This window comes from Zea mays, chromosome 9 (genome assembly GCF_902167145.1).
Source record: "Zea mays cultivar B73 chromosome 9, Zm-B73-REFERENCE-NAM-5.0, whole genome shotgun sequence".
NCBI lineage: Eukaryota > Viridiplantae > Streptophyta > Magnoliopsida > Poales > Poaceae > Zea > Zea mays.
In genome coordinates, this window is record NC_050104.1 from 24,811,944 (window position 1) to 24,884,032 (window position 72,089).

The 72,089-nt window shown below is 44.9% G+C and overlaps 1 protein-coding gene, 1 long non-coding RNA gene and 3 other non-coding genes across 5 annotated transcripts; 3 read left to right on the forward strand and 2 right to left on the reverse strand.

Annotated features, from left to right (window-relative positions):
• The first annotated feature begins 1,862 nt into the window (after nucleotides 1-1,862).
• Nucleotides 1,863-2,151, forward strand: LOC103638124 (uncharacterized). Its single transcript, XR_558576.2, has 3 exons — nucleotides 1,863-1,882; nucleotides 1,969-2,034; nucleotides 2,126-2,151. It is a non-coding gene; the product is annotated as an uncharacterized lncRNA (long non-coding RNA).
• A 7,738-nt stretch (nucleotides 2,152-9,889) lies between these two features.
• Nucleotides 9,890-9,968, forward strand: LOC118473477 (small nucleolar RNA U54). Its single transcript, XR_004852894.1, has one exon. It is a non-coding gene; the product is annotated as a small nucleolar RNA U54 (small nucleolar RNA).
• Nucleotides 9,969-10,054: 86 nt separating this feature from the next.
• On the forward strand, nucleotides 10,055-10,134 carry LOC118473478 (small nucleolar RNA U54). Its single transcript, XR_004852895.1, has one exon. It is a non-coding gene; the product is annotated as a small nucleolar RNA U54 (small nucleolar RNA).
• Nucleotides 10,135-11,711: 1,577 nt separating this feature from the next.
• On the reverse strand, nucleotides 11,712-11,798 carry TRNAS-GGA (transfer RNA serine (anticodon GGA)). The gene has a single exon. It is a non-coding gene; the product is annotated as a tRNA-Ser (tRNA).
• A 53,383-nt stretch (nucleotides 11,799-65,181) lies between these two features.
• On the reverse strand, nucleotides 65,182-67,574 carry LOC100192500 (vWA superfamily protein). Its single transcript, NM_001137720.2, has 3 exons — nucleotides 67,447-67,574; nucleotides 65,540-67,342; nucleotides 65,182-65,435 (listed from the first exon to the last, which is right to left on the reverse strand). The coding sequence occupies exons 1-3, from the start codon at nucleotides 67,528-67,530 to the stop codon at nucleotides 65,370-65,372; spliced, it is 1,953 nt and encodes a 650-aa protein (NP_001131192.1). The 5' UTR covers nucleotides 67,531-67,574; the 3' UTR covers nucleotides 65,182-65,369.
• Nucleotides 67,575-72,089: the final 4,515 nt, after the last annotated feature.

Consider the following 72,089-nt stretch of genomic DNA (forward strand, 5'->3'; position numbering starts at 1 on the left):
AAAGAACAGTACACCATACAATAGAATGCAATAAGTAAACAGACGTTCCACGCAGGCTCGCGAGTGCGGTTAAGAGAGAAAGAGGAAAAGACAGTCGAGAAACGATCACGTTACATGATTATAAATTAACCACTTGCTTAATGGAAGGAAATTTAATGTAGACTCTATGTTTAGCGTAAAGTAAAGTCATGTTTCATGTCTAATCATTATAAGCAGGTGGAGATAAATAAAAAGGATGGTCGCGCGGCGAGACGCGCGACATAGCACTCTAAAACAAATTAAGAAGTTAACGACTCGTCGCGCGACCGAGCACGCAACGAGACACTTCGCCTTAGTTATGAGGAGACGTTAAGCGTCACGCGACGAAACACACGACGGCATACGTCGACTAAACTGAGTCCAAAGTGGAACGTCGCGTGAATACACACGCGACGTTACACCTTAAACAACCTGAAATTAAAAATGGATCGTCGTGCGACGAAGCGCATGACGCAACACACAGATAGAATCTGAAATTAGACAAATCCGTCGCGCGGCGAAGCGCGCAACGCAGCACGCTAATTAACAAACAATCACCGCGAGCGCGGGCGAGCGGGGACACGGTCGGGCGAGGCCGGGACGGGGGCGGGACGAACGGGCCGAGGCCGGGGCGGTTGAACCGGCCAGGGGGGCGGTTGAACCGGCCAGGGGCGGCTGGGTCGGCCGGGGCCGCGCCGGGGACGCGCCGAGGGCCGGAGGCCGCGCCGGAGGTCGCGCCGGGCGAGCAGGGAGCCACCGGGGCCGCGCCGGGGCCGCGCCGCCGCGCACGGGCCGGGCGGGGGAGCGCCGCCACGCGGGGAGGGGCAGGGGGCGGGGCCGCACGAGGGGGGGCCGGGGACGGGCGCCGCCGCGCCGGGGAGGCCGGGGACGGGCCGGGGGTCGCCGGGGAGGGAGGCCGGGCGCCGCCGGGGCCGCCGGGGAGGGAGGCCGGGCGGGGGGGGGGGGGGGAGGGGGCGAGCGCCGCCGGGGGGAGGGAGGCCGGGCACCGCCGGGGCCGCCGGGGAGGGAGGCCGGGCGGGGGGGGGGCCGAGCGCTGCCGGGGCCGGAGCGGGGGCGGGCAGGGGCGCCGCCGCGCCGAGGAGGCCGGGCGAGGGCGGGCAGGGGCGCGCGCGGGCAGGGGAAAAGGGAGGGCGCGCGCGGGGGGAAGAAGAGGAGGGAGAGGGAGAGAGAGGGGAGAAGGGGAGGGGAGGGGAGCTCACCTCGGGGTCCAAAATCCGGTGATCGCCGTCTCCAAATCCTAGGGCACCACGGGGAGAGAGAGGTGGAAGAGGGAGAGGAGAGGTTGTTGCGCGGGAGATCCAAATGAGAGAGGGAGGAGAGGAGGGGGCGCATGGGGGGGTTGGGCGCCAGGGGCGCGCAGGGCCGGGTCGGACCGGGCCGGCTGGGCTGGGCTGGGCTAGGCTGGGCCGAGCCACTTCGCGGATTGAAAACCCACGACGTGCGCGGACCACTAAACGGAATTAAATCGCAAATCAAAATCCGGAACGGAACGAGACGAACACTCAACATCAGACAAAGAAATGTGCTTCGCCATGATGCAACACCCATGACACTTAGGTTTATACATGACACGGACACCTGTCGCTATACTGGTTTGAAATTGGGAAGAAGGAGCAAAACGGGGAAAGAGAAAAGAGAGTAACACCCGAATTTGGTGAGAGAAAAGAAGAAAAAAATTCTACCCCCAAATTCAGGGTGTTACAGTTTCCCAGTCTTAGCATGCTTTTGTTGATGATTTCGTTTACTCAACAAAAATAGAAAAGCTTAACTGTAAAAGGCAGAGGATTTCTGGGGATAAAGATAGCAACAGAGCCAGTTCAAGTAGCCAGTTCAATTACCACTGGTATGCTTGTTTTTCTTCTAGCGAAGCTGATTCGTTTCCAAACATTGTATGACTGAAGTTTGTGATTATGCAATTCTTCTTTGCAGCCTACTACAGGGGAGCAATGGGCATCTTACTTGTGTATGATGTCACAGACGAGTCATCTTTCAATAGTACTGACCCTTGGGTTACTTAAATGCCTTTTCATAGTCACTTCAGATTTGATGTCTGAATTCTGATACTATCATTGGTGCTGACTTGCAGACATAAGAAATTGGATCAGAAACATTGAACAGCATGCTTCGGATAATGTGAACAAAATTCTGGTGGGGAATAAAGCTGATATGGATGAAAGCAAACGGGTACGGAAATATACGCTATTCTGATCCACACAAGGATGTCATCAACATTTCTGAGAGCAGGATTTTTCGTTGCTATGTGTAATTTTCATTAGATTTTGATTGGTTTATCTTTTGCAAATATACCTCCTCTGATTGTTTTTCTATCTCATTTGTGGAGCAACATAGCAACTGTTGGGGACTTGTTCTCAAATGCTTCAAGAACAAGACAACATAGAAAATGTTAATCGGTTAAGTCCTTCGTCCTACGAAGCATTATTTCCCTTGGGATATAATGATTTTCGGACGAAGGTCACAAAGGGCGAACCTTTATAAATGCATTACATATTGACGAAGAATGAATTACAAGAAACATAAAGAATTACGTAGATCATCATATATCATTATTATATATAAATAAAAATAACATTGAATTACAGATGTACCTCCAATTTGAAGGAAATGAAAGTACAAGCGTGACGCAAAAGTGAACACCAAATCCGCGTGAACAGTACGGGGGTACTGTTCACCTATTTATAGGCACGGGGTACAACCCATACAAAATTACATACATGCCCTTTACATTTGGTGGTAATTCCATAGTAATCTATCGAGGTCTAAATGACCTTTTCATCTTCAAGTCGGTTCCCCTTTCTGCGAACATGCCAAAGCTTTCCTGCTTCACAGCTTCGGCGCTGTGTCAACCTTCGTATCTTTTGAGCTTCTCCCTCTCTGGTACGAGTCCGAAGATACCTGTTCACACATTGTACTCTAGAAACACTTTTAAATCATGTTTTTGAGGACCTTCGGAAGCCGAAGGCCCCCAACAGTAGCCCCTCGCAATATTAATTTGTTAAAATAATAAATTTAGATTGCGACATGGACGAAGGCTTTAAGCCGAAGGTCCGAAAAAACACCTTCCCTTTGCTAGAATAGCAACATTCACTGACAGGCGGGGTCTTTCCATTTTTACCGCACCGAGCGTATAAATAAGAGCATACCGCGAGCTCATTTGGTACGCTCTCTTGTCACTTGCTCTCGCTCGCTCGATTTTTAGCTTTTGCGCGCTAAGATTCCCTGAGTCTTTAGTTTTAAAGCTTCGGCTTTGAAAACAGTTTTTTAGTTTTTCCGAAGATGTCTGGAGACAAGAAAGCTGTTGCTGAGACGAAGCTGTCTCTTGATGAAGAGAAAAAGAAAACTGCTGGTGAGACGAAGCTGACTCTTGATGAGGAGAAAAACTTGGGGTTTCTTATAGCGATGTCGAAGACAAACACGGAAAAAATTACCAAGGAAATTCTGGAAGGCTTGTCTGAGGATACTGGTGACAGTGACAGTTATGATGTGGACAGCGGTAGCGAAGACTCCGAAGATCGTCCCTGGCGACCAAGCCATTCAGTTTATGGTAAATCAACTATCAAAGAGAATCATCTTGTCAACATGAGAGGAAGGTATTTTCAGGATTTGTCCATTGTGAGGGCCGATGAAGGAGAGAAGACTTGTCCACACCCTGAAGAAAATGAAGTCGTAGTATACCGAAGCTTTCTGAAAGCTGGGCTACGATTTCCCTTGAGTAGCTTCGTCGTGGAGGTGTTGAAAATCTTCGAAGTCTATCTTCATCAACTTACTCCCGAGGCAATTATAAGGCTAAATATCTTCGTGTGGGCCGCGAGAAGCCAAGGTCTGAAGCCTGATGCAAGAAGCTTCTGTAATATACACGAATTATTATATGAAACAAAGCCTTGGGGCAAAGAACAGTACCATAATAACTTTAGCTGCTACAGTTTCGTCTCTCGGTCCGGGGCAAGCTGTCCCGTACCAACCTTTCGGAAGAGATGGCCCGGGGATTGGATGACAGAATGGTTTTATGTGAAGAATGACCTATCAGCACGAGAAGATATCAAAGGTATAATTATGCGTCCTATTTGGCAAAGCTTCGGCCTTCGGAGGCCGAAGGTGGAAATGAATGAAGCCGCCGAAGAATGCCAGAGGGCCTTCGGCGTCATCTGCTCTTTTATTGGAACAAGAGATTTAGTACAAGAGCATATTGCCTTCCGGGTTTGGCCTCTTGCGGAGAAATGGGAAATGCCTCAAGAAACCATAAAAGAGGCCGACGAAGGTGGGCTTGTGAGGCTGAAGTACACCTTCAAGTTTGGAGATAAATTTACTGAGCCAGATGATGACTGGCTAAAGAGTATTGAAAATTTAAGTGACGAATTGCTTGGTGCTTATTCAAAGGCCGAAGATACTGCGATGTCAGCAGCCTTCGGAGGCCGAAAAAAGAAAAGGCTGAACCGGGTATTTGATGCAATTGGGTTTGTTTACCCTGACTATTGCTACCCCGTCCGAAGGCAGAAAAGAAAGAACACAACCTCTGCAAAAGAAGAAGCTGCAACTGCTCCTAGCGAGCCAGAGCCTGAAAGAAAGAAAATAAAAGTCCTCACTCACCGGCCGTGCTATATCGAACCAGCTTCGGTGCCGGAGTTTACCGAAAAATCTTCTTCGGCTACCGAGGCTAAAAAGCCAACCAGACCAGTCACGCCACCTGCAGCTGCAGGGATGACCGAAACGGCGAAAAAGATAGAACTAGAAGAACCGAAGGTTTCGCTGCCAGAAACAAAAGAAATGGCCGAAGCGCCATCCACAGAAAAAATTGGAGAAATGAAAAAACCAACCGAAGAAAAAGTACCAGAAATTGTGAGTCTTGTGCCAGCAGTGACTCCAAAAAGAAGAAGAATGGCCAATGTGCTAGATGTACTAGAAACAATTAAAACTTCAAGCACACCTCCGAAGAAGGCTGCTGCCATTCCTGAAACGACAACTGAAATTTCTGATAACAAAACTCCAGTGCAAGGGACTGAAGCCGAAGCTGGGTCCTCAGAGCCCGCGAAGATAGAATCCTTGGAAATTGAGGAAAAAATAACAAAGCCAACTTTTGTTGAAGAGATCAGAGTCATTGCCCCCGAAGCATCCATCAGAGTTCGTGATTATATTGTTCGTCATGCTTCGGGGAAAAAACTTTCAGAAAAAGAGGAGCAAGAGGCCCAGCATTACGCCCAAAAGCTGAAGTATCCAAAGGGGGCGTTAATATTCAATGGTAGTGGAGAAGAAGACTTTTTGTATTGTCTCCCTGACAACAAGGAAATTTCTGTTTGCCGGGAGATGAGCAAGAGCTTCGGATTCCCAACCTTAGAAGACGGGCTCTCGGTGCTGTCGAAGAACGATTTGGCCGACAGCCTGGCCTACAATAGCTTAAAGGTGCGACAAATGGGATCCTTGTATTCTTTGTTGATACCAAAAAAAACCTTTTGCTTGTTTTATTGAAACACACACACTTTTCTTTGCAGGGCCTGATACTTAGTAATGCCCTCAGGGCACAAAAAGATGCTGAAGACGAAGGGTGTACTATAGCCCTGAGCAACCTTCGTTCCGAAGTAATTGAACTGAGGAACGAAGGCCTCGAAAAAGATAAAATATTACACTCATTGGTAAATAAAATAAAGGAAGACAAAGCTGCGTTCAAGAGTCAGGCTGAAGCTCAGAAACGCGAAATAGAAGATCTTCGGAAACAACTGGCCAGAGCCAGGGAAGAACGTATACTTGAAGAAACAAGGCGAGAGCTCAGCGACCAATGGGCGGATCACTTGGAAGCAACTGTTGAAGAGCTTCGTTCATCCAAGAAGAGGTGCTATAACAAATCTATAGAATGTGTTAAGAAGTTGAAGGCTAGCTTCGCCAAGGTCGGCGCCTTCTCTAGTGAAGAAAACTTTATAAGAGGCAATCCCGAAGGTCCTATTGAATGGATCGACCACGAAGCTGAAGCCTTCGAAGAAATTTTAAATAGCCGTGGGGATATATGTGCTTTCTCTGGGGCCAGAGGAATTGCCACCATTCTAGAGAAGAAGGGCTGTGAACACGTAAAAATCTTAGCACAATCCGAAACTGCTTTGTCCTTTGAAGACGCAAAAGACCCTTCGGCCGAAGCAAGCATAATTGGTGGAAAGTTTTTTACTGATATCTGGGATAATGGTGGCCGAGAAATGGCAGGAGAAATTATTCAAAGAAGTGAAAAGGGCATTCACGATGCTAGAGAAGTGGCTAAGGCTGCTGAAAAGAGCACAGAGCCCGAAGGTCAATTAGGTATTAACTAATAGTTTGTATTGTGTTGTAATTTTTGGTTTTAAGCTTCGTTTTCCGTTTGTAATAGCAGCATAGCCGTGTCCTGTCCTTCAGATCCTGCTGAAGCGTCTCCAGGCCCTCAGCCGAAAGGAGACGATGAAATTAAAAAGATGGCCGAAGCAATCATGGACGAAGTCGTCAATCGACTCCTGAATGAGGCTGCAGAAGTTGTTCTAAAAGAAAATTGAACACTATTGTAAAGTAAACTTCTGAATTGTAACATTTTGTAATCCTGAATGTAATATACCCTTTTTATTGCTTAATTCTTTACGATGCATGAAACTTTACACGTACCGCTTTTTGAGTCTTTGACGAAAAAACACCTTCCCTTCTTTTCATGATTCGTGAAGAAGGATTTTTGTTTGTCACAACAATATCCAGTGTTCTGATGAATAATATCCAGGCTTCTTGACAATGTGAAGCTACTTAGCATGGTTTGCCCCTTTCAAAACATTCTTCCGAAGATCGATGTCACATCCCCTTCTTGTGCTTTATGCAATATGATGTATGATGCTTATGTTATGCGAAATGATGCGATGATGTTATGCTGAGTAAAATGTTGTTTATTCCGAAGATACACGTGTTCCTGTGACAAAACATACAAAATTTTTCATTATAAGCCTCCCTTAGGAGCTTCTTCGCCTTTTACTTCAGCGGAATCAGCGTTGACTTTTCGCTGTAAGCTCTGCATTCCCTTAGGAACGTCTTTGGAGCTTCTTCGCCTTTACTTTTGGCGGAATCAGCGTTGACTTTTCGCTGTAAGCTCTGCATTCCCTTAGGAACGACTTTGGAGCAAAAAACTTACACTGCGTTCCCTTTGGAACGACTTTTTTGTGACTTCGGCAACTTACTCTGCGTTCCTTAGAACGACTTTTTGCTGTTTCGAATAATTTTCGGTAGTCCGAAGGTCCTCTTGATTATCACAAGTCTTTAAACTTTAACAATTTAAGCCTGAGAAAAATATATTTTCCTTGTGGGAATCAACGAAAGTATTTATATGAAACCTAAACAATATCCTTTATTACAGAAAACAAAACTGGATAGAAAAGATTGCTATTAGGGTAGGATATTTGTCAATAGATGTGCTTTGACTCTGGCACGGTGCTGTTGACTGTACGAGCTTCGGACTGCTCTCGGAAGTCCCTTTGGTGTGGAGCATACTGGCTCCCTTCTGGCTGCTGTCCTTGCTGTAACGGGGGTGGAGGCGGAGGTTGTTGCCAAGAAGCTTGAGATTGACTCGCCGAAGCAACAGAAACTGCAGGGTGGTTGCCTACATACTCTGGGATGTAGGGCAAGTGATACGAAGCTGTATGCATGACCTGCTTCGGCTGAGCTTGTTGTGCTGCGGCTTCGGCTATTTCCTTTTGCTTCTGGATGGTAACATGACACATCCTGGTAGTATGGCCCTTGTTCTCACCACAGAATAAGCAAAAGATTCTTCTCTGTTGATCGCCAAATCTTCCTCCGAAGCCCCTGGCACCTCTGCCTCTTGGAGCTGGTGGTCGGAAGGGAGCTTGCTGTTGCCCCGAAGCCTGTGAGGAATATTGTGGCCTTTGCTGTTGGCTCCCCTTATCATCACTTTGTGTAGAGTTATGAATTGATCTAACATGCCTCGGGTAAAACCTCCCACCGAAGCCCCTGGTCATTTCAGAAAACCTGAAGGCCTCCTCCCTTCTTTGGCGAAAATCGTTATCGGTCCGAATGTACTCATCCATCTTCTGGAGAAGCTTCTCCAAAGTTTGAGGGGGCTTCCTGGCGAAGTACTGAGCTGACGGTCCTGGCCGAAGCCCCTTGATCATGGCCTCAATGACAATTTCATTGGGCACCGTTGGTGCCTGTGCTCTCAAACGCAAGAACCTTCGGACATACGCCTGAAGGTATTCTTCGTGATCCTGGGTGCACTGGAACAGAGCCTGAGCAGTAACCGGCTTCGTCTGAAACCCTTGGAAGCTAGTTAACAAGAGGTCCTTCAGCTTCTGCCATGAAATGATCGTTCCTGGTCGAAGGGAGGAATACCAGGTTTGAGCAACACTTCTGACAGCCATAACAAAAGATTTGGCCATGACCGCAGCATTGCCACCATAGGAAGATACTGTTGCCTCGTAGCTCATCAAAAACTGCTTCGGGTCTGAGTGGCCATCGAATACGGGAAGCTGAGGAGGCTTGTAGGACGGAGGCCAAGGTGTAGCCTGCAGCTCAGCGGACAGAGGAGAAGCATCGTCAAAAACAAAATTCCCATGATGGAAATTGTCATACCAGTCATCTCCGTTGGGAAAACCCTCCTGATGAAGGTCTTGGTGCTGAGGCCTTCGGTGTTGCTCATCCTGAGCAAGGTGACGAACTTCTTCAGAGGCTTCGTCTATCTGCCTCTGTAGTTCAGCTAGCCTGGCCATCTTTTCTTTCTTCTTCTGCACTTGTTGATGAAGCATCTCCATATCTCTGATTTCTTGATCTAACTCGTCCTCTGGTGGTGACGGGCTAACAGCCTTCCTTTTCTGGCTTCGGGCCTCCCGAAGAGAGACTGTCTCCTGATTGTGGTCCAGCGGTTGTAGAGCTGCAGTCCCAGGTGCTGAAGCTTTCTTCGGCGCCATAACGAAGGTTTATGATCGCCGAAGATAAAAAACTTCAAAGAGTGGAAGTGAGTTCACCGGAGGTGGGCGCCAATGTTGGGAACTTGTTCTCAAATGCTTCAAGAACAAGACAACATAGAAAATGTTAATCGGTTAAGTCCTTCGTCCTACGAAGCATTATTTCCCTTGGGATATAATGATTTTCGGACGAAGGTCACAAAGGGCGAACCTTTATAAATGCATTACATATTGACGAAGAATGAATTACAAGAAACATAAAGAATTACGTAGATCATCATATATCATTATTATATATAAATAAAAATAACATTGAATTACAGATGTACCTCCAATTTGAAGGAAATGAAAGTACAAGCGTGACGCAAAAGTGAACACCAAATCCGCGTGAACAGTACGGGGGTACTGTTCACCTATTTATAGGCACGGGGTACAACCCATACAAAATTACATACATGCCCTTTACATTTGGTGGTAATTCCATAGTAATCTATCGAGGTCTAAATGACCTTTTCATCTTCAAGTCGGTTCCCCTTTCTGCGAACATGCCGAAGCTTTCCTGCTTCACAGCTTCGGCGCTGTGTCAACCTTCGTATCTTTTGAGCTTCTCCCTCTCTGGTACGAGTCCAAAGATACCTGTTCACACATTGTACTCTAGAAACACTGTTAAATCATGTTTTTGAGGACCTTCGGAAGCCGAAGGCCCCCAACAACAACCAATCTTGATTTGCTATTTTATCTCACTTTTCTTTGACTTAATCGGCTTAAGTGTTATAGATCTCTATATTGACAAGTTTTTTGTCTGTAAACATCATGTATCTTCTAAGTGTGTCCACGACATATCTGGTTTTTATTGATTTCCGAAGCTATTTATTTTTACCTTGTAAATGGCTGAATGTCTCATTTGGTATTCTACATTTATATGTAGCTCAGTGATTGTAGCCAATTACATTGGCAATATACGCTATGCTGACCTCAGTTCGATGAACATTTTTACTGAGAGCTGCATTCTGCCCACAATAGCTTTACCAGTAATCTGGCCTTTTAAAATTGTTTATTTTTTAGTATTCTATGCATCTTTGGGATCTGATGGCTCAATGATTTCAACCAGTCACTCTTGATATATACGCTATTCTGATTGCTGCTGTTGAAAAAAATATCCATGAGAGCACCATTGTACCCTATCAACATGCTTTGTAGATACCTTTTCTCTTGCGTTCTGGAGTTATTTTTAAATTTTAGAAATTTTTTTACTAACTCCATGTTCATTCTTTTATCTTATTATTAGCTTTTCAAGTGGTGGTGAAGATGGATATGTAAGGCTGCATCATTTTGAATCTGACTACTTTAGCATCAAAATGTAGATAAAGAACAGACGAATCAGAGGTACCACTTTAGCTCTCAGCTATTTTATTAAGATTGGTTTGTTAATTTTGTTATCGCTTGCTACCTGTGTACTGTTGACATGGCATATTGTTTTTCTTGCAACCCGACCTTTTGGTTTGACTTTTTAGGTGGGTTTTCTGGTTATTATACACGTCAGATGTATCTATGGCATGTTCTAACAGATTGACAACGCTGAAACATCAATGATGTCTATCCTAAGAATTCCATTTCTTGCATCCAGACCGAAAGCCCTGTTGCTTATATTTTTAGGTCGTGTTTGTTTTAACCTTCATCCTTCAATTCCTTTTCAGGCTGTTTGATTACCAACCGGTTCAGTTTCTTGGTTCAGACTTCAGATGTTAGATGTTGCTGGTTGGCCATGGCGCATGTAGAGCAGGCTCAGATCCTAGGTTTTTGGTCTGCTTGTTTGATGATGTTGCTCTGGATAAGCAGCTTTTTGGTCTGCTTGAGGAATTTGTACACACTTGGCAATGAAAAGATCCTTGGACTGAGTTGTCATTCTCGCTCATGTTTCCAGTTTTGTTTCGATTTGTAGTGCTCACATTTCAAAACCTGTGTTTTAACTCTACATATGAGGCTGCTGTATTACTGAATTGGCTAAACGGCTAAATCTACTACGTTCCCCACTTAAACTTAGGGCTTGTTCGGTTAGCTCTCAATCCATGTGGATTGAGTGGGATTGGGTGGGTTTAAATGCCTTAATTTTTTTCAGTCCCATCTAATCTATGGGTAACGGGATTAACCGAACAAGCTCTTAAATCACTGAACGATCAAGGTCGAGAGGTTCGACCGCCCCTCATGTGGGCTTCAGCCTACACTAGGTCAGTGTCCGTGCGTTGCAACAGAATCATATAATACCATGATAACTTATGAATAAATGTGTATTATACTGTGATGAGATGGAGGATGGCGTTCTCAAGCTGTTCGGGATGATGTCGAAGCGAAACTCGGGCCACGGTCGAGCACCGAGCTCACGATGCACGCGAGGTGGAGGGGGCAGTCTCGGGGAGGGGGCAATCTCCGGGATATGGTAGTGGAGTGGTGGCGCGCGGTCGAGAAGGTGTACGTGGGAGCCAGTGGAGGGATGACGCAACGGGCGGTACAGAAACGTCAGGGTACAAATCGACCTAAGGCTCTTAATTCGTATTTTCCCGTTCACCTAGCAGAAATAGATTAACCCTAGGATACTTTTTTCTTTTTTTGTTATTTCCTCGATGTGTATTTTACATACCACAGTAATTTGCTATAGAGATTTTCTATTAATTAAAGGTATTATTGTTGGAATAAATTGTTATTTAATTTGATACACTGTGATCGCTAACATTGATGAATTAAGAGAAACGGAAAGAGAGGGATTCAAACCCTCGGTAAACAAAAGTCTACATAGCAGTTCCAATGCTACGCCTTGAACCGCTCGGCCATCTCTCCTACATAATCTTATTATGGAAAATAAACTGAGTGAATAGCGAGTTTTTGTATTCTTGCAGTACATGTACAGCCACAACGGCTCGGGAATTCCATGGCTCTATTGGATTGGATGGAAAAATTACCCTGACGTTTCTCTACCGCCCGTTGCGTCATCCCTCCACTGGCTCCCACGTACACCTTCTCGACTGCGCGCCGCCACTCCACTACCATATCCCGGAGATTGCCCCCTCCCCGAGACTGCCCCCCTCCACCTCGCGTGCCTCGCAGACGGGCGACCTCGCATCGCGGGCTCGGTGCTCGATCGTGGCCCAAGTTTCGCTTCGACATCATCCCGAACAGCTTGAGAACGCCATCCTCCATCTCATCACAGTATATACACATTTATTCATAAATTATGGTGGTATTATATGATTCCGTTGCAACGCACGGGCACTGACCTAGTTGATATTAAAAGCAACATGGAATTAAATTCTATCATACATTTATATACATCAAAGTCTTGTTTACAACCATGTATGCATCACACATTATATACATCAAAGTTTTCACTTAAGCTCTAATAACTATCTCGGCTAAGAGATAGTCTACTAATTTCTGTTAGTATTCTAAACTCTGGCAAAGCTAATGTTCCGGAAGCATCGTGATATTTCCCTTCTGCGGGAATGACCTCTTTCAATATGAATGTGCACAGGTCCTCAACTATGCCATACAATGCACCTTCAGTCAAGTTCTCCAGGCTTCCTTTTTGAAATTGCTGTAAAGGAAGTTTATAAACATCATCTATTTATACTCAATAATAACACATTTGCATCTTTAATGACATAAATACATACGTGACTATTACTAATAATACCTTGCCAGGGTTCGTGATGTATCGTCCGTTCATTCTCATGAACTCGCACACGTAGAACCCACATAAGACCGATCCGGGTGGTTGCTTGTGGCACTACATAACGGGAGATTGGTTATTTAGTTGCAACATTGTCCTATGTACGTACATGTATGATATGTATTCATAAATTCACATACTTACCGGCCAGTTATAATGGATGTCTAGTGGCACGCCTTTTTTGGACGTGTCGTACTTTCCACCATGTAGCTTATAAAACCTAAATGCCCTGTGATCTCAAATAGAATCACCATGTTATTCTACAATTCTCATCGATATAAGTATGCATGCATAGAAAAGGCTTACAACTCTAAGATGCTGAGGAATTTTGAATAGGCCGAAGGCTCGGTGTGCAAGGAGTCAAGCACCAGCACCTTTGTGCTCATCAGAAGCATGCCAGCTCATAAGTTTGGCATCCTCAGGGTTAGCGAACAAACACCTCAATCGATCGATGACGGGGAGGTACCACATCACCAAAGCAGGAATCTTTTTGAGCGCATAATAGTCTACTTCTTTTTCTTTGCTCGTGGATTTTGAAGTCTTCTTTTTGGCTTTCTTTCGCTTCTACCCTTTAGACACAGATGCAACACACTCTTCCTCTCGATAGTCTTTATTCGTCTTGTACCTACTTGCAACACACTTTGGGCAGCTCTCCAAGTCTTTATAATCATCACCTCGATAAAGGATACAGTGATTTCTACACGCGTGGATCTTCTCCACGCCCATAGTGAGTGGACTGATTAGTTTCTTTGCATAGTACGTGTTAGCAGGCACTTTGTTCTCCTTTGGAAGCATGTCTGCGATAATACTCAAGAACGCATCGAAGCCAGCATCAGACAGACCATATCTAGCTTTTAACATCAACAACTTTAACACAGACCGGAGCGTCGTGAACTCTTTGGTACAGCCCTTAGACTCGTCGTACAAAGGCTCTTCTGCTGCCTTCTTCAGGGACTCCATACCTTTCATGAAGAACATCGATGGATCTGTATGACGACGCAACATTGCCTCTAACAACTCTGCATCTTCCTCGTCCATAACATTTGGCAGAACATGGGTTCTTTCACGTTCATTTCCTCCGGCGTAACCATGATCAGTAACATTTGGCACTACATGTTCGCTCTGTGGAAGAGGTTGTTGTGTCTCGTGAACGAACTGAAAGCTGTCGTCGATGTTCGCAGGGTTTCCAGCTGTATAAGGCGAAGAGCTACCCTCTCCATGCTTTGTCCAAATTATGTAATCCTTCACAAATCCTCAGCATACCAGATGAGATATGATTTGTTCTGTGTCATCAAATACAACAGCATTTTTGCAGTCCATGCATGGACAATATATGTGCTTTGTCTTTGTTCTCCAAGCATGGTTCTTAGCGACAACAATAAACTTATGGACCTCAGATATGTATGATGGATCTAGCCTTGATAAGTTATACATCCAGGATATCCTCTCCATCATCACCTGTAAAAAAAGTAACATAAAACACATGGTGAAACCCTATATCCAAAAATGTGGCTAAAATGTGAAACCCTATATCCAAAAATGTAGTTAGACTACTTTATCTCTTCCAATAAAAGTAGTTAGACTACTTTATCTCTAAATCATGGTAAAACCCTATATCCAAAATGTGGCTAAAATGGAGGAAAAATGAACAAAATTTGGCAAAAGAAACATAAGCCAAACTTTCCTAGCAACTAATAAACAAAAAATTTTAATACCCAAACCTATCTCTAACACATGGTGAAAGCCTAGTTTCAAAATATAGTTAAAATAGGTTTCCACTGGCGGTTCTGTTACACCAACCGCCAGTGGAAACATCCTATTTCCACTGGCGGTTGTGTTAAGATAACCGCCAGTGGAAATAGGTTTCCACTAGCGGTTGTGTTAAGATAACCGCCAGTGGAAATAGGTTTCCACTGGCGGTTCCCAAGCCGGGCCCACCTCGTTTTTTTACTAGCGCGCGATAACTGAAACCGCCAGTGATAATTTATGGGTGTCGCAGGCTATGAGCTCTTTTCTACTAGTGAGAAACTCTCCAGATCGTTGCAATTATTTACACACCTTAGCATATGTTCAGGAGTCTTGACTCCTCGAACCTTCAGTGATGTGCTTAGCTTTAATACATGTCAAGAATATTCATGAAATAGATGCTTAGATCAGAACAAAGTTGTGTTTAGATAAATAATTGTTCAAGGCATGATAAAGCATTCAATATAAGTTCAGAGTGTTACTTAATGCAAAATTTAATATAGAATTACTAGTAGCCAAAACTCGAAGTAGCACCAAATAAGAGAGAATTTGAACCACATAAACTTTAACAACTGTATTGGAAAGGTTGAGAAGTTAATGAGATTGACAAATCAATAAGGCAGCTACGTATGTCAGATAAGAACAGATACATAACATTTATTTAAGTAGGGAACCATAGCAACCGAGACAACTATTAAACAAAAAATGTAAAGCTGCGATGCTCCATAACTGCTGCAAGGAAAGTTATATGTAGGCTATCTTTTAAAGGCGAGAGGCATCGCCTTGTTCCTTCAAATATCTCCGGGAAGATGAACTTTCAAGATTCCTAGCTTCATGTAAAGTAGAACCAAACACATCATCTATCGCCATAGTCCTCATTGCTGTCGTCATAACCTCGTTTTCATCTATGTCATATTGTCATCAAGATCAACTTACTCTCTTGGAGAGTACTTAGTTTCATCAAATACAACGTCACTAGTGACTTCACTAAACCCGAAGATTTGTTGAAGACCCTATATGCCATTGTATTTCAATCATAACCAAGTAAAAACCCTTCAACGGCTTTGGGAGCAAAATTTGAATGTCTACATTTCTTGACCAAGATGTAACATTTGCTCTCAAATACACGAAAATAAGAAATATTGGGTTTGTTACCGGTTAGGAGCTCATATGCCGTCTTCTTAAGGAGGCGATGAAGATAGAGACGGTTTATGACATCATAGGCCGTATTTATGGCTTTCGACCAAAACCGCTCCGATGTCTTGTATTCTCCTAGCATTGTCCTTGCCATATCAATGAGCGTCATGTTCTTTCTCTCCACTACACCATTTTGTTGTCTAGTGTAGGAAGCGAAGAACTCATGCTTGATGCCTTCCTCCTCAAGATATTCCTCCACTTGAAGATTTTTAAACTCAGATCCGTTGTCGCTCCTTATCTTTTTCACTTGTAGCTCAAACGCATTTTGAGCCCATCTTAGAAAGCGCTTGAGAGTTTCTTGGGTTTCATATTTATCCTGTAAAAAATACCCAAGTGAAGCGATAATAGTCATCAACAATAACAAGACCATACTTACTTCCACCGATGCTAAGATAAGCAACGGACCCGAAGAGATTCATATCGAGAAGCTCCAATGGTCTTGACGTCATCATCACGTTCTTACTTGGATGACATGTTCCCACCTATTTCCCTGCTAGACACGTTGCACAAGGTATGTCTTTCTCAAAACAGACATTGGTTAGTCCTAACACATGTTCTCCATTTACAAGCTTATGAAGGTTCTTCATCCCAACATGTGCTAGATGACGATGCTAAAGCCAACCCATGTTAGTCTTAGCAAGTAAACATAAATCTAAATCGACATTTTCTTTAGTAAAATCTACTAAATAAAGCTTACCATAAGATACACCTTTAAATACTAAAGAACCATCACTTCTTCTAAAGATAGTTACATCAACATTTGAAAATAAACAATTATATCCCATGTGACATAACTGACTGATAGAAAGCAAAATATATCCAAGCGATTCTACCAAAAAGGCATTAGAAATGGAATGCTCGGTAGTAATTGCTATTTTACCTATCCCCTTTACCTTGCCTTGGTTCCCATCTCCAAAGATAATCGTGTCATGGGAATCCTTATTCCTGACATAGGAGGTGAACATCTTCTTCTCCCCTGTCATGTGGTTTATGCATCCGCTATCAATAATCCATCTTGAGCCCTTGGATGCATAAACCTGCAAGGAAATTAGGCTTGGGGTTTAGGTCCCCCGACTTATGTTGGGTCCTGTCAGGTTAGTTACATAAGATTTTGGAACCCAAATGCAAGTTTTACCTTTCTTGCATTTCGGTCCCCACATTTGTAGCATCAATTCTATCATCCTTGTAATAAATTACATAGTATGCATCAAAACTACAGAATAGAATAGAAGGTCCATGAGATGCATTCCTATCCTTAAGTGCATGAGAGACAACATGAGATGCATTGCACCTAGTTCTACTCCTACTAGAACCACTAGATGAAAGAAACATAGTGCGAGGAGTAAAGACACCATCATGATGCTTTCGAAACGTAAAACTATCATTATAAATATCATGATGAGCATTATGAGAAACATTCTTAACATGAGAATACAAACAAGCATGGTTCTTCTTTTCATGAAAAGAATGTGAGCTACTGAAAGGGAAATGTGCCCTTGGGCCATTTCTATAATGTTTTGGTGATTAAGTGTCCAACACATAGTGAATGAGATATTGTGTGCCAAACAAGCAAAAAGGTGCAAACCATGTAACGAGGTACGTTTCTAGACTTAGTACATTGTTTTGAGTACTAACGTATTTTGTCTAAGTGCCAGAAACAGACAAAAGAAGAAAAGAAAAAAGATGCAAAAGACTTGGCTTGGTACAGCCAAATTACAGCTCGGCTTGGCACACCGGACTGTTCGGTGGTGCACCGGACAGTGTCCGGTGCGCCAGGCTGAACTCCGGTGAACAGGCCACTCTCGGGAAAATTTGGCGGCGTACGACTATAATTCACCAGACTGTCCGGTGGTGCACCGGACTGTCCGGTGAGCCAACGGGCGCCAACGCAACGGTCGGTCGCGCAATCTGCGAGCGACGCGTGGCCCGCGCCAACGGTCGGTAGGGGGCACCGGACTGTCCGATGTGCACCAGACAGTGTCTGGTGTGCCAACTGCCACGAATCTACAATGGTCATCTGCGCCAAATTAGGAAGGAGATCCGCACCGGACATGCTACAATGACTGTCCGGTGGTGCACCGGACTGTCCGGTGGTGCACCGGACTGTCCGGTGCACCACCCGACAGAAGGCAACTTTGGCCTTCCTTGTTGGCCTCCAACGGTTCCTAGCTGCCTTGGGGCTATAAAAGGGACCCCTAGGCGCTTGGAGGAGAAACCCAAGCATACTCTAAACATTCCAAGACTTCTAGTCCTCACTTTCACGCAATCGTTCATCGTTCTTGAGATTGGAGCACTTTTCAAGTTGTAAACTCCCCACACGTGTTTTGTGTGCTCATCTTCTTACTTGTGTGCGTTTTTGCATTGTGGATTTAATTCTATTGTGTGTTGCTCTTCCCAACCTTACTCCGTGCTTTCTTTGTGATCAAGCTTGTAAGGTCGAGAGGCTCCAACTTGTGGAGATTCCTCGCAAACGGGAAGAAAACTATAAGGAAGAATATCGTGGTATTCAAGTTGATCATAGGATCACTTGAAAGGGGTTGAGTGCAACCCTCATCCATTGGGACGCCACAACGTGGAGGTAGGCAAGTGTTATACTTGGCCGAACCACGGGATAAACCACTGTGTCTCTTGTTGTCTTTCTCTGTGATTATTGTGATTCGCAAGAGCTCGCTCTATAGCCACTTGGTTCTATTGCACTCACATCTTTATAACCAAACTTGTGGCTATTTAGTGTTGAATTTTCCAGGATCACCTATTCATCCCCCCTCTAGGTGCTCTCAATTGGTATCAGAGTCGTTCTCTTCACGTAAGGGACTAATCGCCCGAAGAGATGGATCCTAAGGGAAAGGGGATGGTGGTCAACGATAAGGAGGAGTCCATCTTCAACAAGCCAAGAGATGACAAGCCCACTGACTCTGGCTCGAGTCACAAGAAGGACGGGAAGAAGAAGAGGCGCATCAAGAAGATCGTCTACTATGACAGCGACGAATCTTCCTCTTCACCAAGAGACGACGACGACGAGAAAAAGAAACCGGTTAATTCAAATTTTTCATTTGGTTATTCTCGTACTCCTTTCAATTCCAATGCTCATTTGCTTTCAATTCCTCTTGGTAAACCTCCACACTTCGATGGAGAGGACTACTCTTTTTGGAGCCACAAAATGCGTAGTCACTTATTTTCTCTCCATCCTAGTATTTGGGAGATAGCTAAAAATGGAATGCAATTTGATAGTACGGATAACCCTATATTTATTAATAAGAAAATTCATAAAAATGCACAAGCTACCACTGTTTTGCTAGCATCCTTGTGTAGGGATGAGTACAACAAGGTGAGCGGCTTGGACAACGCCAAGCAAATCTGGGACACCCTCAAAATATCACATGAGGGAAACGATGCCACCATGATCACCAAAATGGAGTTGGTGGAGGGCGAGCTGGGAAGATTCGTGATGATCAGGGGAGAGGAGCCAACACAAACGTACAACAGGCTCAAGACCCTGGTCAACAAGATTAGGAGCTATGGAAGCACAAGATGGACGGACCACGACGTCGTCCGACTTATGCTCAGGTATTTTACTGTTATTGACCCTCATCTTGTGAACCTCATCCGTGAAAATCCTAGGTACACAAAGATGACGCTCGAGGAGATACTCGGAAAGTTTGTGAGCGGGCGCATGATGGTGAAAGAAGCCCGATATGTAGACGACACGCTTAATGGTCCATTACCCGTCTACGAGCCTCAACCTGTTGCTCTCAAAGCAACAAGCAGCAGGGAGGCGCTACCTGTGGCAGAACCACCCGAATTATTCCAGTTTAAGTGCCTAAGTCACGCCCCAGGGGTCGTAACACACTTAAATCGGAATAACCCGTCAGTCCCTCAGATCTAGTCTGATAGAGCCACTTAACCAGGATCAAATTCCACAATCCCACTCGAAGGTGAGTCACAGAAGAAATACAATAAAACAGGAAACCTCAAATTAAGTACTGAGTTATTACATAAATCGGAGTTTTTGAGTAGCAAATAAAGTTCACAAAATAAAGTGCAGCGGATAATCGATGTCGTCGGTAATGAGGAAATGGGCAAGGCCTAGCCCACTACTCCTCATGCTCCTCTCCTGCCGGAGCAACATCCCACTCGACCGTCCAACCCGGTGGCAGGGTGGTAGGCCAAGTCACACCATCAACCAATTCCTGCATGGTACCTGCAAAAATTGTGCCACAAGCAAGGCTGAGTATACTAATACTCAGCTAGACTTAACACGTGTGAGGAGTCTACTCCTCTACCTCTAGACTATGCAGCTGTTTGGCTGAGGGGTTTGGTTTGCCAAAAGCACTAGCTGTTTCTAAAATCAATTTTTTTTAGCTTTTCAATTTCTACCATCATTAACTTAGCTAGATTTGCTCCTTCTAAGCATACATGGTAACAATCAATTAGTTCAATCAACAAGTTATCTCATGTAGTCCACATTTCACTTCTTACTCGATGCAGTACAAGGAATCAAGCAGTCTCATTAGCTGCGAGAAGCAGACGATTCGAATCGAGTTTTAAACCTTTCAAGGTAAACCTAAACACACGGCATGTCAGGGTACTCCGACCCCGCACATGACAACCGTCCCCATCGATTCCCCGTTCGCGTCCAGGCCTCACCGCCTTGGCATACAATGTTCCACTGACCCCGGCTGCCGCCGTGCAGTGACCGCACTTGTACCCACCATAGCTAGCATGGGAGACCCAGTCTCAGGTCGCATGAGGGATAAAGTCCGCGCCCGGCTTCACTCAGGTACTAGGTTTACCGGTTACCATTTTTCCCGGCATGTGCTTAGTACGTTCAAAAGCTTGACTCAGGTATCCACACATTAATCCTTAATTCATTTTTCCCGTCTCATGGACAAGGCATCCTCCCTGGATCCAAATCCATAGACCAACATAGATCCCGTTATCAAGATGAATACAATCAATTCCTGACCTCGCGCGAGTGCTAGAAAAATCACTCAACTTCTACCGAGATCCTGATTAGCAAGCAGCTACTCGACCTAGCATACTAGTATTCATCTCAAAAAGGAATCCTAAGTTCATGCAACTAGAGGTTTCAAGCAACTCCTACACTTAAGTGCACATTGCAATCCTACAAGCATTAAGTGTAGTAAAGTAGCATATAATAACATGGTTATGCATAAAACTGGGGCTTGCCTTCAATTGCTAGGGCTGCGGGGAGATCCTCAATAGCAGCCTCTGAAGCCTGCTCCTGGTCCTCCTCTTGGACAGGTCCTTGCTCGGGGATGAGCACGTACTCTCCGTCGGCAAGATTACAATCTAATGAATGCAATGCGTAAGATATATGCATGATATGATATGTGCTTTTAGAAATTACAACTTTTAAAGGTGTAGGATCTTTTGAGTTTAAAACAAGTTAACTTTACTTATGTAAAACCCTTAGTGGTATACTTGGTAAATTGGGTTAGACTTAGCTAAGGTAAGTGGTAGGTTTATTTTTTTGGGGTTCCACTGAATTCCTTTTAAGTCTTAGGGATAAATGATAAGTTCTCAAGTTAGACTTATTGGGATGAGGTTTATTCCTTCTTCTCTTTTCTTTTATTCTCTTTAATGTTTTGGAGTAGGTTTGAACTACAAGTTACTTTTATAAAATTCTAAAAATTCCACAAAAATTACAGTGGCTTGTTACTGGTGTATGTTTCCCTGTCTCAAAATTTGGGGTCAGCAAGTGAATAGTTTTCTCTGGAAAAAATTATTAAACTCTGGGGCAGAAGGGGTGCTTTGAACTACAACTACTATTTAACAGTGGGTAATTCTCTAAAACTTATTTTTGCTGGCTTTTAGGTGTTATAACATGACTTGATACAAATTTCTAATCATTAATACCTCTTAATAAATTTTCTATGGTTTTCACAAGTTTCTAGCCAAATGGGTGCTTTCTACTACCACTATATTTGAAAAATATCAAACAACAAAGTTCTTATTTTTCATAGTTAGTATTTTGTGCAAGAGCAATCATTCTGAAGTTTGGCTTCTTTTTGCTTAAGGGAAGGGGTGGTTTGCATTATTTGAATTAAGTGGTCTTTCTCTTTAATTATTAGCAAAAGGTATGGGTTTACTTCTTCTTCATGGGTTTGCATTTTTCTGTGGTAGTTTACCTCATCATGAGCTTAGCAAATTTTTGGTTGCCTATTATCACATTAAAAGGGGTTGTTCATGATTTATTTGGAAAATGCCTTATTAGCACCTTGTATTTATTTTCTTTACTTAAAAAGTTGGGCTGAGGTGCTCTGTATTTTTGTAGTGGGGCTCTGATGGTTATAAGTCCACTAGATTTTTATTAATCATTTTGGTTATAGTTTTGTAACTCTAATAATTGATTTTCAGTCTATATGAGGCTAAACAAATCATCTTAATTAAAAACTGGTCCAAATTAATGGTCTCTGCATTTTTCCTAGGTTCTCTGTTGCATAAGTAAACTAGGAAAAATATTATTAATCACTGTTCATTAATTTCTAAGGCCTTTCTGATTTTCTCTAAGTTTTGGACAAATTAGCTTTAAATGAAAAACTACATCATATTTTTCAATGCTGGGGTTCCTACTATTTTTAAATAGTGTCTAAATAAGGTTTAAACATCTACAAATTTTCTTAAGTTCAGCACAGAAGAAAAACAAATTTTCCTTAATTAAACAAGGTTTAGTGGGTTTCTGTTTTTAATTTTAAACTTTAAAATTTTGAACAGAAAGCATGGAGTTTACTATTTTTAAATGATAGATCATAATATTCAAGAGCTAGCAAAATTGGTTTGACAACTTTTTATTAAGATTTCATCAAGTTATGGGTTTTCTAAGTTCTCTGATCATTTTAAAAAGAATAACAGAATTGATTAAATGGAAATCCACTTTGCACTGGGGTCCCTGGCAATTTTCTAAGTTTCCCTCGAGAATCAGTCCTTAGGTTACTATTCACATGAGTCACTGACATTACAGAAAACCCCTCGGGTTCTACCAATCCTAACCCGAGGTCCTTCTTCTACCTTAAACAGTAGCCGCGGCGGAGAAAAGGGCGGAGGGGCTTACCGGCGGCGAGGTTGCTCCGGTGAAGTGGTCGAGGATGAAGGGGAGGTCTCGGGGATCACAACGGTGTGCGGAACGCTGTCGGAGATGGCCGGAGTCGGTCGGTCCACGCGCGCAGGCGGGGATGCTCGTCGGCGGCGAGGAGACCGGCCTTGTCACGGCGAGATAGTTCAATCAAATAGGTCAGGGAGGTCCACGGGATGCCAGAGAAGATATGAGCGAAAGGAATTGGGCGGAGACTCACTGGATAGCTCGGTCCACGCGCGGCGGCGGAAGACTGAAGTCCAGTGAGGTCGATCTCGGGCCTCCGGTGAAATCCGGCCGGGTCCGAGGGCTTGGCAAGCTTCACGGGCTACTGGCGGAGCTAGCCGAAGCACTGGCTGGGCTTGAGGGTGGCTGGAGTGGGCTGGCCACGGTGGCCGAAGCTCTGGCGGCAATGGCGGGCGGAATTAAGCTCGCCGGAGCTAAGGAAAGGTGGCTGGCCGGAGAGGGTGAGTGCGGGGCGAAGAGAGGTGCACCCGGGGAGGCTTTATAGGCGCGGGCGGGCACGGCCGAGGGCGTGGGCGCGCGGAGGACTTGACCGGACGCCGGGGTGAGCGCGCGCGCGGGTTGGGCGAGCTCTGGCGTGCTCACCAGGGTCGAACACGTGTGCCCGTGCGTTCTGCCCAAGTTCTGGCGCGTGTGGTCGCTCATCCGAGCCTGCTCTCGCCTTGGTCAGTGCACAAAACCTCTTCTCCTCCCTACAAGCTACCATTCTTGTGTGGGGGTCATAGGATTTTGCCTACTGGTTGCAGAGATATGGAGCCAGGAAATCTGGTCTGTCTCCCTGCCCAAACCCGAGGCAAATCCAAGGTTTTGTCATGTCTAGGGCTCGCGTCCCAATGCCATCTTCTGGCACACGACAGAGGGGTTAGTTAGACACAATTTTGTCAATGGGGCCATTAGGATTCGAGTTAGGGATCAAGGTGAACATCCCTGATCTTTGGCTCAAGGTCTGAATTTCAGAATTCTGAAATTCAGAAATCCCAATGAGTCCCCACATGAGAAGCTTGATTTGGGGTTTTATTTGAGTTATTTTGGCTAAGCTTTCTCAACATTTCTTGTTGCCCATTAAATATTCTTCAATTTTCATAATTGGCTCAAGTCATAATTTTAAACTTTTCATTCCCTTTTTCTTATTTTCTTGAATTTTGCTCATGGGGCTCACTTAGGGTTCTTAATTAGGGTTGCACATTTTTATCTTTTCAAAGACTCAATTGTTTTGATCATGTTACTTTTAAGTATATACTTGGTGAATTCTTTATTACTTAAGTTGTTTTGATGCTCATGCTTACTTTGGTTCACATAAAATGATGGTTCTTGGTTTGGCATTTGAGAAAAACCCTGAGTGACACTGGGGTGTCACAGCCTTCCCCCCTTAAAGGAATCTCGTCCCGAGATTCGGGCCAGAGTCCTCCCAGGGTGAAGCGAAGGGTGAGACTGATAGGAAAAAGGGTGATGATTGTTATTATTAGGGCAAAACTGCTCTTCGAATGTCATTCTCTTTGCAACTTCAGAAGGAAGTCCTTTTAAGTTTTACTTTATAGTTTCTTCATTCTAAATTGAGATCATATTTTTGAAAATTAGATTCGAAAGGCAGGAGGAGGGGTTGAGGGGTGATTACGTACCAGCTTCGTTAGGTAGGTAATCGGGAAAGTTGGATCTCAGGAATTCCTCGGTTTCCCAAGTAGCTTCCTCCTCTGAGTGATTACTCCACTGGACCTTGAACATCTTGATCGATTTAGCCCGAGTTGATCTTTCCTTGCAATCTAGAATCTTGGAGGGGTACTCTTGGTACGATAGATCTGGCTCTATCTCCAATTCTGGTTCTGCTATGATCTCGGTCCGCAATCGAACACACTTCTTCAGCTGAGATACATGGAATACACTGTGAATGGCAGACATCTTTGAAGGTAACTTTAGCTTGTATGCCACGGGTCCACATGCTTCGATGATCTCATAAGGTCCAATGTAACGAGGGGCTAGCTTGCCTTTGATCCCAAACCTCTGCACTCCCTTGGTGGGTGATACCTTGAGGTATACGAAACTTCCCACCTCGAACTGGAGAGGTTTCCTTCTTCTATCATGATAGCTCTTTTGCCTGGCCTGAGCAGCTTCTAGATTCTTCCTGATTAGCTTGACCTTCCTTTCGGCTTCAGTCACCAAATCAGGTCCAAAAACTTCTCTTTCACCAGGTTGAGACCAATTGAGTGGTGTCCTGCACCTTCTTCCATAGAGAGCTTCAAAAGGTGCCATCTTTAGGCTGGATTGATAACTATTGTTATAAGCAAACTCTGCCAAGGAGAGGTGCTTATCCCAGTTCTTGCCACAATCGATCGCACAAGCTCTCAGCATATCCTCCAGAATCTGGTTTACCCTTTCCGTCTGACCATCAGTGTGTGGGTGGTAAGCTGAACTCCTGATTAGCTTGGTTCCCAAAGACTCTTGCAATTGTTCCCAAAATCTGGCAACAAATTGGGCTCCTCGGTCAGAAACAATGGTCCGAGGTAATCCGTGCAAACACACGATCCGGTCAATATACAATTCTGCATATTTCTGAGCCTTATCAGTGGTGTGCATAGGAAGAAAATGTGCCACTTTCGTCAATCGGTCCACAATAACCCAAATTGAATCATGATGACGAGAGGTGTTGGGCAGACCCACAATGAAATCCATGCTGATGTCGTCCCACTTCCACGAAGGTACGGACAGTGGTTGCAAGGCTCCAGCGGACTTCAAGTGGCTTACCTTTATCCTCTGACAGGTGTCACACTCTGATACATACTGGGCTATCTCCCTCTTCATTCTGGTCCACCAGTACAAAAGCTTCAAATCATGGTACATCTTGGTGCTTCCCGGATGCATAGAGAATTTGGAGAGATGAGCCTCATCCAAAATTTTCCTCTTGAGCTCCTGGTCCTTAGGAATCACCAATCTGCTTTTGAACCATAGCACACCTTTCTCATCCTGGCGGAAACAATTATACTTCTCAACCTTCTGATGGAGATTCTTCTTGATAATCTGCACTCCCTTGTCACTGAGCTGGGCCATGATAATCTGGTCTTGCAAAGCTGGCTCAACAGAAATTTGAGACAAAGAACCAGAAGGAATCACTTCAATTTGCATCTTGCTCAACTCATCACACAAGGTGTTAATGCGAGAATCCATCAGAACACAATTGCATTGCAACTTCCGACTCAAGGCATCTGCTACCACATTAGCTTTCCCTGGGTGATAATGTACCTCCAGGTCATAATCCTTGATCAGCTCTAGCCATCTTCTCTGCCTCATGTTGAGATCAGCCTGAGTAAAAATGTACTTAAGACTCTTATGATCAGTGAAGATGTTGCAGTGGGTTCCCATTAGATAGTGCCTCCACATCTTCAATGCATGAACCACTGCTGCTAACTCAAGGTCATGAGTGGGATAATTTTGCTCATGAGGCCTGAGTGCTCTTGAGGCATAAGCAATGACTCGGTTGTCTTGCATCAAGACACAACCTAGTCCGGTGCCAGAGGCATCACAATATACATCAAAAGGCTTGCTGCTGTCGGGTTGCGCCAACACTGGTGCTGTGGTCAGATGCTGCCTTAATGCATGGAAGGCATCTTCGCACTTCTGACTCCACACAAATTTGACCTCTTTCTTCAGCAACTCAGTGATAGGCTTCGCAATTCGAGAGAAGTCCGGAATAAATCTTCGGTAATAACCAGCTAATCCCAGAAAACTCCGAATCTGGCGAACAGTTGTTGGTGGCCTCCAGTTCATCACCTCTTGCACTTTATCAGGATCAACAGCTATTCCATCCTGAGAGATAGTGTGACCCAAGAATTTGATTTCCTTCAGCCAAAAATCACACTTGGATAACTTGGCATAAAGGTGGTGCTCTCGCAGACGTTGAAGCACTACATGCAAATGCCCGGCATGTTCTTCTTCGTTCTTTGAGTACACCAGAATGTCATCGATGAAAACCACCACGAACTTGTCCAATTCCGGCATGAAAACAGAATTCATCAGATACATGAAATATGCTGGTGCATTTGTCAGCCCGAATGACATCACCAAGAATTCATATAGCCCATATCTGGTTGAGAATGCCGTCTTCGGAATATCACTTGCTCGTATTTTGATCTGATGGTAGCCAGAGCGAAGGTCTATCTTGGAAAACACCTTGGCCCCGACCAACTGGTCAAAGAGAACATCAATACGAGGCAAAGGATACTTGTTCTTGATAGTTACCGCATTAAGAGGGCGGTAATCTATACACAGCCTCAAGCTTTCATCCTTCTTCTTCACAAACAGTGCTGGACATCCCCAAGGCGAAGTGCTTGGGCGAATAAAACCCTTATCCAGCAACTCTTGCAATTGCTTCTTCAACTCTGCCAACTCAGCGGGTGGCATTCGGTAGGGCCTCTTGGAAATTGGGGCCGTTCCCGGTTGCAACTCGATGGCGAATTCAATATCCCGATCCGGTGGCATTCCTGGCAATTCATCAGGAAAGACATCTGCATACTCACAGACCACTGGGATCTTCTTCAGGGGTAACTCCGTCATAGAGAAAGCACATGACTGAGAAGAACCCTGACTAGGCAGAATCAAAGTGAAATTCCCGCAGAAAGGAGAATTAACTTCCACGGTACGACTGGCTACATCAAGCACAACTTGGTGCAAGGTCATCCAATTTGCCCCTAGAATAATGTCCACATTTTCCAATCCCAACACAAGAAGAGTGGTTTTGAAAATGTGGCTTCCCAGTTGAATAGGCACACTTTGGTTTAATTGATTAGTTGCAATTTTACCCCCAGGTGTGACTATCATGAATGACCCTTTTGAGTGAGAGAATGGCAGTTTGCATTTAGCACTGAACTTTTGGCTAATGAAACTATGAGATGCACCAGAATCAAACAGAATTAAAGCAGGTTGATTATAAACTGAAAAGATACCGGTCATGATAGGAGCTCCTTCTGGCACTTCCTCTAGAGCAGTGAAGTTGAGCTTCCCTTGCCTGACCTGCACCTTCTGCTTTCTTCCCTTGTCTTGATTTGGTGCTGGCATCTGCCTCTGCTGGTTCCTGGGACAATTCTTGGCATAGTGGCCCACGTTGCCACAAGTGAAACACTTGTTCCCATTGCCCTGGCGGAACTGCTGCTGCTGCGGAGGCTGATCGTTCCTTGGGGCGGGAGCTGGATAGCGGTTGGGTGCCGGCTGCTGCTGCTGCTGAGGTGGCCTGATCACCCATCTGCCTGCCTGCTGCTGAAAACCCCTGCTCTGATTGTGAGAAACAATCCGGAACCTCTGAGCATGAGCGGATGGTGCTGCCATTGGTGCCTTTCTCTTCTTCTCTGCCCGGTGAGCAACAATGCAATCCTCCTGGGAGATGGCCATGTTGACCAACTCATTGAAGCTATCAGCCCGGACAGTGTTGAGTCGTTCCCGCAGCTTGGTATTGAGACCCCTGCGGAAGCGATCCCTCTTCTTTTCATCAGAATCAGCATGATACCCTGCATACTGGCATAAGTCGTTGAAGGCTTGTGCATACTGCAGTACCGTGCGGGTTCCTTGATTAAGGGCCAGAAATTCATTCAACTTCCGATCAAGAATGCCAGCTGGGATGTGGTGTCCCCTGAAGGCAGTCTTGAATTCCTCCCAAGATACCTCACGATCAGCGGGGAGCATAGCACGGAAGTGGTCCCACCAAGTCCGAGCAGGGCCGCGAAGCTGCTGTGCGGCGAAGCGAGCCTTGGTCTCATCAGGGCAGTCTCCTGTGAGGAGGGGAAACTTGGACTCGACGACGCGGAGCCACACGTCGGCGTCCAACGGATCCTCTGCCTTGGTGAACAAGGGCGGCTGCGTGCTCAGAAACTCCTGGTATGTTGCCATAGCCGGAGGTCGCTGATGCTGGCCTCCACCATGATGCTGTTGGTGGGGCTGGCGCTGCAAGAGCTGTCGCAGAATCTCATTCTGCTGGGCCATCAGCTCCTGCACTGTGGGAGCTGGGGGAGGTGGCGGGGGAGCTTGCTCGTTCTGCCCACGATGCTGCCTAGCTGCCATCTGAAAACAGAGATTGTCGCCATCGTTATCCCAACTCACAGTTTCGAACGACAAGATATCATCTCATATGGAAGGAAAAAATGCCATAATCATAATATTAGGTTCGAAATGAAGATAACATGGTGACAAAGATCCCACAGATTTCAAAAGTTTACAGGGTTACATCTATCAGGGGAAAGTACCCATAAGCCTAGTCCAAAATGTGATACTACTAAGCTCGCATAGGTTTCTATCCGCCTAAAAATGTCAAAGCGACTGCTTAACCCTGAGTGGTAGAAGCGACACTGGATACTGAAAGCTCTCTTGTGAGTTTTGGTGTTTGGATGACAACTCAATTAAAGGACTAACAAGTGTACTAAGTGTTGAACAGGTGCTTAAAGTAAAGCCTACAGGGTTCAATACAAGTGAACAAATGTGATGGTCCAAGAACTGGATTATGGATACATAATGGACATCACAAGTAAGATGGACATTGCATAAAGTGAGACTCGGGTGCGAAGCTCGGAGACAACTGATCACGCCAAGGACGGAGGCAAGAGAAGCTTCGAGGTACCAAGTGCACGGGAGAAGGTCAAGGAGGCTGAGGAACCCAAAGCCAAGGGTGAAGAAGAAGGCTTGCAAAGTCAAGGGTGATCGAGTTGAGAACATCTACGGCACATCAAGGATCACTACATAAGAACGTGACTTACAGCCAATGAGGTAATAGCTACAGTTATGTGGTGTAAGTCATAAGGCTCAAGATCAAGCTCTAAGAAGGAGATCAAGGTCACTAGAAGGAGAACAAGTGTCAAAACCAGAACTGGAAGCAGCCCAAAAGAGCTAAGTTCATCTTGATCTTTAGTTTGGGTTGTTCCTATGTTTGGAGATGTTCTATGTGACCTTTGCAGGATGTTGGAGCTAAGAAATGTCAATCTAGATCAAGTCAAGCCGACTCGACGATTTATGAGTCCAACATCAAAGCTCAAGCATGTGAAATGCTACAGATGTAATAATTAAGAGAAGGTATGTTTCTAAGCCTTAGTACATTGGTTTTGTGTACTAATATAGTTGTCTAAGTGTTAGAAACAGAAAGAAGAAGAGAAGAGAAGACTTGGCTGTGTACAGTCAAGAGGCTGTTTCGGTCTGGGGCACCGGACTGTCCGGTGGTGCACCGGACAGTGTCCGGTGCGCCAGGCTGCCTCGGCCGAAGAGGCCGCTCTCGGGAATTTGCTGACGGCGTACGGCTAAAATTCACCGGACTGTCCGGTGTGCACCGGACTGTCCGGTGAGCCAACGGTCGGCTGAGCCAACGGTCGACCGCGCGATCTGCGCGGGACACGTGGCCAAGCCAACGGTCAGAAGGGGGCACCGGACTGTCCGGTGTGCACCGGACATGTCCGGTGTGCCAACGGCTCCAGATCTGCAACGGTCGGCTTCGCCAATTAAGGAAAGGAATCGGGCACCGGACACTGTCCGGTGTGCACCGGACTGTCCGGTGCGCCCGACGACAGAAGGCAAAGATGGCCTTCCAGATTTATTCTCAACGGCTCCTAGGCCCCTTGGGTCTATAAAAGGGACTCCTAGGCGCCTCCAAGACAAACACAAGTGCAACCAACAAGTGTAGACATCACTCGAATCAATTCTCACTCTCCCTTGTGTGTGTAACTCTATAGTTTGTGTAGAAGGCACAGCTATAAGCCTTAAGAGAAAGGAGAAGTGCTGCTTAGAGCTAGAGCAAGGTCTTGAGCGTGTCGTTACTCTGCCGAGGTGCTGCCAAGAAGTTTGTAGCAGCCGCGGTTCTGTTGTAACCCCACTCAATAGTGAAAGGCTCTATCTGTCATATTGACAGATCTGAGCAAACGGAGGAAGGAGTTGAAATAGACTCCAAGCCCAGGTGTGGCTAACTCCAACGAGGACTAGGCAAGCATTTCAGGCTTGGCCGAACCTCGGGTTAAACCCTTGCGTCTGTGTGCTCTGTTCTATCCTGACTCTCTGTCTTACTCGTCTTTATATATGCACTTCAATACTTATCTATGTTATAAGCTTGATTTGAAGTGCAGGACATATTGAGACAGGATCTTCCATTCCGCTGCAACCTACTCGAAGAGTCTTCTCACTCCACTGCGTACTAAGTCTTCGAGTAGAGTAAGAATTTCAGTTTTAAAGTAATAAGTTTTATTCGCCTATTCACCCCCCCTCTAGGCGACATCCAGATCCTGTTCCCGGGTCAAAGGGAACTTTCAATTGGTATCAGAGCTAGGCCTCTCCAGTGTGGGCTTAGCCGTCCGGAGATAACGATGTCGTCACAAGAGGTAACTGTAGAACTTCTTTTAGGCGATGGCTCTAATTACAAATCTTGGTCTGTCTCTATTTATAATGCTTTCATGAGTGTTGATCCTGATTTGAGACAGATCTTTAGGAGAAGTATTTTTCCATCTGATATTAGTAAAAATCCCTCTAATGATGAACTAAGATGTTTTTCTCTCAATCACCGTGCTTGCAGCATCTTAGTTGATTCTCTTTCTAGAGGTGCTTATTTTGCCATCATGAGTAGTGGTAATGACTTAATTGTTGATGCTCATGATTTATGGAATAGAATTAAAGTAAAATATTTTGTGGCAAATTGTACTACTTCTACTCCCTATATTGCTTGTGATGCTAACCATTCAAAGGGAGAAGATCAAGAACGATGGACACCCAACGATGAATCTACCTCGTCGACAGGTTTGATCTCCACTAATAATAAGTGTTTTATTGCTAACAATGACGGTGGAGACAAAAGCCATGATGAGGAAGAATATGAGGATGATAGTGAGGATGAATCTTCATCATCACAAGGTACATTTTCCTATATTGCTTCCACTGACGTTAATGACAGGGAAAATGAGACCGATGATGTGGAAGAAGAGGAGATTCGCCGTTTCTACAACCATCTCAACAAAGCGGACAAAGCTCTCTTGGTTAAGTTGTTGAGAAGAAACAAGGAACAAGGCAAGACGCTTCTCAGGCTAGAGGAGACTCTCATCAAAACCAACGACAACCTGGAGAAGATGACCAAAGAACATGAGGAGCTAAAGTACTCTCATGAGAATTTGGTCCAACGGTATGAATCGATTTTAATTGAGCAAAGAAACAATCATGATGTGTTATCTAATGCTTCTCAGCTCAAAATTGAAGATTCTATGCTTAGGAATCAAGTAGAATTGTTAAGTAATTATAACCTTGCTCTTACTGAAAAATATGACTTATTGTCTTGTTATCATGATAATCTTTTGGATAGACATATCATGCTTGAAGTTGCTCATGAGGTCGTAATTACGAACTTAAATTCATGTGAACTTCATTCTTGCACAAGTACACATTTAGATAATTCATCACCATGTGCTAACCCCTGTTGGTCAAAAGAAAGCCAATGTTTGAATGAGAAACAAGTTGCAGGATCAAAAAGAAAATTGCGTGGGAACAAGAAGCAAAGACAGCTAAGGAGAAGACACATTGCTCAACTCTCTCAAGATATCCACGGGCGCGTGGTGAAGAAGCTTGAGAAAGGAAAAACTGCAGCAAGTGTTAAGCTCAACAAGAAGAATGTTCCCAAAGCTACAAATGAAGAAATCAACATGAAAAAGGAAAAAGGTAAAGATTCAATTAATCATGTTGTTTGCACTGACCTTCTCTCCATGTCATTCAAGTACAAAAAGGGAAAAGGAAAAAGGAGGTGTTTCAAGTGCAAGAAGTTAGGCCACCTCATCGCGTCTTGTCCGTACAAAGACAAGAATGAAGGGACAAGGAGTTGTTTTGGATGCAACAAAAAGGACCACACGATCACTTCATGTCCGGTCATGAAGAATCAAGGATGTGCATCCTCCAAGGTGACCCTCACTAAGGAAAATGACACACAGCAAGCGTCGTGTCAAGTTGAGCGACGTTTCTGCTACAAGTGTGGTGAGCAGGGTCATCTATCCAAGGTATGTTATAAAGGTAAGATTCCTATGCAAGTGAATTTGTGTCAATCTTATTCGCGTAGGAGACCCAAATCATACACTTGTGCTAGATCTATAACAAGATCACCTAGAACTAGCACAAAGGCAATTTGGGTACCAAAGGCACATTTAGATGATCATTATGGACCCATCCCGAGATGGGTACCAAACTGTGCTAACTAGACCATGCAGGTGCCTTGAGATGGACTGGAGACCATGGGAGAGCTTAAGACGGTTATCTAAAACTCTATACTTAAGTTGTTAATTGTTTTGGTGTTTATTAACCCAAGGTTGAATTATTGTGAAACACTAATCCCATGTTCATCTCAAGTGAAATAAGGTGTATAGGTCCTGAATCATTATTGGTGAATCAAGTAAAAGGACTTTGATGAGAATCTTCAACTAGCTCTCCAAAGGACGGTACCCCGTGTATTTTAAGTACATAACTGCAATTTAGTATTGCTCTTAAATTGGCTTGTTGTGCTTCCTGTCTTTGGAGTAGTTATGCTTTATGATTGCCTGTGTTAAATGTATCATAATGATGTTTGCTTAATCATGACTGGTGTTATATAGGATATATCTTTTGAATCATTCATGGGTAGCTATTTCATTTGTTATATCCACAACGATTAACTCTCTTGGTGTATATGGATAAACCTTATTGTGTGAATTTCAAATCCATGTCGTGCCCTTTTGAGCTATAAGGTGTGTGAGCAAAAGGAGTCCTGAATTGGTGATAACAAGTGCTCTAATAAAGGCAAAGGTATGGAAAATGGAACTGTGCAATTTTATTAAATATCTTGAAGTTCCATTGATAATGATCATAGCTATGTTCTTGTCTTTCAATTGGTAATATCTTGGTTTAAGTAATTTATGCCTTTAAAATGTTGTTTCTTTTGTGCACCTAAGAAACCTTCTTAATTATGACATGCTTAGATAATTCGCTTTATATACATGATTGTGTTGATCTTCAATTGGTATATGTGTTGCAATGATCATCATGTGTGAAGCGTGCCTTGGTGTTTTTAAATGTTATATATCATGAGGCATGCATTGTTTCCACTAGTCATAAGTTGTATTATCTCATCTATTCAATTGGTATCTTTTTGTGATGTAATTGATATATTATGCCTAGACCAAGGTATGTTTCCCCTTTACTTCTGAGGATGCTAGAATGTGCAAGGTGCAAGTCATTCAAATACTTGATGCACAACTTTAGGGGGAGCACACATAACTTGTGTCTTTTGAGACTAACTGTTTTTTGAGTGATCCTATATAGTCTCAAGGTGGAAAAGGGAAGATGAGCAAGAAATGGAGCGATCAGGACTTGGGTACCTCCACAAGTCGAGTAATTGGTATCTAAAGTTGTGAGTAATTACGTATTTAAAGGTTGCTCGTGCTCTATAATAGTTGGTGATCCTAGATGCTTATCTTTAAATATCATGGAGCTATGATAGTGATGATTTTTCAATTGGTAGCCTTGGTAGTGTGCTTCAATTGGTATCTTTTGGTAATCACTAGAATAGAAGCTTCATCTTGTGCCACAATACTATAACTTGTTCTAAGTTTTGTATCTTAGCAACAAGAAAAGGTCAGGATAAAGGATCAGACATAAGTGTAAAGGAGCTCCCTAGAGATAAAACTTTCAAGATGGAAATCTTGAATTGATGACAAAAGGAACTCCGCCTACTTAGATGGAAAGTACACCATAACATGGTAAAGGTACAAAAGGAGGTATTGACCTTTTTTTGCGTATTTGTACCTTAATTTTTCTCCAATGCTTGTGTTGCATATGTTTAATGTGTAAGGGGGGTGTAATGTTAGTGTGTTGCATTTTTCCTCCTTAACACCCTGCTGTCCCTTGACATCATCCTATGTTCTTGCTTGAGTATAGTTTTTGGTGTTTGATGTCAAAGGGGGAGAATTTGTGCATTAAAGCTTATCTCAACCTGAGAGGAAAGCTTATCCTAAGGGGTGATGTGTTAGTTTAAGCTTTGCTAGTGTGTTACTCATATGCTTCCTGCAGTATTATATGTGTTGCATCATATGGACTAGTGATTTGTGCATTAAAGCTTATCTCAACCTGAGAGGAAAGCTTATCCTAAGGGGTGATGTGTTAGTTTAAGCTTTGCTAGTGTGTTACTCATATGCTTCCTGCAGTATTATATGTGTTGCATCATATGGACTAGTGCTTCCGTTGCTATGAATTAATTGGCATCTATTGTGTTCATTCTGAAATAGACAGTCATGTGGATAATGATGCATGTGGTTAATGGTACTTTAAGATTGCTTTAAATTGGTATCTTAGTTTAAATCAGTATCTTAATGGTGAATAGTGGTAGGTTGATATTCCTGTGCTATATCCACTAATTTGAACGGTGTTTAACTCTGATTATGTGTGTTTGATTATGTGCATTTGTGTGTTATAGTATCATGGTTTGATTCTTGCCACAATGCATACTAAAAAGTGCTAAGGTGTAGAAATGTTTCGATTTGCCTAAGTATGTGCAAATTGGCGTCTGAGGCCAAAATTATGTTTTTGAAGTAAGCACTTATTTAGGGGGAGCATTCTATAATCTTAGAATTCAAATTTGTGCTTCAAATCTTATTCTTATGTAAGCTTTAATTGTGTTGCCATCAATCACCAAAAAGGGGGAGATTGAAAGCTCTCTTGTGAGTTTTGGTGTTTGGATGACAACTCAATTAAAGGACTAACAAGTGTACTAAGTGTTGAACAGGTGCTTAAAGTAAAGCCTACAGGGTTCAATACAAGTGAACAAATGTGATGGTCCAAGAACTGGATTATGGATACATAATGGACATCACAAGTAAGATGGACATTGCATAAAGTGAGACTCGGGTGCGAAGCTCGGAGACAACTGATCACGCCAAGGACGGAGGCAAGAGAAGCTTCGAGGTACCAAGTGCACGGGAGAAGGTCAAGGAGGCTGAGGAACCCAAAGCCAAGGGTGAAGAAGAAGGCTTGCAAAGTCAAGGGTGATCGAGTTGAGAACAGCTACGGCACATCAAGGATCACTACATAAGAACGTGACTTACAGCCAATGAGGTAACAGCTACAGTTATGTGGTGTAAGTCATAAGGCTCAAGATCAAGCTCTAAGAAGGAGATCAAGGTCACTAGAAGGAGAACAAGTGTCAAAACCAGAACTGGAAGCAGCCCAAAAGAGCTAAGTTCATCTTGATCTTTAGTTTGGGTTGTTCCTATGTTTGGAGATGTTCTATGTGACCTTTGCAGGATGTTGGAGCTAAGAAATGTCAATCTAGATCAAGTCAAGCCGACTCGACGATTTATGAGTCCAACATCAAAGCTCAAGCATGTGAAATGCTACAGATGTAATAATTAAGAGAAGGTATGTTTCTAAGCCTTAGTACATTGGTTTTGTGTACTAATATAGTTGTCTAAGTGTTAGAAACAGAAAGAAGAAGAGAAGAGAAGACTTGGCTGTGTACAGTCAAGAGGCTGTTTCGGTCTGGGGCACCGGACTGTCCGGTGGTGCACCGGACAGTGTCCGATGCGCCAGGCTGCCTCGGCCGAAGAGGCCGCTCTCGGGAATTTGCTGACGGCGTACGGCTAAAATTCACCGGACTGTCCGGTGTGCACCGGACTGTCCGGTGAGCCAACGGTCGGCTGAGCCAACGGTCGACCGCGCGATCTGCGCGGGACACGTGGCCAAGCCAACGGTCGGAAGGGGGCACCGGACTGTCCGGTGTGCACCGGACATGTCCGTTGTGCCAACGGCTCCAGATCTGCAACGGTCGGCTTCGCCAATTAAGGAAAGGAATCGGGCACCGGACACTGTCCGGTGTGCACCGGACTGTCCGGTGCGCCCGACGACAGAAGGCAAAGATGGCCTTCCAGATTTATTCTCAACGGCTCCTAGGCCCCTTGGGTCTATAAAAGGGACTCCTAGGCGCCTCCAAGACAAACACAAGTGCAGCCAACAAGTGTAGACATCACTCGAATCAATTCTCACTCTCCCTTGTGTGTGTAACTCTATAGTTTGTGTAGAAGGCACAGCTATAAGCCTTAAGAGAAAGGAGAAGTGCTGCTTAGAGCTAGAGCAAGGTCTTGAGCGTGTCGTTACTCTGCCGAGGTGCTGCCAAGAAGTTTGTAGCAGCCGCGGTTCTGTTGTAACCCCACTCAATAGTGAAAGGCTCTATCTGTCATATTGACAGATCTGAGCAAACGGAGGAAGGAGTTGAAATAGACTCCAAGCCCAGGTGTGGCTAACTCCAACGAGGACTAGGCAAGCATTTCAGGCTTGGCCGAACCTCGGGTTAAACCCTTGCGTCTGTGTGCTCTGTTCTATCCTGACTCTCTGTCTTACTCGTCTTTATATCTGCACTTCAATACTTATCTATGTTATAAGCTTGATTTGAAGTGCAGGACATATTGAGACAGGATCTTCCATTTTGCTGCAACCTACTCGAAGAGTCTTCTCACTCCACTGTGTACTAAGTCTTCGAGTAGAGTAAGAATTTCAGTTTTAAAGTAATAAGTTTTATTCGCCTATTCACCCCCCCCCCCTCTAGGCGACATCCAGATCCTGTTCGCGGGTCAAAGGGAACTTTCAGATACGGGTGAAGGAGGCATCGCGGAGGTAGTCCCATTGGCACCCGGGGCTGGTCCTAGCTCCTCGGGAGCCTCTTCTCCCTCGCTTCCTGCTTCATTGGCCTCCATCTCCAGGTGGTGCATGTCCAAGTGGTCATTGGCTTCCTCGAGTTCCCTCTGCACATCGTGAAGCTGGTTCTCCAAGACATCAATAGTGTTGTCTCGGATCTCCACTTGCTGCTCCAGGGTGGTAATACGCTGGCTCAGCCTTTCCACCTGCAGATCCTTCTCCACCAACTCTGTGGATAGGTCGACCACAAAATCTTCCCGACTGTCGAGAGTGAGCTTGGCAGCCTGAGCGGTGTTAGCAAGAAGTGTCATAGCATCGCTCTGAAGGGCCTGAAGGCGGTACAGCGCACTCATGCACTGAACAGTGACCCTCCCAACCAAGTCAGGATACATTGCCCACACATCCTTCACATGGCTCACGCGGTTACACCACATGGGATCATCCTTCTTCTCAGCAGGGAAGAGTCCCAAGGGGTGCATCACCATCTCCAGGGGATGGTAGCCACAGAAAGTCGTCAGAGTCTTCATGGCCGCTGCCTCAACGGTGTCGTCCGTCCTGAGTCCAATCGTCTCAGAGTCAAGAGAACGCCAACCCGGCTGAAGGGGATGAGCCTCCAAAGTCAGCCAGACCCGACAACGAGGTACCCGATGCTCCTCATACAACTGCACCGTGTACAAAGGGGGCGTAGGGTAACCGGCGGAGTTAAGCACTTCCCACAAGATAGAAGGAAAGCCATCGCGAGAAAGGAAGTCAGAACTAAAACGAGAGTCTCCTCCACTGGCGGGGGTGGGTGAATTCAACTGCGAAGGGAATCAAAGATAAAGATTATGGTGGAAGGAAAAAGAAAAAGAGAGCCCGGATGGTTTTAAAGAAAGGGGGTTAGCTCAAATTTTAATTCCTCTTTGGGGTTTTATAATGCATGCATGCTGGAAGAAACGTTGCCTCTCAAAAGAAAGATAGGGTGCCTTTTTAGGGCATCCTTAAAATATAAGTATTGGCCCACAGGGCCTAATTAATTAGCCACCTATTTCTCCCTCTATGCCTAAGGCCTTTCGTCCTAGGTCTAGCGGTCTAGTCCTGTCGATCCGTAACAGTTTCTAGGCAAGTTTTAGATTTTGAAAATTGGTATTCATGGTTTATTGTCCTTCTCTGTGGTGGAATTTGCTCCGATACCAGCTGTGGCAGAACCACCCGAATTATTCCAGTTGAAGTGCCTAAGTCACGCCCCAGGGGTCGTAACACGCTTAAATTGGAATAACCCGTCAGTCCCTCAGATCTAGTCTGATAGAGCCACTTAACCAGGATCAAATTCCACAATCCCACTCGAAGGTGAGTCACAGAAGAAATACAAGAAAACAGGAAACCTCAAATTAAGTACTGAGTTATTACATAAATCAGAGTTTTTGAGTAGCAAATAAAGTTCACAAAATAAAGTGCAGCGGATAATCGATGTTGTCGGTAATGAGGAAATGGGCAAGGCCTAGCCCACTACTCCTCATGCTCCTCTCCTGCCGGAGCAACATCCCACTCGACCGTCCAACCCGGTGGCAGGGTGGTAGGCCAAGTCACACCATCAACCAATTCCTGCATGGTACCTGCAAAAATTGTGCCACAAGCAAGGCTGAGTATACTAATACTCAGCTAGACTTAACCAGTGTGAGGAGTCTACTCCTCTACCTCTAGACTATGCAGCTGTTTGGCTGAGGGGTTTGGTTTGCCAAAAGCACTAGCTGTTTCTAAAATCAATTTTTTTAGCTTTTCAATTTCTACCATCATTAACTTAGCTAGATTTGCTCCTTCTAAGCATACATGGTAACAATCAATTAGTTCAATCAACAAGTTATCTCATGTAGTCCACATTTCACTTCTTACTCGATGCAGTACAAGGAATCAAGCAGTCTCATTAGCTGCGAGAAGCAGACGATTCGAATCGAGTTTTAAACCTTGCAAGGTAAACCTAAACACACGGCATGTCAGGGTACTCCGACCCCGCACATGACAACCGTCCCCATCGATTCCCCGTTCGCGTCCAGGCCTCACCGCCTTGGCATACAATGCTCCACTGACCCCGGCTGCCGCCGTGCAGTGACCGCACTTGTACCGACCATAGCTAGCATGGGAGACCCAGTCTCAGGTCGCATGAGGGATAAAGTCCGCGCCCGGCTTCACTCAGGTACTAGGTTTACCGGTTACCATTTTTCCCGGCATGTGCTTAGTACGTTCAAAAGCTTGACTCAGGTATCCACACATTAATCCTTAATTCATTTTTCCCGTCTCATGGACAAGGCATCCTCCCTGGATCCAAATCCATAGACCAACATAGATCCCGTTATCAAGATGAATACAATCAATTCCTGACCTCGCGCGAGTGCTAGAAAAATCACTCGACTTCTACCGAGATCCTGATTAGCAAGCAGCTACTTGACCTAGCATACTAGTATTCATCTCAAAAAGGAATCCTAAGTTCATGCAACTAGAGGTTTCAAGCAACTCCTACACTTAAGTGCACATTGCAATCCTACAAGCATTAAGTGTAGTAAAGTAGCATATAATAACATGGTTATGCATAAAACCGGGGCTTGCCTTCAATTGCTGGGGCTGCGAGGAGATCCTCAATAGCAGCCTCTGAAGCCTGCTCCTGGTCCTCCTCTTGGACAGGTCCTTGCTCGGGGATGAGCACGTACTCTCTGTCGGCAAGATTACAATATAATGAATGCAATGCGTAAGATATATGCATGATATGATATGTGCTTTTAGAAATTACAACTTTTAAAGGTGTAGGATCTTTTGAGTTTAAAACAAGTTAACTTTACTTATGTAAAACCCTTAGTGGTATACTTGGTAAATTGGGTTAGACTTAGCTAAGGTAAGTGGTAGGTTTATTTTTTTGGGGTTCTACTGAATTCCTTTTAAGTCTTAGGGATAAATGATAAGTTCTCAAGTTAGACTTATTGGGATGAGGTTTATTCCTTCTTCTCTTTTCTTTTATTCTCTTTAATGTTTTGGAGTAGGTTTGAACTACAAGTTGCTTTTATAAAATTCTAACAATTCCACAAAAATTACAGTGGCTTGTTACTGGTATATGTTTCCCTGTCTCAAAATTTGGGGGTCAGCAAGTGAATAGTTTTCTCTGGAAAAAATTATTAAACTCTGGGGCAGAAGGGGTGCTTTGAACTACAACTACTATTTAACAGTGGGTAATTCTCTAAAACTTATTTTTGCTGGCTTTTAGGTGTTATAACATGACTTGATACAAATTTCTAATCATTAATACCTCTTAATAAATTTTCTATGGTTTTCTCAAGTTTCTAGCCAAATGGGTGCTTTCTACTACCACTATATTTGAAAAATATCAAACAACAGAGTTCTTATTTTTCATAGTTAGTATTTTGTGCAAGAGCAATCATTCTGAAGTTTGGCTTCTTTTTGCTTAAGGGAAGGGGTGGTTTGCATTATTTGAATTAAGTGGTCTTTCTCTTTAATTATTAGCAAAAGGTATGGGTTTACTTCTTCTTCATGGGTTTGCATTTTTCTCTGGTAGTTTACCTCATCATGAGCTTAGCAAATTTTTGGTTGCCTATTATCACATTAAAAGGGGTTGTTCATGATTTATTTGGAAAATGCCTTATTATCACCTTGTATTTATTTTCTTTACTTAAAAAGTTGGGCTGAGGTGCTCTGTATTTTTGTAGTGGGGCTCTGGTGGTTATAAGTCCACTAGATTTTTATTAATCATTTTGGTTATAGTTTTGTAACTCTAATAATTGATTTTCAGTCTATATGAGGCTAAACAAATCATCTTAATTTAAAACTGGTCCAAATTAATGGTCTCTGCATTTTTCCTAGGTTCTCTGTTGCATAAGTAAACTAGGAAAAATATTATTAATCACTGTTCATTAATTTCTAAGGCCTTTCTGATTTTCTCTAAGTTTTGGACAAATTAGCTTTAAATGAAAAACTACATCATATTTTTCAATGCTGGGGTTCCTACTATTTTTAAATAGTGTCTAAATAAGGTTTAAACATCTACAAATTTTCTTAAGTTCAGCACAGAAGAAAAACAAATTTTCCTTAATTAAACAAGGTTTAGTGGGTTTCTGTTTTTAATTTTAAACTTTAAAATTTTGAACAGAAAGCATGGAGTTTACTATTTTTAAATGATAGATCATAATATTCAGGAGCTAGCAAAATTGGTTTGACAACTTTTTATTAAGATTTCATCAAGTTATGGGTTTTCTAAGTTCTCTGGTCATTTTAAAAAGAATAACAGAATTGATTAAATGGAAATCCACTTTGCACTGGGGTCCCTGGCGATTTTCTAAGTTTCCCTCGCGAATCAGTCCTTAGGTTACTATTCACATGAGTCACTGACATTACAGAAAACCCCTCGGGTTCTACCAATCCTAACCCGAGGTCCTTCTTCTACCTTAAACAGTAGCCGCGGCGGAGAAAAGGGCAGAGGGGCTTACCGGCGGCGAGGTTGCTCCGGTGAAGTGGTCGAGGATGAAGGGGAGGTCTCGGGGATCACAACGGTGTGCGGAACGCCGTCGGAGATGGCCGGAGTCGGTCGGTCCACGCGCGCAGGCGGGGATGCTCGTCGGCGGCGAGGAGACCGGCCTTGTCACGGCGAGATAGTTCAATCAAATATGTCAGGGAGGTCCACGGGATGCCAGAGAAGATATGAGCGAAAGGAATTGGGCAGAGACTCACTGGATAGCTCGGTCCACGCGCGGCGGCGGAAGACCGAAGTCCGGTGAGGTCGATCTCGGGCCTCCGGTGAAATCCGGCCGGGTCCGAGGGCTTGGCAAGCTTCACGGGCTACTGGCGGAGCTAGCCGAAGCACTGGCTGGGCTTGAGGGTGGCTGGAGTGGGCTGGCCACGGTGGCCGAAGCTCTGGCGGCAATGGCGGGCGGAATTAAGCTCGCCGGAGCTAAGGAAAGGTGGCTGGCCGGAGAGGGTGAGTGCGGGGCGAAGAGAGGTGCGCCCGGGGAGGCTTTATAGGCGCGGGCGAGCACGGCCGAGGGCGTGGGCGCGCGGCGGACTTGACCGGACGCCGGGGTGAGCGCGCGCGCGGGTTGGGCGAGCTCTGGCGTGCCGACCAGGGTCGAACACGTGTGCCCGTGCGTTCTGCCCAAGTTCTGGCGCGTGTGGTCGCTCATCCGAGCCTGCTCTCGCCTTGGTCAGTGCACAAAACCTCTTCTCCTCCCTACAAGCTACCATTCTTGTGTGGGGGTCATAGGATTTTGCCTACTGGTTGCAGAGATATGGAGCCAGGAAATCTGGTCTGTCTCCGTGCCCAAACTCGAGGCAAATCCAAGGTTTTGTCGTGTCTAGGGCTCGCGTCCCAATGCCATCTTGTGGCACACGACAGAGGGGTTAGTTAGACACAATTTTGTCAATGGGGCCATTAGGATTCGAGTTAGGGATCAAGGTGAACATCCCTGATCTTTGGCTCAAGGTCTGAATTTCAGAATTCTGAAATTCAGAAATCCCAATGAGTCCCCACATGAGAAGCTTGATTTGGGGTTTTATTTGAGTTATTTTGGCTAAGCTTTCTCAACATTTCTTGTTGCCCATTAAATATTCTTTAATTTTCATAATTGGCTCAAGTCATAATTTTAAACTTTTCATTCCCTTTTTCTTATTTTCTTGAATTTTGCTCATGGGGCTCACTTAGGGTTCTTAATTAGGGTTGCACATTTTTATCTTTTCAAAGACTCAATTGTTTTGATCATGTTACTTTTAAGTATATACTTGGTGAATTCTTTATTACTTAAGTTGTTTTGATGCTCATGCTTACTTTGGTTCACATAAAATGATGGTTCTTGGTTTGGCATTTGAGAAAAACCCTGAGTGACACTGGGGTGTCACACTACCAAGCAAGGTGGCACAAGTTGAGGCGGTCGGGCTAAACGAAGATGAGATGGCTCTAATCATCAAGCGTTTCAAGACCGCGCTAAAAGGACACAAGGAGTATCCCAACAAGAGCAAAGCAAAGGGAAAGCGCTCCTGTTTTAAATGCGGTAAGACTGGTCATTTTATAGCACAATGCCCCGATAATAACAATGACCAGGAACAAGAAAAGCATGGGAAGAGGGAGAAGAAGAAGGCCTACAAGAAGGCGAAGGGCAAGGCTCACCTTGGCGAATGGGATTCGAACTGCTCTTCTTCCGACTCCGATGCCGAAGGAATTGCTGCCTCAGCCTTCAATAAGTCCTCTCTCTTCCCCAACGAACGCCACACTTGCCTCATGGCAAAGGAGAAAAAGGTAAGCGTTCAAGAAACCTCTAAGTATACTACTTCAAGCGATGATGATTCTAGTGATGATGAAGTAGATTATACCGATTTATTTAAGGGTTTAGATAGAGCAAAAGTAGATAAAATTAATGAGTTGATTGATGCTCTAAATGAAAAATATAGATTGCTAGAGAAGCAAGAGGACATTTTATATGAAGAACATGACAAATTTGTAAGTGTACAAAAGTCTCTTGTTTTAGAAACTAAAAGAAATGAAATGTTATCCTCTGAATTGTCTATGTGCCATGAATCAATCTCTAGTTTAAAGATTTTAAATGATGATTTAAATGCTAAACTAGAGAAAGCTAATACTACTAGATCTTGTGTAGAACATGTAGTTATTTGCAATAGATGCAAGAATTTTGATATTGATGCTTGTGATAAACATCTTGTGTCTATTACCAAATTGAATGATGAGGTGGCAAGTCTGAATGCTCAATTTAAGACTTGCAAGATTGATTTTGATAAGTTAAAATTTGCTAGGGATGCCTACACCGTTGGTAGACACCCCTCAATTAAGGATGGACTTGGCTTTCGAAAGGAAGCCAAGAACTTAACAAGCCAAAGGGCTCCCATTCCCAACAAGGAGAAAGGAAAGGCCCCTATGGCTAGTAGCATTCAAAAAAAATCATGCTTTTATTTATGATAGAAAATGTTCTAGGAATGTGCATTATAATAGGAGTTATGTTGATTATAATGATTCACATGATATGCTTGCCTCTAGCTCTACTTTTGTGCATGGTAAGCCTAGGAAACGTAATGTTGTGCATCATGTGCCTAGGAGAGTATGTAATGAACCTTCTACTATTTACCATGCTTGCAATACCTCTTTTGCTATCTTTTGCAAGATGGAAAAAGTAGTTGCTAGGAAGTTGGGATCCAAATGCAAGGGAGATAAGGCTTGTATTTGGGTTCCAAAGGCTATTGTGACTAACCTTGTAGGACCCAACAAGAGTTAGGTACCTAAAACCCAAGTGTAAATTGCCTTGCAGGTTTATGCATCCGGGGGCTCAAGCTGGATTATCGACAGTGGATGCACAAACCACATGACGGGAGAGAAGAAGATGTTCACCTCCTACGTCAAGAACAAGGATTCCCAAGATACGATTATTTTTGGAGATGGGAACCAAGGCAAGGTTAAAGGTTTGGGAAAGATAGCCATCACAAGCGAGCACAAAAATGTTACATTCATTGCCTCCTCAAGAAGACCTCGTATGAACTTCTTACCGGTAACAAACCCAACGTCTCATACTTTCGTGTATTTGGGAGCAAATGTTACATTCTAGTGAAGAAAGGTAGAAATTCTAAATTTGCTCCCAAGGCAGTAGAAGGGTTTTTACTAGGGTATGACTCAAATACAAGGGCGTATAGAGTCTTCAACAAATCATCGGGTTTGATTGAAGTCTCTAGCGACGTTGTATTTGATGAGACTAATGGCTCTCCAAGAGAGCAAGTTGATCTTGATGATGTAGATGAAGACGATGTTCCAATGGCCGCAATATGTACCATGGCGATTGGAGATGTGCGACTGTAATATCCCAAAAACAATATTGAACAAAAGTTGATCTTCGGTGAGTGGATGAGGGAAAGAGTTGTGGGCCATTGGATGCAAAGTCAGGAGACATCTGAGGCGTCGTTTCTTTCTCCCACAAAACCCTAGTGGTCGCCCCCATTTTTTCCCTTTTCTTGGCCGCCAACCCCCCCTTTTCCCCACCCTTGGCCGCCCCTCCCCCTTCCCCTTGCAGCCGCCCTCCACTACTTCCTCCTCCCTCTAGATCTCCCCCCCCCCACGCAGCAAGGATCAAGAAGAGGAGCAAGATGGATTGAAGAGAAAGAGAGGATCAAGGAGATGTTCTACCCCCATCTCTTGCAGATTTTCTTGGGGAAACCCTAGGTAAGGATGAGATCCTTGTTCCTCCCAATAATTATGTGCTTTTGGAGGTTGTGGATCATGTGGATTGAAGGATTAGAGGTTGGATTAGATGTGGGGTTAGGTTTTGATCTCGAATTTAATTTCTGCAGAATGACAGATTCGATAGTTTCTGTTCATACCAGTTTTCTGTGGTCTAAGTGGCCTCAAAAAAATAAAAAGTCTATATATGAGTCGTAGATAATTTGTAGATCTTTCCGTGGCCGCGAAGAACACCTCAATCGGAAATTAGAACAGAAAGTTATTGCAGTTTGATTATAACAGTTTTTCAGTCTCATAATTCTGTGCAGAATCTGTTCTCTTAAGAGTTAGGCAATTTTATCAACAGAATTAAACTGTGGGTTGGTAAAAGAAGTTGTAGATAATTTCATAAGCTTTCCAGATTGTTAAAGAGTGCATTCATATGATTTATGAAACTCAAGTTATGTTTGTTTTACTGTGGCTGTTCCTATTTGCCTGACAAAAATGAGCGGGTCTGTTCACTAGTGGGTTTTATCTAGTAAATAGCCGAATTGGCTCTTCCAACTATGAAGACTTTTGTAGAGGGATAAAAGTTCTTACTGCCAGCAGAATTTCATAAGTTTTGGTTCAGTAGTTTAGGAGTTATCGAATTTTGAAGTTAACTAGACTGCTGTCTAAAACAGATTCAGTCAATTATCTTGTCAGATGTTTTAGGACTTATTGATGGCAGAATTTAATTATCCATTGAATACCAAAGTTGTAGAGTGTTGTGTGTAGATACTCCTAGAGTATTTTTTGATATCACCACTATTTTAATTTTAAAGATACAAAATTAACAAACAGCGCTGCTGCTTTATGGCATGTGGTTCAGGGTGGGAGTCTTTCCACTGGGTCTTGGTTTCAAGTGTAGGAGTGTTTTGTTGATTGTTGGCAAATGTTTGTGAAATATTTGTACTAAGTTTTATGCCTGATAGCAGGTGGCTACACTCCAGATCATGCCTAGTACATTTTTCTTCTTCGATGAAGGCAAGTGAATGTAGCGGTGGTTGCTTCCGTTCTGGCCTATTATTTCTATTGCCTACACTCTAATATTCAGAAGTATTGGATTCTTTCATAATTGGACTCTATGCTGATGCTTTACTTGCTTGCATTACACTGATGCTCAATCATATATTGATGATGATTATGATTTGAGTATGACTCATGAGATTAATTCACACCCCTGAAGGTAAATGAAGTATTATTTGAGGTCGGTATTGTATCTGCAGGTAAATGAAGTATTATTTGAGGTTGGTATTGTATCTGAAGGTAAATAAAGTATTATTTGAGGTAGTATTGTATGTGAAGGAAGTGAAGTATATTGATAAATGCAGCATGCCATATACATTGCACGATTCACTTGCATCTGAAGTTGGGTCGTGACCTATGGTCCGACCGTACCGGTACAACTTAGCATCGTACGTTGCCCGAGGAGGGGTACGATGCGGCTTCATACCCTTAGAGGTATGAAGGCAGAGGACATATGCATTGCATTCATATGCATTCATTGAAGTGATATTTGCAGATGTTGTGGTTTTATACCCTCATAGGTATGAAGACAGAGTACCTACACTTTGCACTCCTATGCATACATTGAAGTGATATTTGCAGGTTTTGTTGACGCAGGGAAGTGTTATAGAACCTATTGTGGTTGTTCGAGGAAATGAGATGGTATTGGTTATATTGGGACTACTGAGTTCTATATCTACAAGTATTTCTGATCTTAATTGTGATTCTTTTAAAATGTTTATTAATTCAATTTGTGGTTTAAATATCTCGTCAAAACAATTCGCTTGCTGAGATGTTTCATCTCACTCTTGCATTACTCAATGCAGGTGCTTGTTGCTCATCCAGGGAAGTGGGAAGTAGCAACACATCCACCTTCACTCTCATAATAACGCTGCTTAGGCGCAATCATGATTTAATTAGAAGCTTCTTGTCAAAGGATGTTTGTTTCTAACTAGTTGTGTGCACTGGTTAATTTAGTTCATGCTGTTATGGTTGTCTTTCCATTGCTAGTAGATTATTAATGTCAATTACGTTTTCTTATCATGATATCTATTTATACTTTGTTGCTTCCCCGTTTATGCAATTTTCAAAAGAGATGCTGTCAAAATTTTATATACGAATGTTAGAAGTGTAGTTTAGTAGCATTCTAGGGTGTTTGTGGATCTCGGGGTGTTACAGTTGGTATCAAAGCTTAGGCTTTAGATTCTTGGCAATTTGAAGATAAATTTGACACACTTGCACATATAGGAAGGGTATGGGTTCAAGTATCTTTGATATATATTAGTGACTTTGAAGTGCATATGACAATAATTTCACCCCTCCCGATTCCTTTACAGTGATGTGGTAAGTTGTTTATGGCTTAATGCTTGATATAATTTATTTCTGAAAATTTGATATTGTTTTATTAATGCGGTTGATTTTGATGGTCATTTGTGAGATTGAAGTTGTTACTATGCTTGTGATATACAAGTATGCCTATGCTGTTTTCACCATGTTTTTCATGGTTGAGTTTTATTACAATAATATTGTTATATATGCTTGATTGAGGATGTTTCTAAGAGGAGTGTGAATTGCGTGTTTTGGGGTACAAGGTAATCATCAATTTGAATTTAAGTTGTTGAGTGGTTGGTGGATAGCTCCAACTATCTTTGCAAAGAATGATTGTTTATGTCGAGAAACCAGTTCTGAAAGAAATGAATATTGGTACTTTTATATGGTTTTTGGGGGAAGTCTTTACATAACCAGAATGGCTTACATGTCTCTCTTCTATCGTGTGTTTTAGTAGCCACAAAGCCTAGATGTGGTTTAAAGTGGTTGCATGTTAGTCATGTTAATTGTAGAATAAAATCTTTGATTTTCTTGATCCATTGATTATGTATTAATACGTTGAGGATCTGATGGTTCTCTCCCCGATGCATGTTTGTGGAGCCATTGTTGGACCACTTATCTATTGGTTTGAATGAAGTCATTGCCTAGCCTAGAGTTGGTTGTGTGTGGTTAGTCACCTATTCCTAAATGATGTGGTTTTTACATCAACTTGAGATGTTGATGTTTGCCAAATGTGTGAAGGATTACGGGGTTAGTATTGACCCTTTAGGTTTGGTACTTTGAGTGCATCATATGATAGAATGAAATGTAAGTTTCTGAACTACAATCAATGAAGACTTATATTATGTGTAGGTTAACCTTACTAGTTGGATATTTTTCTTAGTTGAGATGCTGAATGAAGTATAGTGACATGGGTTATGCAAGTATTGTGTTGTTGTTGGGCTGTCAGTGCTCTATGTAGAGTTTTTGGCATTTCTTCGATGAACTGTGCCGCGCAAGATTTTATTGGCTTCTTGTCAGCTTTATTGCTCCATTAGTTCTGTAGATTTTCTCCCTTTTGGTGTGGTGCAAAGTATGTTCGATTACATGATTATCTTTTCATTATGGCAAGAACAAGGTTTAGGAAGATTAGGAGTTTTGTTTCAATAGAACTACTTGTTTCGTGGTGCTGTGAGGTGAGGTGTTTGATCTTCTTATACATTCATCTGGTGTGGATGTTTCACCATTGAATTAAAATGAATTGTTGAAGTTGGTAAAGGTTGTGCTTAGTGCATATTACCCCTTCATAAAAGAGTGTCGTTTTAAGACATTGATGCTGATGTATGGCTGCATCCAAATTCGATGTTGTGAAATCGTAGTGTTGATTGCATCTATGACTTGGTTTGAGCTTCATTACATGTTGGTTCATGCTTAATGTCAGGTTGTGTAATTTCCTTAGACAATTAGTCCAAGGTAGAAGTTCTTATGTTAATTAAGACCAATAATGGACCCATGTTTCGAATGGTGGTGCTATATGGGGTACCTTGGGTGTTTTGCTTGGAGTGGTCGAATTTGAGGACGAATTCTTTTTAAGGAGGGTAGAGTGTAATATCCCAAAAAAATATTGACCAAAAGTTGAACTTCGGTGCGTGGATGAGGGAAAGAGTTGTGGGCCATTGGATGCAAAGTCAGGAGACATCTGAGGCGTCGTTTCTTTCTCCCACAAAACCCTAGTGGTCGCCCCTCCCTTTTTCCCTTTTCTTGGCCGCCAACCCCCCCCCCTTTTCCCCACCCTTGGCCGCCCCCCTTCCCCTTGCAGCCGCCCTCCACTACTTCCTCCTCCCTCTAGATCTCCCCCCCCCCCACACAGCAAGGATCGAGAAGAGGAGGATAAAGATGGATTGAAGAGGAAGAGAGGATCAAGGAGATGTTCTACCCCCATCTCTTGCAGATTTTCTTGGGGAAACGCTAGGTAAGGATGTGATCCTTGTTCCTCCCTATAATTATGTGCTTTTGAAGGTTGTGGATCATGTGGATTGAAGGATTAGAGGTTGGATTAGATGTGGGGTTAGGTTTTGATCTCGAATTTAATTTCTGCAGAATGACGGATTCGACAGTTTCTGTTCATGCCAGTTTTCCGTGGTCTTAGTGGCCTCAAAAAAAATAAAAAGTCTATATATGAGTCATAGATAATTTGTAGATCTTTCTGTGGCCGCGAAGAACACCTCAATCGAACATTAGAACAGAAAGTTATTGCAGTTTGATTATAACAGTTTTTCAGTCTCATAATTCTGTGCAGAATCTGTTCTCTTAAGAGTTAGGAACTTTTATCAACAGAATTAAACTGTGGGTTGGTAAAAGAATTTGTAGATAATTTCATAAGCTTTCCAGATTGTTAAAGAGTGCATTCATATGATTTATGAAACTCAAGTTATGTTTGTTTTACTGTGGCTGTTCCTGTTTGCCTGACAAAAATGAGTGAGTCTGTTCACTGGTGGGTTTCATCTAGTAAATGGCCGAATTGGCTCTTCCAACTATGGATACTTTTGTAGAGGGATAAAAGTTCTTACTGTCAGCAGAATTTCATAAGTTTTGGTTTAGTAGTTTGGGAGATATCGAATTTTGAAGTTAACTAGGCTGCTGCCTAAAATAGATTCAGTCAGTTATCTTGTCAGATGTTTTAGAACTTATTGATGGCAGAATTTAATTATCCATTGAATACCAAAGTTGTAGAGTGTTGTGTGTAGATACTCCTAGAGTATTTGTTTGATATCACCACTGTTTTAATTTTAAAGATACAAAATTAACAAACAGCGCTGCTGCTGTATGACATGTGGTTCAGGGTGGGAGTCTTTCCACTGGGTCTTGGTTTCAAGTGTAGGAATGTTTTGTTGATTGTTGGAAAATGTTTGTGAAATATTTGTACTAAGTTTTATGCCCGATAGCAGGTGGCTACACTCCAGATCATGCCTAGTACATTTTTCTTCTTCGATGAAGGCAAGTGAATGTAGCGGTGGTTGCTTCCGTTCTAGCCTATTATTTCTATTGCCTACACTCTAATATTCAGAAGTATTGGATTCTTTCATAATTGGACTCTATGCTGATGCTTTACTTGCTTGCATTATACTAATGCTCAATCATATATTGATGATGATTATGATTTGAGTATGACTCATGAGATTAATTCACACCCCTGAAGGTAAATGAAGTATTATTTGAGGTCGGTATTGTATCTGAATGTAAATGAAGTATTATTTGAGGTTGGTATTGTATCTGAAGGTAAATGAAGTTTTATTTGAGGTTGTATTGTATGAGAAGGAAGTGAAATATATTGATAAATGCAGCATGCCATATACATTGCATGATTCACTTGCATCTGAAGTTGGGTCGTGACCTATGGTCCGACCGTACCGGTACAACTTAGCATCGTACGTTGCCCGAGGAGGGGTACGATGCGGCTTCATACCCTTAGAGGTATGAAGGCAGAGGACATATGCATTGCATTCATATGCATTCATTGAAGTGATATTTGCAGATGTTGTGGTTTTATACCCTCAGAGGTATGAAGACAGAGTACCTACACTTTGCACTCCTATGCATACATTGAAGTGATATTTGCAGGTTTTGTTGACGCAGGAAAGTGTTATAGAACCTATTGTGGTTGTTCGAGGAAATGAGATGGTATTGGTTATATTGGGACTACTGAGTTCTATATCTACAAGTATTTCTGATCTTAATTGTGATTCTTTTAAAATATTGATTAATTCAATTTGTGGTTTAAATATCTCATCAAAACAATTCGCTTGCTGAGATGTTTCATCTCACTCTTGCATTACTCAATGCAGGTGCTTGTTGCTCATCCAAGGAAGTGGGAAGTAGCAACACATACACCTTCACTCTCATAATAACGCTGCTTAGGCGCAATCATGATTTAATTAGAAGCTTCTTGTGAAAGGATGTTTGTTTCTAACTAGTTGTGTGCACTGGTTAATTTAGTTCATGCTGTTATGGTTGTCTTCCCATTGCTAGTAGATTATTAATGTCAATTATGTTTTCTTATCATGATATCTATTTATACTTTGTTGCTTCCTCGTTTATGCAATTTTCAAAGGAGATGCTGTCGAAATTTTATATACGAATGTTAGAAGTGTAGTTTAGTAGCATTCTGGGGTGTTTGTGGATCCCGGGGTGTTACAACGACCATAGGAACAACAAGATCAAGATCAACCTTCTTCCTCAACGATGGTGCATCCTCCAACTCAAGATGATGAACAGGTTCCTCAAGAAGAGGCGCGTGATCAAGGGGGAGAACAAGAAGAACCAGCTATGGAGGAAGAAGCACCACGGGCCCCTCCAACTCAAGTCCGAGCGACGATCCAACAGAATCACTCCGTTGACCAGATTCTGGGTGACATAAGCAAGGGAGTAACTACTCGCTCAAGATTAGCTAACTTTTGTGAGCATTACTCGTTTGTCTCTTCTTATTGAGCCTTTCAGGGTAGAAGAGGCCTTGTAGGATCCGGACTGGGTGTTGGCCATGCAGGAAGAGCTCAACAACTTCAAGAGAAACGAAGTTTGGAGCCTAGTGCCACGTCCAAAGCAAAATGTTGTGGGAACCAAGTGGGTGTTCCGCAATAAGCAAGACGAGCACGGGATGGTGACAAGAAACAAGGCTCGACTTGTGGCAAAAGGTTATGCCCAAGTCGCAGGTTTGGATTTCCAGGAGACTTTTGCTCCTGTGGCTAGGCTAGAGTCTATTCGCATTCTATTAGCCTATGCCGCTCACCATTCTTTCAGGTTGTTTCAAATGGATGTGAAGAGCCCTTTCCTCAACGGGCCAATCAAGGAGGAGGTGTATGTGGAACAACCCCCTGGCTTTGAGGATGACAGGTATCCCGACCACGTTTTTAAGCTCTCTAAGGCACTCTATGGACTTAAGCAAGCCCCAAGAGCATGGTATGAATGCCTTAGAGATTTCTTAATTGCTAATGCTTTCAAGGTTGGGAAAGTCGATCCCACTCTTTTCACTAAGACTTGTGACGGTGACCTTTTTGTGTGCCAAATTTATGTCGATGACATAATATTTGGTTCTACTAATCAAAAGTCTTGTGAGGAGTTTAGCAGGGTGATGACACAGAAATTTGAGATGTCAATGATGGGCGAGTTGACATACTTTCTTGGGTTCCAAGTGAGACAACTCAAGGACGGCACCTTCCTCTCCCAAATGAAGTACACTCAAGATCTTCTCAAGAGGTTTGGGATGAAGGACGCTAAGCCCGCGAAGACGCCAATGGGAATCAACGGACATGTAGACCTCAACAAAGGAGGTAAGTCTGTTGATCAAAAGGCATACCGGTCTATGATAGGGTCATTGCTTTATTTATGTGCTAGTAGACCGGATATTATGCTTAGCGTATGCATGTGTGCTAGATTTCAATCCGATCCAAGGGAATGTCACCTTGTGGCCGTTAAGCGAATTCTTAGATATTTAGTTGCTACACCTTGCTTTGGGATCTGGTATCCAAAGGGGTCTACCTTTAAATTGATTGGATACTCAGACTCCGATTATGCTGGATGCAAGATTGATAGAAAGAGTACATCAGGGACGTGCAATTCCTAGAAAGGTCCTTGGTGTCTTTGAGTTCTAAGAAACAAACCTCCGTTGCCCTATCCACTGCTGAGGCCGAGTATGTTGCCGCAGGATAGTATTGCGCGCAACTACTTTGGATGAGGCAAACCCTCCGGGACTTTAGCTACAATCTGAGCAAAGTCCCACTCCTATGTGACAATGAGAGTGCAATCCACATGGCGTATAATCCTGTTGAACACAGCCGCACTAAGCACATAGACATCCGGCATCACTTTTTGAGAGACCACCAACAAAAGGGAGATATCAAAGTGTTTTATATTAGCACCGAGAACCAGCTAGCCGATATCTTTACCAAGCCTTTAGATGAGAAAACCTTTTGCAGGCTGCGTAGTGAGCTAAATGTCTTAGATTCGCGTAACTTGGATTGATCTATAACATACATGTGTTTTATGCCGTTGATCATGTTACTTTATGCATTTATGAGATTTGTTGTTTATTTATGGTGCTCAAGTTGTGCAAGGGATCCCCGGACCTCACAAGTCCCTGTGTGAGTGATGCACATATTTAGGGGGAGAAGTGCTACAACTTGACCCTTTGAGACTAACATTTGTGTTTGAGTTTACTTAATGTAGTCTCAAAGGTGAATTGAAAGGGAAAGGTGAACTTGGACCATGCAAAGACTTCCACTGCACTCACTACACCAAAATCATACACTTCCTACGGTTTTTTAACTTCCTACAGCTTTTATAACAAACCGTAGGAAATAAATAACTTCCGAGAGTACTCTGGTATTAGTGTACTCACCTCCAAGTTCATTCTTATACTCTTATTGCCTTTTTTGCTCTTAATTGACATTTTTGGTGAGGCAATGGGGTTAAAGGGCCAAAAATGATCCCGTTTTGGTGCTTGATGCCAAAGGGAGAGAAATTAAGGCCAAAGCAAATGGATCAGCTACCACTTGAGAATTTTGAAAATAGTAGAGCTAGAATTTTTTGGTTTGCCAAAGTACTCTTATTGCAAAAATTGGTCTCTTGTGGGGAGAATATATAATTATGGGAAAAAGGGGGAGTTTTTGGATCTTGTTCACTTTTCACTTTTGGAATATCTCTCTTTATGCCCAAACAAGTGAGTTTGACTTAGAGATAGGAAAATGAATTTGATTTGCAAAAACAAACCAAGTAGTGGCAAAGAATGATCCAAATATGCCAAATTAGAGTCAAAAACAATTTGGTCTTCAATTTGAATCGATGTTGCATGTTTTGCATTGCTTTTTGATGTGTTAGCATAAATCACCAAAAAGGGGGAGATTGAAAGGGAAATGTGCCCTTGGGCCATTTCTTTAATGTTTTGGTGATTAAGTGTCCAACACATAGTGAATGAGATATTGTGTGCCAAACAAGCAAAAAGGTGCAAACCATGTAACGAGGTACGTTTCTAGACTTAGTACATTGTTTTGAGTACTAACGTATTTTGTCTAAGTGCCAGAAATAGACAAAAGAAGAAAAGAAAAAGATGCAAAAGACTTGGCTTGGTACAACCAAATTACAGCTCGGCTTGGCACACCAGACTGTCCGGTGGTGCACCGGACAGTGTCCGGTGCGCTAGGCTGAACTCCGGTGAACAGGCCGCTCTCGAGAAAATTTGGCGGCGTACGGCTATAATTCACCGGACTGTCCGGTGGTGCACTGGACTGTCTGGTGAGCCAACGGCCGCCAGCGCAACGGTCGGCCGTGCAATCCGCGAACGACGCGTGGCCCACGCCAAAGGTCGGCAGGGGGCAACGGACTGTCTGGTGTGCACCGGACAGTGTCCAGTGTGCCAACTACCACGAATCTGCAACGGTCATCTGCGCCAAATTACAAAGGAGATCCGCACCGGACATGCTACAGTGACTGTCCGGTGGTGCACCGGACTGTTCGATGCACCACCCGACAGAAGGCAACTTTGGCCTTCCTTGTTGGCCTCCAACGGCTCCTAGCTGCCTTGGGGCTATAAAAGGGACCCCTAGGCGCATGGAGGAGAAACCCAAGCATACTCTAAGCATTCCAAGACTTCTAGTCCTCACTTTCACGCAATCGTTCATCGTTCTTGAGATTGGAGCACTTTTTGAGTTGTAAACTCCCCGCGCGTGTTTTGTGTGCTCATCTTCTCACTTGTGTGTGTGTTTGCAGTGTGGATTTAATTCTATTGTGTGTTGCTCTTCCCAACCTTACTCCGTGCTTTCTTTGTGATCAATCTTGTAAGGTCGAGAGGCTCCAACTTGTGGAGATTCCTCGCAAACGGGAAGAAAACTAAAAGGAAGAATACTGTGGTATTCAAGTTGATCATAGGATCACTTGAAAGGGGTTGAGTGCAACCCTCATCCATTGGGACGCCACAACGTGGAGGTAGGCAAGTGTTATACTTGGCCGAACCACGAGATAAACCACTGTGTCTCTTGTTGTCTTTCTCTGTGATTATTGTGATTCGCAAGAGCTCGCTCTATAGCCACTTGGTTCTATTGCACTCACATCTTTATAACAAACTTGTGGCTATTTAGTGTTGAATTTTTCAGGATCACCTATTCACCCCCCTCTAAGTGCTCTCAGCTACAAGCCATAGGTGCCCTCCCCTTCTTCTTTATGAAGTTGAGGGCCTTTTGGCTTTTAGTGTCCTTGGTTCCCTTTTGGAAACCAAATCCATCCTTAATGGAGGGATGTCTACCAATGGTGAAGGCATCCCTAGCAAATTTAACTTTCTCTACTTCATTTTTGCAAGTTTTAAGTTGAACATTTAATTGAACAATTTTATCATTCAACTTTGCAATAGTAGAGGCATGATTATTACAAGCCTCAAAATCATGATTACTACAAGCATTACAATCATGGTATTTACATTTAGCACAAATTAAAACATGCTCCATGGATGAACTAGCAACACTTAATTTTTCTATTCTAGTATTTAATTCAGCATTTAAACTCTTAAGGCTAGTGATAGAGGAATGACAAGAAAACAATTCAAATACAAGCATTTCATTCTTCTTTATTTCCAAAGCAATAGATTTTTCTACTTCTACTACTTTATCATGTTCCTCATAAAGCAAATCCTCTTTCTTTTTTAGCAATATATCCTTTTCATTAAGAGCATCAATTAATTCATTAATTTTATCTACCTTAGATCTATCCAAGTCCTTAAAAAGATTACTATAGTCTACATCATCATCACAATCCTCATCACTAGAAGAAGTATACTTAGAAGTATCACATCTACATACCTTCTTCTCTTTTGCCATGAGGCAAGTATGATTCTCGTTGGGGAAGAGGGAATACTTGTCAAAAGCAGAGGCAGCATGTCCTTCATCATCAGAGTCGGATGAAGAGCAGTCTGAGTCCCATTCCTTGCCGATGTGCACCTCTCCCTTCTTCTTAATATAGAACTTATTTTTTCCTTCTTCCCTTTCTTGTTTTTATTCTGGCCATTCTCATTATCAAAACATTGAGCATTAACATGACCAGACTTACCGCACTTGAAGCATGAACGCTTTCCCCTTGATTTGTCCTTATTGGGGTAGTCCTTGCATCCTTCAACGCGATCTTGAAACGCTTGATTACAAACGCCATTTCCTCCTCATTAAGGCCAGCCGCCTCAACTTATGCCACCTTGTTTGGGAGCGCCTCCTTGTTGGCCATTGCTTTGAGTGCAACGGATTACGGCTCATATTGAGGAAAAGGTTCGTTGGCGGTGTAGTCGACATACCTTACATCCTTTACGATCATGTGTTCGATTACTAACTTACCAAGAATTTCTTCGGGCTATATTTTGGTATACCTGGGGTTTTCACGAATAAGATTAACAAGGTGAGGATCAATAACAGTAAATGACTTTAAAATGAGGCGCTCAACGTCATGATCCGTCCATTTTGTACTTCCATAGCTTCGAATTTTGTTCCCTAGGGTCTTGAGCATGTTGTACGTTTCAGTTGGCTCCTCACCTCTCTTTATGGTGAACCTCCCCAGCTCGCCTTCCACCAACTCATCTTGGTGATCATTGTGGCGTCATTTCCCCCATAAGCGATTTTGAGGGTGTCCCATATTTCTTTGGCATTGTCCAAGCCACTAACCTTGTTGTATGCATCCCTGCATAGAGATGCTAAAAGAACAGCAGTAGACTAGCCATTTTTATGAATTTGTTCATGAATGAATATAGCACTATCATTACTATCAAAATGCATTCCATTTTCTACTACTTCCCAAATGCTAGGATGAAGAGAAAATAGATGACTACACATTTTATGACCCCAAAAAGAATAATCTTCCCCATTAAAGTGAGGGGCTTGATAAGAGAAATAGACAATAAATGAGCATTTGAGTTGTACGGAATGCGGGAATAATAAAAAAGTAAGTTTAGTTAATCGCCTTTTTCTTTGAAAAAGAGTCGTCGTCCTTCAATGAAGATGAGGAGGCGTCGTTGTCGTAGTAGACTATCTCCCTTTGGCTCATTGTTGTTGACGGTCTCCTACTCCTTGTCATCGATCACAATCCCCTTGCCCTTAGGATCCATCCTTTCGGGCGGTTAGACCCTTGATGAAGAGAACAACTCTAATACCAATTGAGAGCACCTAGTGGGGGTGAATAGGTGATCCTGCGAAATTAACTCTAAACAACATAAACTTGATTTATAAAATGTGTTAGTGAGAACCAAAACCAAGTTATGATGAGAAGAGAGAACAAAGGAGAACTCTTCACTTGATTGCTCCTTTAAGATGAGTATTAAACTTAGGAGCAATATAGCAAGTGAGTAGAGAACTCAAGAAGACAGTAATCACAATAAGTAAAATAGATAAGAGACACAATGATTTTTACCATGGTTCGACCAATGCTTACTCCACGTTGTGGTGACTCCCTTGAGGTGACCTACTTTGGTCAAGGGTTGCACTCAATCTCTCTCAAGTGATCCAAAGATCAAACTTGAGGGCCACAGTTATCTTCCTTATATCAATATCCCGTTGTGAGGAATCTCCACAAATTGGAGTCTCTCACGCCCTACACAAATGATTACAATCAAATTCAGAGTAAAGAGGGGAGTACACACACAAGAGCACAACACAGAAACAACACACACAAGCAAAAAAAGAGCGCACAAATCAAAACGACAGAGTCACAACTCAAGAACATGCTCAAATCTCGCTCTAACAAATCAACAACGTGGTCGTAGAGGTTCGGAGTTGTAGTGTGCTCAAAGTGTGCTTGGGTTACTGAAAGGGAAATGTTCCCTTGAGCCATTTCTATATTGTTTTGGTGATTAGATGCACAACACACTATGTGAAAACTAACATAATGTTGAGCAAAGGTATATCTAGATGGATCAAGTATGAAGGTAAGTTCTAGACACTTAGTCATTTGTTTTATGTGCTAAACATGCTTGTGTAAGTGCCAGGAACTCAATTAACTCAAGTCCAAAGGGAGCAAAAGAAGTTTAGCTGAAACAACTAGACTTGCACCAGCTGTGGGTGCACCGGACACTGTTTGGTGCCCAGGCTGGCGCGGCGACGAACTCGCTGCTCTTGGGAATCGCCAAGGACACTGCAGCTAAAATTCACCGGACAGTCCAGTGCACACCGGACAGTCCGGTGCGCCAACAGCGTCCGCGCCAATGGTCGGCAGCGCGATCAGCGCACAATCAACGGGCGACGCGTGGCCAGAGCCAACGATCACCAGGCCGCACTGGACTGTCCGGTGTGCGGTGTGCCAAGGGGGCCATGGCTGCAACGGTCGGCTTTGCCAAACAAGGAAAGAAATCATGCACTGTTCATGTCCGGTGGTGCACCGGACTGTTCAGTGCGCCCACGGACAGAAGGCAAGAATTGCCTACCAAATGGACCTCCAACGGCTCCTAGCTGCCTTAGGGCTATAAAAGGGACCCCTAGGCGCATGGTGTAGTACACCAAAGCCTCCATTGAACATCCTAAGACGCCTAGACTCCGCAAGCACGCATCCGATTTGTTGTGTTTGAGATTTGAGCACTTGTTGAGCTGTGAACTCAGCTGCGTTGTGTTTGTGTGCTCGTTTCTTGACTTGTGTGTGTGTCGTTGTTGTGACTCTAGCTCTTGCGTGTGTTTCTATTCCCTCCCTTACTCTTGTGGTTTTATTGTGATCAATATTGTAAGGGTGAGAGGCTCCAACTTGTGGAGATTCCTCACAAAGGAAAACATCTGCTATAAGGAAGGAAACTGTGGTACTCAAGGTTGATCATTGGATCACTTGAGAGGGATTGAGTGCAATCCTTGACCGAAGGAGGTCACCACAACGTGGAGTAGGCATTGGCCGGACCACGGGATAAAATCACCGTGTCTCTTGTGCCACTTTTCAGTTCTTAGAGTTCTTACTTAATCACCTTTGCTATTGTTCCTAAGTTCAATACACATTCTAAAGGAACAATCAAGTGAAGAGTTCTATTTATATTCATTGCACCTTGGTTTTGACCTCACTAACGTTTTATAAACCAAGTTTGTGCTGCTTAGTCTTGAATTTTACAGGATCACCTATTCAACCCCCATCTAGGTGCTCTCAGTAATAGCTCCATGCGCCTAGGAGGTCTTTTTATAGCCCCAAGGGACCTAGGAGTCGTTGGAGCTCCATTTGAAAGGCCCTAGTTGCCTTCTGTTCATAGGTGCACCGAAATGTCGGCGCACACCGGACACTGCACAGTCGTTGATTTGTTTCCTTCCCTGGCGAAGTTGACCATTGCCGACCGTTGAACGTCGTCGGTCACTTGGCACACCAGACAATCCGGTGGTACATTGGACAGTCTGGTGCAGCTTGGAGACAGTTGGCTGAGCTAACGTCGCTGGCTCCGATTGTGTGGTCGGCCGTTGTTGCAGACGCGCGGCTAACATACCGGACTGTCCGATGAATTATAGCCGGCGAAGTCCTCACCAAACTTGAGAGCAGCTAGTTTGGCCGGCTGACTAGCCTGGGCATGGACACTGTCCGATGCACACTGGAGAGTCTGGTACGGCCCAGACTAGCCCATGTTTGGCCAAACTTTGCGAAACGTCTTTTCTTCAAATTGTCTCGACTTCATAAGTTTTCTAGCACTTAGATGAACATAGTTAGCAACTAAAACAATTGGTTAAGTGCTAGAATCATACATTTGTTCCTTTAATGCAATAGGATTTGCAGTATGCTCCAAAATGCACTTTTCTTATATTTCTCAATTTGCTTTTAAATCACATGTGCTCATACTAATATGAGGAGATGTTAGTTCACAATAATGTGTTGGACATTTAATCACGAAAAAACTAGAAATGGCCCAAGGGCACATTTTCCTTTCAGTATTTGCTGAGGCTGAGGCTGCGGCTGCCTTGGTGGTGGGAGGGACCTTGCATCATCAAACATTGTTCCCGGCTAACGTTGTGAGCCTCGTCCCACTTGGTCGAGCACCACCTTTGCACCACCTGCTCCCAGCACTTAGGATGCATGTCGCACCAATAAGGAATCCTTTATAAAAACAAATACACAACATATCAGAAGATAAAATTAAGCATATTTAATATTAATATTAATGTTATGTATTTACATGCAAGTACTGGTCCAGAGTCAACGACATGGTCTAGGCATCCTTCTTGCTCACCTTCTCCCTAAGGACGGAGCCGTAGTAAGAGACGATGGCCTAGATGCGCACCTTGTAGTGCATGTCCACGACGAGCTTCTTATAGCTCACAGTAGCCACCACATCCGCCCTGGCCCCTTATCCAGGATCACATATGAAGAAATTCTGCATACAAATATGATGTATCCATACATTGTTTCAAGAATGTGCAACGAATGCTACATATTAAACAATATAATGCGAGGAAGACTTACCCACAACTCTTGCTTCACCCGCTCCGCCTTGTTGTTGAATTGCATGTCGTCCCGATCCACTGCATCGAGGGCGAAGGCGTAGTGATCGAAGGAATAGGTCGGGCACATCACTCCGGCGTACTCAACAAGTCTAGGGAAGTGTTCCCTACACAGAAGGTCAAGGATGCCATTGGGGTTGCGACCGTGACCCCCTGCATTCTCCAAAACCTTCCAAGACCTGTCTAAGTATTAGTTTATATATTAATTTGAACATATACTATGAGGAAGTAGCGACAACATATAAATTTACATACCTTTCCTCATTGGGTCGAATAAGCAGGCGCCTGTCACGAAGTATCGGCCGCTGAGGGAGACTCGCGTGACCTCGCAAGAGATGTGCGTCGAACCTGAGGCGCTAGACCCAGAGACGTCTTGCTGGGCATCGTCGTCATCCTGCTGCGATGTATCGACAGCGGCCTGCTGCTCCACATGCTGCTATACGACGTCGTCCTGCTGCGCCTCCTCCTTAGTCCTACGAGTGCTCCTCCTCCCCCTCCTTGTCCCACCGTCCACTATTTTTGTCCAACCACCTACAATTAAGAGTAAGAGAATAAGCACAGATAAAAAATGTATTTATAAAAACATGCAAAATAAATAAAATATAGCATTACATCGATTAAAAATAATGTTCATATGTGTCCGGATTAGCCGGATCATAAGTCTCATCATCACTATCAACCATTTCAATATCATCTGAAGTCGCAAGTTCATCATTGTCATAGCCTTCAAGCATTTCTATGTCATTCTCATTTTGCTACTCATCATCCTCCTCATCAACAACCATTTCAATATCTACTTTCATTTCGATCACCTCGGTTAAGTCTATATCATATCGCCCTTCTTGCCCATCTTCTCAAAAGAATTCTCAGTCATATGTGTTCGGATCTAAGTTATAATCTTCATCATTTGGAACAAGTAATTTACTGTGTGGTGATACCTTATACACAACATCCCAACCCTTAAGATGTTTGAACCAGGAAATGAAATCGGTCAATCCATTTCCTGACTTTGTGTGGCAACTTTCTCGAAACACTGTCAATTTTTTATCAGAGTCTCTACATATGATACCATGGCATATCGACAAGTTTCATAATTTTTTGACTTTGTTTGTGTTTTATACAATTTTAAAACCACTGTATCGCAAGTTTACAATCTTGTTTCATGAGCATGGTGCTCGAAAATTCTGATCTGCTCCTAAAATAAGTCGTATCTTGTGCTAAATAACATGAATACATTTTTTGCATTCAGCATTTTCCATTTTTTGAGTGGCTTGCAGTTAAACTCTGAATAAAGAAGATATTTTGCCGAGTGTCAAGGACTGACACTCGGCAAAGTTAACGGTCATCAACAATAGACGGCTCCTGACGGCTCTTTATCGAGCGTCATATTTCGCCGAGAGCTTGACACTCGACAAAACCTTCTTTGCCGAGTGTCTCTCTATGGCAGTGTTTTGCCCTCAGCACACGAGGTCTGTGCCAAGAATCTTTTTCGTCAAGAGTTGCACTCGATAAAGCATGGTTGGTCAAGTGCTCGATAAATTGCACTTGGCAAAGCGCCGAGCATCTGGCAAAGAGCCAGATTTTGGTAGTGCTTGAAGATGTGTTTATACTTTAGGATATTGTAACGATCTTTGGTATTACAACATGGTTTGGACAAACATGAGACAACTCCAAAGTCAGTTGTGTCACGTGGTCACCGCTGACTACTCCTGCCTGAGCTAGGTGTACGGCAGCCCCAAGATTAATGGAGCCTCCTCTAATTAATAGGAGCAAAAGCTATTTAAGCATCACTCCCTGTTGTAATATTGCACCAAAGATCAAGTTTGTCACATGAACCTATGTTTTAATATTGCACCAAATAGTTTGTCACACCCGAATTTAAGCTAAATCCATATGTATCTCATATGTGCGTTAGGATTAAGTTTCACACATATGATGACTCAGTGTATAGTAGCCAATGTCACAATCTTTTTTACACAACAAAAATGTTTTGCAAAATAACTGGAATAAAATAAACCAAACTAAGATAATTCTCTCCACAAGTGCGGTTGACTGGGAGACGATGGCCTAGATCTCATTGAACTCATCGTAGTAGTCCTCCTCCGACGGTACCTGTTCTTGACATGGGTAGTGATTATAGCAAGGATGACCTTCCATACGATCATTGCTCTGCAAGTATGTAGTAAAAAGTGCAGTGTAAGGCTTACCAAGAAAAAGTATAAGTAAATACGAACATCCACTTTTAATTAAGTTGGTCAAAATTTTATTAGCAGATACTAGGTATAAGTAAATACCAACCCAATTAAATAATAGATCATAACTGAAATTCTCACAAAACAATGTATGTTAGGTTTAGTTTAATTCCATAAGTTACTCATGCGAGAGGTCCGAGCCGCTCATGATCGTGAGCACGACTGATATACCAGATTTACACTCTGTAAAGGTCACATATATTTACCCATAAGTCGTGTATCCCTTCTGGCCTAGGTTTGCAAGGCCCTTAGACACTTCCAAGGTGAATAGCTAGGGATCTACTAAGAGACATTTACAAAGTTCCGCTAGCATGAGAAAACCAGCTACAGTTTCAAGCAGAAGAGGAATAGGAATCCCTTGTCCAAAAAGTTATCATAGACAGTTCAACCCGAGAACCTCCCTATATACTTGCGCAACTGCTCCTCAGTTGCCCCTTTCGGGTAAGATTCTCACACATTATCTTCCCTAATTAATTAGCCAATATCAGAGCCATAACAGTCTTGTGGTAGCACTGTTTTCTCGGGTTGACTCTCCATGTTCCAATTAAACACAATAATCTTATTATGCATAGTAATAAAGCCAACAATAATAAAACATGATAAAAATCACATGTATCATTAATCCCAAAGCCAAGTAGAGCAATAGCAATTCTACCCAATAACATGTAACAAGTAACACAAGACATGGGGTAAACAAGACTAGGTAACATATAAGGTTGCCCAACAATTTAGCCTAACAATGCATGAATGGGTGAGAACATAAAAGTTAATATAATTAGGTCAAACATTATGATCAAGAACATACTTGCCTTCAACTGTGAGCTCCCGCTGGGCTTTGGGTTCCTTGTTCGCTTGCTTGTCTATTGGTAGCAATACAAATAAACAATATATAAACAAAAATTAACATCACACCAAACATAGAATCAATCTGCATAATAATATTCTACGTGTCGCAACACTAATTTGTTGTTTCGTTTGTGTATAATAAGCTAGTCCATCATCTTCTCACTTCTCACTTTTTGTTTTGTTTGTGGCATGGAATGCGTTAATGCATCACCACCTCATTCATCATAGTTTGTTAGTTAGCACACTAACATGAGGAATGAGGTCATCCCACCAAATTGAAGGAATGGACTCATGATGCACCATCTTATCTTGGATGAAGTGATTCCTCAAACCAAAAACCCCTAAGGGCCAGTTTGGAAGCCACAAATTCGAAACGGATTGGAGGGCTAAAATCTCCTTCTTATGGCTAGTTTGAAAACCCCATTTTTTAAGGGATTTCTATTTTCTCATAAAGTTAGTTCATTTTCCTTTGAAAAAATAGGAATGCATTGGAAAAACGGAGTTCTCAAACTAGCCCTTATTCAATTTTAAATAAGAAGAGAATTTTATCCAACCAATCCCCTCTTATTTTATAACTCCCAAACTAGCCCTAAGTCCAGATAAAAAGGGTGCTGCTAGGTATGTGAGAACCGATAGTGATAAACGAGTGGTGCTAGCTAGATTGAGATCTGCCAGTGATGAATATAGATCTGAGACAGTATATAGTGGAGCACATGACGATGATGAACCATAAGATGATTACACAACGAAATGTATCTTTTAAAGTAATATAAAGTAGAGCATGACTAGTACAAGCGGCTAGGTAGGTAATCAATTAGTTATTGACGTCATGCCCACTTAATCTACTGGTGTCGATCGAGTTCTCAGTCCTTCACTTGTTGGCACCCGACCGAGTGGCATCGCGTCTGCTTGCTCGCATAAACCGCGGCCTGTATTATGTTTGCATACAATTAACTATATTAAATACATGCTGATAAAGCTTGCTTTTGATAGAAGAAAATAAGCCTAGAAGAGTAGTTGTAACAATGCGTACCAGGTAAATGTCGCGGTGCATCGCGCGGTCGATGGCCGCCAGCGACGCCTCCTGGAAGACGGCGGCGAGGTGCTGCTCCTCTTCGTCCGCCGCCGCCTGCTCCTGGACCGACACGAGGAGCTGCACGTCGCGCTTCATCTTGGACCACAGCTCCAGCCTCCGGTCCACCATCTCGAAGCCGCCGCCGCCGACGCAGCCCGCGTACTGGACGTTCGTGGGCGCCGCCGTCGTCGTTGCAGCCTGCTGCCAGCGCGGCAGCTTTCGCGCCTCCTCCAACAGGAGCCGCATCGCCGGCGTCAGGAACTCGACGGCCGCCTTGTCCGGCGAGCCGATGCTGGTGGCCCGCTGCATCTGGTGGCTCGATACCCAGGCGTAGACGTACGCCGCCACCCCCGCCCTGAGGCTGCCCACCATGCCGTCCACCTCCTTCTCCAGGCCGCTCATCAGGTCGAGGAGCCCGCCGCCCCAGAACTGGTGGCACGCCCTGAACTCCTCCCACTTGACCTGCAGCACGTCCGCGGCACGCGCTCTGTCGTCGTTGCTGATCAGCTCGCCGCGGACGAGGCTGTTTGCCACCACTTCCAGCAGCTCGAACCGGACGATGTGCTGCAGGACCACGGGGGAGGGGGAGGGAATAACAGGAGCGTGCCGCCCGCCGTCTAAGTCTAACACCGCCGGTGACCGCTGCACGAACACGCCGTGCGCTTCTACCGTGATCGCCCGGGCGCTCGGATGGCTGCGGTACGAGTAGCCGACGGCGAGCAGGTGCTGCCCGTGGCGGTGGTGGCGGTGGTGGCGGTAGTGGTCACACACGCCGAGGCCGTCGCAGTAGTAACCGCCCTCCGTTGACGCCGAGGCCGTCGCAGTAATAGCTGGCACGTGGAGGTGGACCACGAAATGCTTGGCCTCGCCGGCGTACAGGACGCCCACGGAGACCTCGCATGAGGTCCCGCCGCAGCTGACGCTGCTGTCGTGGCCGCCGGAGTCGACGCGGTCTACGCGCACCCCGTTCAGCTCGTCGGCCCTGAGGACCACGCGCGTGTCCACGGCGGCCACGGTGGTCAGCCCGCCGAGGCACACGGCGAGGGCGCCGGCCACCTCGCCGACGTTGTCGCCGTCGACGAAGGAGTAGGTGCCGCGGGACTCTTGGGCCAGGTACAGCAGGACCTCGGGGCCGTGCGCCGTGCCGAGGCCGAACGCGTGGACGGGGTACTTGCGGAGGGCGCCTCGGATCACCTCGCGGCGGCGCTCGCTCAACGTGAACGACCCGCTCGCGTCCTCGGCGCCGTCCGTGAGGAGGACGATGAAGCCCAGGCGGTCCCCGCCGTCTCCCTGCCGCCCGTCCAGGACCTTCACCGCCTCCTCGAAGGCCGGCACGAGCGCAGTGCCGCCGCGGGCCTCCAGCTGGTCCAAGCTCCTAATGGCGTTCCTCCGGCCGTCGGCAGTCATGTACAGCAAGCCGGAGCTCAGTTCTCTGACTGGCCGATCGCTGAACGCGACGATGGAGAGGCGGTCTCCGTCCTCGAGTTTCGCGACCATGAACTTGGCGGCCGTCTTCAGCAGGTCCAGCCTCGACGTCGTTCTCGTTCTCTCCGTCGGCGCTGCCGCCGGGTTGTTCATGCTGCCGCTGACATCGAGGACGGCGACGACGTCGATGGGGATGCGCGCCTCTGGACGCGCCGGCGCCTCGACGCGCACCAGCACTTGGAAGTCCTTTCTCGCCTGGCCTTGTGGGATCTCGGGGAAGATAGGGGTGGTGCTCACTTTCACCGTTGTCTCCGCCGCCGCAATAGGCGCCGTCAGCTGCGTACAAGCGCCATCGAATCACTAAGACATGAGACTAGAAGTAATGGGATTTATCAATAATGCTGAGATTACATGAGCAAGTTTCAACAAATTAATGGTACCAGCTGTGTGAGCAGGAGTGCAGAGAAGAAGTATGTGAGTAACGGATGCTGCAGGATCATCGTCGTCACTTGGAAGATCTCCATCTGTGGCAGCTAACGATGATGATGCAATTCTTGTGCGGTTGGATGGGAGTCGTAGCCTTGATCTGGCTTCATTTATAGACCGGATGGTGAGAGTGGAATCACATGCTCCATTGAAGTCAGCTTGGCAACACACAAAAATCATTATTTGTAGCGGTATTTAATTTGTTCATACTCTACTAAGAAATTGATTTTTAGGAGAAACTCGACTTCGTCCGACACATTTAATTTACCACCTACATAAGGGCACGTATAACCTAGATATTGTGTTGTTGTTCTCTAAACAGTACATACACTTAAGAAACTTATTTGTACAATCTAATATATCTAAGCCTATCTTATTCAGTAGAAACCGTTAAAATATAGCTCATTTATGTGGTTTATATATGTGTAATTGTATCTTAGATATGAAGAACCTTCTAGATATGTTCATTCACCAAAATATGTTTTTGTGATTTTTTACACTTATTCCCTTATATGCCTCTTAACATACAAATCATTTATGTGAGTTGTACGTGCCATAAACCGTCTTGAGCCACTAGTGAAGAACAGAGTTTCCATCCGACAATATTAAATGAGGGGTTTCTTGAGGATTTTTAAGGCCTAAGTGAAAAATATCAAAAGACAGGCTCCTCACAAAGAACTCGTCTCCACACGACTTGATATACATATTGTGCATTAACTGCATTTTTTATCTAGAGTATTATTGTCGGGGACCATAATTAGGGGTACCCCCAAGGCTCCTAATCTCAGCTGGTAACCCCCATCAGTACAAAGCTGCAAAGGCCTGATGGGCGCGATTAACGTCAAGGCTCAGTCCACTCGAGGGACACGATCTCGCCTCGCCCGAGCCCAGCCTCGGGCAAAGGCAGCCGACCCAGGAGGATTTACGTCTCGCCCGAGGGTCCCCTCAAGCAACGGACGCACCTTCGGCTCGCCCGAGGCCCAGGCTTCGCGGAGAAGCAACCTTGGCCAGATCGCCACGTCAACCGACCGTATCGCAGGAGCATTTAATGCGAGGATCGACTAACACCTTATCCTGACGCGCGCTCCTCAGTCGACAGGGCCGATGTGACCGCAGTCACTTCGCCACTCCACTGACCGACCTGACAGGAAAACAGCGCCGCCTGCCCTGCTCCGACTGCTGTGCCACTCGACAGAGTGAGGCTGACAGCAGCTAAGTCCAGCCTCGGGCGCCATAGGAAGCTCCGCCTCGCCCGACCCCAGAGCTCGGACTCAGCCTCGACTCCGGACGATGGACTACGCCTCGCCCGACCCCAGGGCTCGGGCTCAACCTCGACGCCGGACGACGGACTCCGCCTCGCCCGACCCCGGGGCTTGGACTCAGCCTCGACTCCGGACGACGGACTACGCCTCGCCCGACCCCAGGGCTCGGACTCTACCTCGACCTTGGATGACGGTCTCCGCCTCGCCCGACCCTAGGGCTCGGACTCAACCTCGACCTCAGAAGACGGACTCCGCCTCGCCCGACCCCAGGGCTCGGACTTAGCCTCGACCTCGGACGACGGACTCCGCCTCGCCCGGCCCCCGGGCCCGGACTCAGCCTCGACCTCGGAGGAGCCTCAGCCTTGCCCGACCTCGGTAAACAAGTAATGATGGCACCCCGCGTGCTCCATGAATATGGCGGCTCTCGGCCCCTTACGGAAGCAAGGATACGTCAGCAAGGATCCGACAGCCCCGACAGCTGTACTTCCACAGGGCTCAAGCGCTCCTCCGATGGCCACGACATCACATGAACAGGGCACCAAAACCTCTCCGACAGCCACGACGGCATGTACTTAGGGCTCTGGCTCCCCTTTGCTAGACACGTTAGCACATTGCTACACCCCCCATTGTACACCTAGGCCCTCTCCTTACGCCTATAAAAGGAAGGTCCAGGGCTCTCATACGAGAAGGTTGGCCGCGCGGGAGAACGGGCCGACACACAAGGCTCTCGCTCTCTCTCCCACGCGAACGCTTGTAACCCCCTACTGCAAGCGCATCCGCCCTGGGCGTAGGACAACACGAAGGCCGCGGGTTCCCCTTTGCTGTTTCTCCCCCCTTTGTGTTCCGTCTCGCGCAGACCCATCTGGGCTCGGACACGCAGCGACATTTTACTCGTCGGTCCAGGGACCCCCCGGGGTCGAAACGCCGACAGTTGGCGCGCCAAGTAGGGGACTGCTGCGTGTTGACGAACAGCTTCCCGTCAAGCTCCAGATGGGTAGTCTCCAGCAACCTCTCCAACCCGGGACGATGCTCCGTTTCGGGAGTCTTGAGTTCATGTCCCTCGACGGCAGCTACGACATGATACTCCTTCCTCCGCCGCGCGACAACGACAATGGCGGCCGTCAGCCCGCCCGCCGGCGGCGGAATCAACGACGTCTTCCCCACGTGGCGGAAGAGCAACATCTGGGTCTGTCCCGTCACCTTCCCCGCCGACGGAGGAGGAGGCGGGGCAGGCATGGCCAAGCAGGAGGCGGCACCTCGTCGGCTGTCGAGCGAGTCGATGGCACCGGCGCCCCAGCGGGGGACACGTCGGGCGTTGACCTCGCGTCTGAGACGAAGACGAGCGTCGTTTCCCCGCAACACCCCAACCCCAAGCAGACGGACGACGCCAGCACGCTCGCGAAGGACTTGCTGGGCGTTAGCCTCATACCTCAGACGACGGTGCAGCCCGTCCCTGACGCGACTTCGTCACCACCCGTCGATCAAGAGGTACCGTCCGTTTCCCATCCCATGCCTTTTAGATTCAGCTGCGACCCACCAAGCGACCCCGCTTCGGTGGACGCTTTCATAAAGGCATATCCAAACCCTCTGGGGTATCATATGCGGTCAACCTAGGACCGACTTACGGCCGTCTCGACCTACGGGCCCCCAGGTTCCGAGGAAGATGACGAGCCCGACTCTGGTTGGGATTTCCCCGGGCTCGATAACCCCAGTGCCATGCGGGACTTCATGACCGCATGTGACTACTGCCACTCCGATTGCTCCGATAGCAGCCACAGCCTCGGCGACGAGGACTGTGGCCCAAGTCGCGAATGCTTCCACGTTGATCTAGGGGGTCTCGACGAAGGCAACCATCTTGGTATGCCGGAGGACGGTGATCCCCCTAGGCCTGCGCCTCGCGTTGACATCCTTCGGGAGCTAGCTGTGGTCCCAGTCCCTGCGAGGGGTCAGGACGCATAGCTCGAGCAAATCCTCGAGGTACAGGCCAGGCTCGACGAGGAAGCAGGACAACTTGTGCAGCTTCGGCAAAATATCGGGCAGGGGTGGGCAGGCCGAGCACCGGCCGGAGAAGCGCGTCATCTGGCCTAGGACGTCCAGCACCGCATCGCCGACGACGGTAGGGCAAGACTGCCCTCGACTTTCAGTGGAGTCGGCCAGAACCTGGTTGCAGCAGCGATACTACTCCGAGCGATGCCGGAACCATCCACCACCGAGGGGCGGCGTCTTCAGGGAGAGCTCAAGAATCTCCTGGAAGATGCCGCGGTCCGACGGGCCGAGAGCTCTGCCTCCCGAAGGCAGGGGTACCCCCCGGAGCATCGCGCCGGGACTTCCCGATTCATGCGGAAAGCCTCGGTCCACACCGGGCAAACGCGGAACACCGCGCCTGCGGCCCCGGGTCGCCTCGACAATGAGCACCACCGCCGCGACCGTCGAGCCCACCTCAACGAGAAGGTGCACCGAGGCTACCACCCCAGGCGTGGGGGACGCTACGACAGCGGGGAGGATTAGAGCCCCTCGCCCGAACCACCCGGTCCGCGAGCTTTCAGCCGGGCCATACGACGGGCGCCGTTCCCGACCCGGTTCCGAACCCCAACTACCATCACCTAGTACTCGGGGGAGTCAAAGCCGGAACTGTGGCTCGCGGACTACCGGCTGGCCTGCCAGCTGGGTGGGACGGACGATGACAACCTCATCATCCGCAACCTTCCCCTGTTCCTCTCCGACGCCACCCGAGCCTGGCTGGAGCATCTGCCTCCTGCGCAGATCTCAAACTGGGACGACCTCGTCAAAGCTTTCACCGGCAACTTCCAGGGCACGTACGTGCGTCCTAGGAACTCCTGGGACCTCCGAAGCTGCCGCCAGCAGCCGGGAGAATCCCTCCGGGACTACAACTGGCGATTTTCGAAGCGGCGCACCGAGCTGCCCAACATCACCGACTCGGATGTCATCAGCGCGTTCCTCGCCGGCACCACTTGCCGCGACCTGGTGAGCAAGCTGGGTCGCAAGACTCCCACCAGGGCGAGCGAGCTGATGGACATCGCAACCAAGTTAACCTCTGGTCAGGAGGCGGTCGAGGCCATCTTCCGGAAGGACAAGCAGCCTCAGGGGCGCCAGCCGAAAGACGTCCCCGAGGCGTCCGCTCAGCGCGGCGCGAGGAAGAAGGGCAAGAAGAAGTCGCAAGCGAAACGCGACGCCACCGACGCAGACCTTGTCGCCGCCGCCGAGCACAGGAACCCTCGGAAGCCTCCCGGAGGAGCCAACATGTTCGACAAGATGCTCAAGGAGTCGTGCCCCTATCATCAGGTACCCGTCAAGCACAACCTTGAGGAATGCGT

Bases quoted from the DNA above. Each gene is read 5' to 3' on its own strand.
- LOC100192500 (NM_001137720.2), bottom strand. From the start codon at position 67,530: ATGGAGATCTTCCAAGTGACGACGATGATCCTGCAGCATCCGTTACTC. The intron at 67,343-67,446 runs GTACCATTAATT...GCTTGTACGCAG, and splicing joins CACTCCTGCTCACACAGCTG to CTGACGGCGCCTATTGCGGC. The intron at 65,436-65,539 runs GTACGCATTGTT...AACATAATACAG, and splicing joins TGCACCGCGACATTTACCTG to GCCGCGGTTTATGCGAGCAA.